Source organism: Brachionichthys hirsutus, chromosome 4, assembly GCF_040956055.1.
Source record: "Brachionichthys hirsutus isolate HB-005 chromosome 4, CSIRO-AGI_Bhir_v1, whole genome shotgun sequence".
Lineage (NCBI taxonomy): Eukaryota > Metazoa > Chordata > Actinopteri > Lophiiformes > Brachionichthyidae > Brachionichthys > Brachionichthys hirsutus.
The window spans coordinates 11,657,422-11,729,510 of record NC_090900.1 but is presented as its reverse complement, the minus strand read 5'-3'; the positions used below and the strand labels follow the sequence as shown (position 1 = coordinate 11,729,510).

At 41.6% G+C, this 72,089-nt stretch overlaps 3 protein-coding genes across 3 annotated transcripts; 1 reads left to right on the top strand and 2 right to left on the bottom strand.

Moving 5' to 3' along the window:
- Positions 1 to 14,482: 14,482 nt before the first annotated feature.
- On the bottom strand, positions 14,483 to 33,486 carry htr7c (5-hydroxytryptamine (serotonin) receptor 7c). Its single transcript, XM_068738402.1, has 2 exons — positions 33,020 to 33,486; positions 14,483 to 15,221 (listed from the first exon to the last, which is right to left on the bottom strand). The coding sequence occupies exons 1-2, from the start codon at positions 33,484 to 33,486 to the stop codon at positions 14,483 to 14,485; spliced, it is 1,206 nt and encodes a 401-aa protein (XP_068594503.1).
- Positions 33,487 to 36,670: 3,184 nt separating this feature from the next.
- Positions 36,671 to 46,337, bottom strand: LOC137918143 (high-affinity choline transporter 1-like). Its single transcript, XM_068760893.1, has 8 exons — positions 46,154 to 46,337; positions 39,716 to 39,832; positions 38,927 to 39,082; positions 38,709 to 38,857; positions 38,451 to 38,594; positions 38,050 to 38,203; positions 37,704 to 37,921; positions 36,671 to 37,207 (listed from the first exon to the last, which is right to left on the bottom strand). The coding sequence occupies exons 1-8, from the start codon at positions 46,335 to 46,337 to the stop codon at positions 36,671 to 36,673; spliced, it is 1,659 nt and encodes a 552-aa protein (XP_068616994.1).
- Positions 46,338 to 48,363: 2,026 nt separating this feature from the next.
- On the top strand, positions 48,364 to 61,644 carry piwil2 (piwi-like RNA-mediated gene silencing 2). The gene is made up of 22 exons (XM_068760892.1): positions 48,364 to 48,696; positions 48,751 to 48,874; positions 49,099 to 49,201; positions 50,559 to 50,669; positions 51,673 to 51,783; positions 52,398 to 52,515; positions 52,610 to 52,734; positions 53,175 to 53,255; positions 53,341 to 53,454; positions 53,574 to 53,762; positions 53,927 to 54,011; positions 55,383 to 55,475; positions 56,711 to 56,851; positions 57,539 to 57,652; positions 57,981 to 58,169; positions 59,335 to 59,436; positions 59,512 to 59,628; positions 59,809 to 59,897; positions 60,244 to 60,349; positions 60,487 to 60,746; positions 61,211 to 61,318; positions 61,488 to 61,644. Exons 1-22 carry the CDS (start codon positions 48,364 to 48,366, stop codon positions 61,642 to 61,644), a joined length of 2,970 nt encoding a protein of 989 aa, XP_068616993.1.
- The last annotated feature ends 10,445 nt before the right edge of the window (positions 61,645 to 72,089 follow it).

The following is a 72,089-nucleotide window of genomic DNA, read 5'->3' as shown; positions in this document are numbered from 1 at the left end:
CACAAAGCCCACAATTACATTTCCATGAAAAGAAACTCAGAATGCACATTTATTCCTAACAATGCAACCATAAATATGCATACAGATGTAAACATAGTGCTGCATTAAGCTGATAGCGGTTATCCGCTTTTATGCATTTACACGTCAGACATTGTTCAATCACTGCACAAACATTCAGAGACTTACTTTAGCAGTACAGTTACAAAGTTATTTCTGTTAAACCCTAAATGTACACGAGGTCTAAATACATGCCTTTGCATCTGTGCGTGCCAATATATATTAATATTTGTTCGCTGTGCATGTCAATGCAATTTAAAAACAATTGTGCAAACTCCTGGCTACTGGGATATCTGCTGACTGGCCCTCACTGCCGACACAAAATGACAGTGAGAAGAGCACCAGCAAATGAAATATGTAGAAAAAACAAGAAAACACATAACTGATGATAAAATCAGACAAAAAACCGTCTGCCCATTACACTTCAGCCAGAGGGTCATCGGTTCATGTCCCGTTCCAAACAAAAATACAGAGTGTGCACTGGCGGCTAAATAAAGACACGGTGCCCTTGAGCAAGGGCCCCTTGTCCTTATTTTGCTTAGGGCCCCAAAATAACCTGGGCCGGCCCTGCTGACAACTTACTTCATTCCTTTTTCCTCCAATTTATCTTGTTTCTGAGATGATGTTCTAATTTTGTAAATATCCAGACTTCTGATACACCAGCTCAAGTTTTGGAATTGCTGTGGTCTTGGTGAAATGGCATACAGTGGGATGGCGTTACATTGCCATTACTTAAAATAAGCCACATTCAAATCGATCTTCACTATAACCATACTGGGTCGTAGTCTGGAGGTCCCAGAGTGCGAGTTTTCAGTGTTTTGTTTTGATTTTATTATTTTGTTGTGTTCAGGTATGAAACATATAACACCAGTCATCTGCATGTGACGTCCAATGAGATTCATCTTTCCCCAGAAACATCAAAACTGTAAATGATAAAAACACAAACAGATGGCACGATGCATAGCATACCGCAGGCGCAACACTGCGGTGCGAGTGATGGTGACTGTGTTTTTGAGTTCATACAATGTTTGTGGAAGATTGATTTAGTATTTTCAGTCATTTCAAGGATGAACAAAATCAACACAGCAAATGTAGGAACAAATATTTATTTAGCATACAAATCTTATATCATCTATGGGGTCAAAACTTCCATACTTTAGTGAAAGACGTATTTTAAGAAATCCACTTCTGAATTCCGTTTTTGGAATCATAATGTCACATTTGATGTTAATATCATATTAATAAGATCCAGGTGACAAAATGCCAATCATCAGAATTTCTATGAACTCATGCATTCATATTTGTATTTCAGAAAATGAAACCTAATCCCCCACCAGATTGGACACGCACCCTCGTGTGACTTTCTCTGTCTGCCTCGAGGTATCGAAATGAAGCCTCCAGCAGTGAATACAGGAAACCTATTCCTCCAGTCCCTTATTGCCACCTTGACTGAGCACCTCAATCGTGTTTTCCTATTAGACCTCAGCACTTCACCAGAATATTCATGTCTAAGTTGAATATAATTGTGCTTTTGGAAATGAGTGGGACAATTGGGAGATGGATTTGCATATCTTGCCACTCAGATGTTAACCCTTATCAAGTCAGGATGTAACATGAATATTTTCAACAAGAAACATGGACCCAAAAGGGGATTCAGCACCACAGGGTCCTCCTTTGCTTCGGAACACATGTGCTCCACTGCTTTTGCAGTGCCTCCACCACTAACCCTGCTGTTACTTTACTATTTATGTGGTTCCCATCATTACAGTAATTGTTATTGCAGCTGCCTTCCCTTTCCGAGGGGCACTGATTATTAGCCACTTTGCATAAGAGCCTTCCAAAATGACGAAGATGTAAATGTGAATTAGCATCGGCACTAAGGATGTAGACAAGAAGGCCAAAGCTGCTGAGAGAGCTGCTCTCAGGGAACTGAACTGACATGCTCATTTCTGGAACATTTTTACCTCGTATCCATTTTGGCAGCTGAACTTCGATGTTCAGCGTTTCACACAAAAAAAAGAAGAAAATACTGTAGCGATCACGAGGGCCGGTCACTGTGTGTGTGTGAGGTGCAATGCATCATGGGAGTGACTGGGTTGTGCTTTTGGCACCATGAGTGAGAGGGGTGTTGCGTTGAATGTCCTCAGCGCAGCATCCGTGCGCAGTCAAGTCGTCCTGCGTCACAATAAAGGCACTTGTTGACACAAGCTCAATTCCAGTGTGGTTCTTCTCCTTGAGCTCGCTACAGTACACTACATTAACAAAAGTCCGGAAAAGCAGAGCAAGATGATGTGATGTGCAAGTTTTATTAGATGACCAGTAGGTCTAACTGGATCTGTGGCCTCTGTAACTGGCGTAGGTGGTGGATAGGTGGCTTTCTGATTATTGGAGTAGGTGCGGTGTACAGTTTGGGTGGGGTTCTATGTATTTTCTTAACAAGAACTATAATTCTTACAAACATTATATCGAGTCCTGTGGGTGTAAATATTTCGATTGTTCGGCCAGGCAGTGATTGTGAGGAGGAATGTGAAGCAATGCAAAGAAGAGGTTCCAATGTCAACATGGTAAAGCCGCTTTAAATAAGCAGAGCCCATGTAATTTACTTAGAGTTGTGTGTATTCCCATATGTTGTCCACCCAGCTTCATAGCTGTGATGTTTTGTGACAACAAGTCTTGTTTCTTGTATTTTGTCATTCAGGTTTCTTTCTGCTGTGCATGCTATAGGTTTCCCCCTCCTGATGATGCCATCAAGATTCTCTGTGAATGGATTTGAGCCACTTGAGCTGAATAGGAGAGACATTTTTCGGACACATCCCAGAAAATGAACAGTGAGATTTTGTGCTGCTTTAAATTTTTGCATCGCTAAAGTGTGAAAAGTGATGGTGTCAAACAGAGAGGTGTTATTTTATTCATGTCATTGTGTTATTCATCCTCTTCAGCGTTTCCAAATTCTGCTCCGTATCAGTGGATGCAAGATCAGTCAGTGATCATGATTTGTAGTGCCTTTCTTTAAAGCAATAATACTAATGTTCTGTCTTACGAATAAATATAATTATGCTAATTCATTTGTGATTCGATCTATTAGCCAACTATACAGCTTCTCATTTGCAGTTTGGACAACACAAGTCAATATAGATTTTAGATTGCTTTGATTTATCTGGTTGTGTAGCTTTGCTATTTCTATTAGTATTTATTACATAAGTTACATTTGCCCTGGAACAGAGAAATTCATTTTCTCATGTCATTTGAGGCCTTGGACTTTGTAGCTGCAAACCAAATCTTCCCCCTGGTATAAATGAAGTGAGCCGGAAGCACATTCTGACTCTGATGTGAATTATCCTCTGAAAGGGCCAGCCTGCGCTCAAGTCACAACAATAAAAAAAACATGTTTGTGAGACAAAATCCTTCGATCTGTTGGACAGAAAATATGTAAACACAGAAGCCCTTCTAGATTTTTATTTAATGTTCTTATTTATGTAAAAAAAAAGAAAGAAAGAAAAGGCCACAAAATCATAGTCTGTTTGAAGAGATTGGGTTCTTGCATTCACACTATTGCAAAAACAAAATAGAGTGTACCTATCTGGCATTGTTTGTTTGTAGTTTAAGAGCTGGGCTGGAACATTCATGCTATTTTTAGGAGATAAAACTGCTTGTTATGGTTTTGTCGAGGAATTGCATACACTGACCAAAAAAAACGTTATAAATGTGTTGATGTGCGGGAAGCTGCTGAGTGATGACATCATTCTGTTAATTTGTTTATTAAGATTTTATTGTAATTTTGTTTTTAAACTTTTCACGCTGCAAATACACAGAGAAATTCAATTTTCACCCTAGTACAAGGGCCCCTTGAAACAACCACACACATCATGCATTGGGGCCCCAGAGCATGCAGAGAGGGCATAGGGTGAAGGCGCTGCCATGATTTGCGCACCCAGAGTACGGTGCCTTGCTCAAGGGCACCTCGACAGTGCTCTGAGGGTAAAACTGGCCCCTCTCCAGCCACCAGCCCTCATGGCTTGAACCGGTGAACCAGTGGACTTCTCCGCTTCCCAGCCCAATGCCCAACCCACTGAGCTGCATCGAGAGGAAAGCTGGTCATATAATCAGATATTCCCACTCGTGCACCATCAACCACATGCAGACATCCTGCTTTCCACCTGCCTATGACTCTTATTAAACAGCTATAACCACTTCACCACATAATAACTGTTTCTTTGTAAGAAATGCTCGACTCAAACACGGGGAGAATCTCTTTCCTGGCATCCTCCTTGGCTCTCTTTACAATCTGTCAAATTGTTTTTGGCAGCTGCAGCCAATAACTGTGATTCACCTTGCACGTTTGCCGGTTAATGGATGAACGTTAACCTCGGTGCAGCCACAATGGGGCGGGATGAGAGAGAAAGTCAATCATGACTGTTTAATTAGTCAATTTTAAGGATCCTCTGCTGGGAATGATGCAAACGGGCAGATTGCATCACATGAAGTGGAATTTGTTAGATATGTTGTGGCTGCTGTCGCCGCTGATAATAGAAGAGGAATTCATTTTTTTAGTGCCACTTCACGTGACGCCATCGTGCAGGTACTGCATTTTTACCTCACTTGAAATTCAATTACATTAGTGGAGCTGCTTGCCGCACTACTGAGTGCAGGTTACACGAGTCAATGAACACGAAGCCTTAAACGCTCAAATATTTCAAATCTTTATTCACTGTAGTAGGTTTTCTTAAATTGCATTCTTGGATTAAGCAGAATATAAAATGTCTGTTCCTTGCTAAAAACAGCGGCGCTTGACTCCGTCCGTCTCTTAATGATGTAACCCAAATATGTCCTCACATTTCAGGTCTGTTTTGCAATTCCGTGAAGAGATGAGGATCTCTCATCTGAGCCGCGGTCGGCGTTTTGTGCCGTCGAGTGTTTCTCACAGGGAACAGAAACCAAAGGACAATGCCATAAATGCATTTATGGCACCCTTTGGTCTCGTTTTAGACTTCTTGAATTCTCTTCTGCAGCTAAATTACATCGCACTCGTAGAGCTTGGAAAACACTACGATCCGTGACCCTGAGGCTTTACTCGCTGTGCTGGATCCCGTTTGGGCTTTCAGACACTGTGGACGTTCGCCCGGTTGTCTCAGTAACGGCACAGAAGTGCTCAGTGACACAAAATCATCACCTCTCGAGGCAGAAGCAACTATATATATTCCCACCTCACTTAATTTTTCCATTGTCTACCTTTCCTTTCATTTGATCGTGCTTCATGCTCCTTGCCCTCTTCCCTTGCACTGCTGTGTCAAACTGAATTTCACCAGCAGGGGCTCAGTTAAGTTGAATCTTATGTTATCGTCATACTTTTTGTATCTAGACTAATATATTTATCTTCTGCCCGAACATTAACTTGAGAGACTGCATTTTATATTCTATAAAAGGTTACAGAGTTATCAGGATATCGTTGCCCTTTATTGCTAAATTTCATTATTTATTGTCTCGGATTTACAATAAATAGCTTGATTGTGTTTGGGGCCTTTTATTTTCTCTGGTTTATTTCTATATTTTGTCAGGATTTATGCAACTGCCATGTCTCAGTCTGTGTTGCTATGTATCAGATGTATTTTTGCAAGCATGGCATTTACATATTGGCTCATTTCGGAGAGACGGGGCTCTCATTCCATCGTCGCAAGCACCGAAGCTAAAAGGTAATACAATGTGTTTAGTAGGAAGAAGAGCAAATTAATCTGTGACTTCAAATAAATGTGCTTGATGGTGGTATCCATGGTGTCTGTATTTAATTCCTCCCACATACCAGTATGCATATAGCATTTGATTTTAGACCACTGGTGTCTATAAAATGTGCATTATGCACGAGTCAGCTGAACCATTCAAGCAGTGCCACGCTGTCCTTTGAGGGGTGAGTAATAGGAGCTGAGGCATCATGACAGAGAAACGCAGCTTTTTTGAAAACCGCTCACAAATCGATTTCAACTCAAATAAATTGTGACTTCCCACATGGCTAACTTGTTATTACTGTGGTTGTTGTTGTTGTTTTCACTTCCCGCTGCACCCATCAACCTTGACCAAAATCGGCGACCTCGCTCACCCCACCAGGTAGCCCTCGCTACATTCTACCTCATACTCATGAGGTCTGGGAAATGGAGCATCACTGAATGAATAAGACTTCAGCCCGTCAGCCCAGATGGTGAATGTGACTCACCAGCAAGAGGGTTTGTTCTGTTTGGTGCATTCAAAAGAATCAAATGAAGGGACATTGGTCTCAACCACCCTCTTTGCACATGCGTCATCTTGGCACTCATGGTTTGCATATGTTTCCTTGTAGACTATTATATATGCTGTTTAATTTAATACTACTTGTGCCATCATTACATCTAATAAAATGTTGTAGCATGTATGTCTGGCTCTCTGTCAAAAGCATTATGAGTAATAAGGTGTCAGAGAAAGAAGGGCTTCGCAGGGAGAAATAGCTGCCTGTTCGCTATTCCTGAAAAGATGCCGCATCTCAATCGATTTCAAGGAAGACTGGGCCTTCTGTGTGAGAGCCGCCATCACCTCGCAGGTTATGTGATGCACTTAAACGAAGAGGAGTGAGTTATATTTGGCCGTAGCCGGTGAATCTCTGTGTAGCTGAGGAAGTTTATTTAAAAAAAGACAAACACTTGCAGCAGCATGCAGACAGTATTCTGATTTTCTTTTTTAAACCATGAATCTTATACAGTACTATGAGTGTTCTTCCATTATTATTTTTGGGTACAACAGCAAGGGAAAAAAATAGGTTTGTCTGTTTCTAGTAATCTCAGAAGATTCTTTTTATCTTCGAAAATAAATAATACAAAAAAAATCCTTCCTAGAAATGGGGGGGTTGATGGTTTCGGCTCTTGATATGAAAATGTTCGGGTGCCCCTGTGATAAACATCTGACTTGCGTGAAATGCCACAAGAAGGTTGCAACCAGGAGGAGCAGCGTCTTGTGTCAGCGAGCATTGAGGTCGTTGTTGTCCTTTGAAGCCTGAGTCCTGAAGGTCACCGTGGCTGCATGAGCAGTGTTCAGTCTCTGCAGAGCACCACAGCCTCCGCAAAGGTCGTACATGCTGTATAAACATCACAAAGGCAAGTATCTACTCACTACTCAAGGAGAAGACTCATGCTGTCACACAAATCAATAGGAAGGGAAAAAAAACTACAACACTGAAAGCTCCATCGTCTAGGATGATAAGAATGAGCTCATTGTTTAAATTGTTTAAAAGTTTAAAGTGGAATTCATTCATCAGTAGACTTCCACTACTAAACGGAGTGGACACACTGGTTTACCCCTTAACAACTGGATTATTTTGGCCATTTTGCAGGAGCAAGCGCAGATGAGATGTGAGAGCAGTCAGACAAGGTGTCCCTATGACAAATCCTTGCACTGACTCCTCAGAGATTAAGGACAACGTGCGGCGACAGGAGACCGGGGGGCAGATTGACTGCTGCTGTAACCGGCTCAGACAGCAGAGGAGCGCCTGAGTGTACCTGAGTTCCACTCACACACCGACCACTGCAGCAGTCAGTCCTCACCCGGTGCCCTGCTCAATGATCAGCGCCACAGCACACTGGCACAGTTCAGTGGATTTAGTTCCCACCTCACCCGATCATGTCAACGTGTCTCGCACTGCCTTTACACAGGAACACAACTTTGGTTAGATTTAAGGTCATCACCCAGACTATCATAAAGCCATTTGAAATACTGGCCTGCTGCTGCTTGATGGGACGCAATACCACAAGCCCCATATATGTGTTCCAGTTTGTCATGAAGGTTTGAAGCCGGAGAGCAAATAAAGCTAAAGCCTGCTGCTTTCATTTATTTTTTTCCAAATTGGACACGTGTTACAGACGGCAAGTCCTGCTGGAGTGAGAGGAGAAGGAGGCTCTTTGTTCTCTGATCCAGGAGAAGGTGCGCTCAGCCCAATCACCTGATAATAAAAACCGGACTAAACAATCAGTAAGAGTGCGTCACACAGAAAACGGGATATCCTAGAGATAAAGGAAAGATAAGAGCAGGGCGATGACAGAGGACAAAAACACAGGCGTGTTCACCAGACATCCACTGGTGTGACGTTTCACCTCTTTCTCAGGTGCCTAATGAAGTTTGATGTGTTGATCGTGAATCCTGTATTATGGTACTGCAGTTGATGATTGGTTCCTTTGGATGAAGTCACTACAGGCAAGTGTTTCCATGGCGACAGCAGGGTTGCTCGCCATGGTGTTGTCTATGTGGCCATTCAGGGATGCCAGATGCAAAGGCGACAAAGGAGGGAATGTCACTCAAACTCAAGCTGCTTAGACAATCTTTTAATTTGTATGTAGTAAAAAATAACAATGAAATAATGGTTCCCAAATGTTTGCATTTAAAGGAAACATGCATATGCAAGAGTTGTTGAATGGTTGCCTTTCCAAATGTAAGGGAAGTTAAAAGTGCAAAAAGAGCTGGTTATTTCAAAGGCTCATCATCATCATACTTAAAAATTACGTCTATTATTCTCTATTCGGTTGTCTAATAAGGCTTAAACTGATTACACGGTGTAAAGCGGGTAGGTCCACCCCACCAAATAAAAATCTACCTATGAAAAGGTATATTAATTATTTTTAATGAGTTTGAAACATTGCTTAAAGAATCACGGAATAATTTGACTAATGCTTTGTACTTATCTCTTTTATAAAGGCCTGTCTCTCATCTTGATAGATGGTTGTTGTCGTTTTTAGTCTGGCTGACAATCTGTCATACTGCTGTTCACCGTCACTGCTCTGCAAAGAACAGAGAGAAAAGCTGCTTTTCTCCAACTGATGTAGAAGTCTTGATCAGCATTTGTGCAAATTGTTCTAATATTTGTTCCAGGAGGATTTAAGAAGAGTACCTTCATAATAAAAAAATAATAATTACAATATGAAGCCAACAGTGTTAGAACATATATGGTTATATAAAGCTCACACATGCTTAGAGATCTTCATCACACAAGCAGTTTAAAAAGCTAACTCCATGCAAGTCGTGTGCGCAGGTCTCTGCTTCTTGGAACTTTGCATTTTGAAAGTGTGTAAAAACAAAAGATGGCATTCCAGATCCTCCACAAGTGAGAGTAAAACACAGCATACAGTCGAATCAATAGAACACAGACAGGCAGATATTTATTGGGTTCATTTTGATGCATACTTTATGTACAGTTCCTTTAAAGCTGGAAACCCTGAGAAGCGTGAATGTACCTTCCAGTGGTATAGCACAGCCTAATTAGAGAGCTGCCTCTAGAAAAGGAAAGGCTGTCACTGACACTTTGCAGATAACTTTTGTTTTACATTTCAACTAGCTGCAGGCCCAACCCCATAGGAAGTGGCATGCACTAATCGGGGATTGTCACGCTGCGATTGGCTGCTGCTGGTGGCCGTGGGAAGATGTTGATATTTCAGGACACAGTACATAAATTGGATTAACTCATAATTGACATGTTTACTGGGGTATTTATAGCTTTCATTTGATTGGAAAGTAGGGAAAAAGGCTAAATGCATGGCCCAATTACATTTGAGGATATAACCGACGGGTACACATGTGCCCACGCTAATGTACAAATCTGATTTGCATCGCCATGTCCTAGGTAGCCTTTAAAAACTGTAGGGAGTTTACATGCTTCTTCTTTCATCTTCTACATAAAAATGGCGAAACATTCCAACGACCCATCTGGTTATGTCACAAACTAAGTCTGAGGGATGAAAGTATTGAAACGTAAATGAGACACTGTTGGAGTGTCACATTATTACCTCCCTCGAGACGGAGGGTTATGTGATCGGCAGGGTTTGTTTGTCTGTCTGTCTGTCCGTCCGTTAGCAAGGTAATGCAAACGTTTCCGGACGGATCTTGATGAAATTTTCAGGACATGTTGTTACCAGGGACAGATGATTAAAATTTGGTGATTATGTTTTTGGAAACATTGCAGTTAATGGAGCTTCAGAATTTCTTCCTCAATATCTCAGTTGATTATTGACCAATGTTTATGGAATTTGACACGGTCATGTAGGGTGGGGCCGAATTTCATCTTGATCGGATCCAAAATGACGTTAGGGAAAAATATTACATTTTAACATAGAAAACTCCATTTACGGATTAAAACAAAATCAGTTAAAAATACACATCAACTCCAATTCACTTTATCTTTTCATGGTTAGTGCATAAAGATACCAAGAACAATGTATAACCTGTTGGTGATAATCCAGATCACCGTGTGGATGGTGTAAATCCAATTAGGAGCTGAATGAGCTGCTCGGCGGAGCTCTGCTTTCTAGTTTTAGATTATTTCCTCAGTGCCGTCAGGATTGAAGTAAATACATGATCTTTAGCTTTTGTCATCTTTTTCACACGAAGTGTCACACACCGTTCAAAAAAGCTCAAGACCTGTTACTCTTAATCACAGCTAGTGCAAAATAGTCTTCTGCTTTGCTAATGCTATTGTAATATCTCATTCACCACTAGAAAACATAGATGTAAGTTAATATGTAAAATGAATATGATCTATGAACATGTATATATATGCATGCTGTATTCTAACTGTTGAATTTTGTGAGGCAGAAACAAAATGCTCTTTCCTAATCACAATTTACACAGGCAGAGGGTAAAACGAACATTACGCGATAATACAATTGTAGCACTTAAGATATGCTTCCTCGTGCTTAGCCAAATATTCCCTGCTTCATCACATGCACAGATTAAAAATAGCAAAGGCAGAGTGTATTTTCCCCTCATCAGCTCCCTCAGCCTATTGGAGCAGGCAACTGAGCCTGAGGGCAACATATGTGAAAGACTCATCTGCTACTATCCTTTCCTCCTTAAATAAATTTGACTAAATCACACATATAATTTGGCTCCGTCCTTCCGTTCACTGAGAGCGATGACACACTTTGCGAAGGAGGTGAGCCACATGGACTGAGAGAGGAGCTCCTCCTATCTGGCACAAGGGTGCTCATTCCTCAAGAGTAACGCCTTGTGACATGGCTGCTGGGAGGCTGGACACGCAAGGACTGCTTGCTGAATAAAATTTCAACTTGCTGACCGACATCAGCTTTCTGATTTATACTTGCGGGAGTTTCGATCTATTTTTTATTTTTTTGTGTCGATGTGCCCTTAATAGATGAATGCATATTAGGTCCCAAAGCTCCTTTTATATTTCAAACTGTGGACTTCTTATTGTTGTTAAATTAATTTTAAATTATATAACCATAGCTTTGACTTGGACGAGAAAATGTTAATAATAGCATACAGGCTAAATTGTAGTTTACACAAAATACAAGTTGTAGGTGAGGATTCCATATTGTGAAAAACATAATTATCTTTGAAATTGATGACATGTACATAAGGTCAACAACCATCGTACAATTTATATAGTATTTAGTATTTATACTCCACATTTTATTCAGAGACATGTCACACCGCTGTGTCTCACCACATGGGCCGACACAGCGGTTAGAACGTCCAGAGGGAACTCTCAGACACAGAGTGGACATGCAAACTCTAGTCTAGACCCTCTTGTTGTTTGGTGTTTTTTCAAGGTGTTTTTGAGGTACAGTAATACCTTGAGATTCAAGTATATTTCATTTGTGGATACATGTTCGTAACTTAATTTGTTCGTATCTCAATTCAATTTTTTTCATATAAAATAACTGGAAAAAGAAGTCTGTTCCAGGCCGTCAAAAAACACCCAAATCAATGCTTATGATAATGGCAAAAACAAGTTATTAATTGAATTTTCAGAACATGGGAGTTAAACTCTAACCAACAAATGTTAATTCCTATTTTTTCTTTGTAATCCACCTTTGTGTATTCAGTTTTAAGGCTGTGATTAGTTAAGGGTTGTCAGGAACCCAGCTGAAGCCTCCTGCTCTGCTCACTCTGCTCTGCCTGCCACGTCTGTAATCAGTTCATCTCCGTCACCTGTGCTGCTCAGGACACCTGCTGCTCATCTCATCAGCCTCACACTGCATATAGTCTGCTCAGTCCTCAGTCCTCTGCCAGATCGTTAGTGATGTTTCCTACTTTCCAGCGTCCTGGCTTGACCACCTGCGCTCTGGCCCTCCTGGCCTCTTGGACCCTGCCCCTTATCAGTACCGTTGTTTGCTGGACTGATTATTTGGTTTTTGAACTGCTGTCCGTAATAAACTATGCGCTTCCTGGACTCATCCCTGCTGCCGTGCTCTTGGGTCGCTGTCAAAGATGTGGCCACTTGACTTGACTCCCTCAGTACCTATCTGCCTGTTTTACATCCATCCCTCCACCTCTTTATTTCTGCTGTGCAGTATACTCTGTGTATGCCGAGCATTGATCAGTCACTGGTCTGTAACATTTCACCTTTTTTTAGTGCCTATTGGTTCTAAAATATATCATACCAGGAACTCCCCCCCCCCCCCCCCGTGATAGAGCGTAGTCAAGTCTACTCAATATCTTTGCATACTCCTGCAGACAAACAAATCGACAAACAACCAAATGACAAGATTAAAAAGAACTGCTTTGTCAGACTGTAATAATATACACTGACAAAATACACACATTATCACCCTGCTACATGCTACCCATGCTAGCATTTGAACAGCACACTTTTTGACCGCAAGACACCTCACACATGTCAAAGTCAATTGCTCCAGCATATCTGCAGGACAGAACCTCTTCTGAAAGCAAGCAGAAAACTGTCACCGGGACTCTGAATAAAAGATGTAATACAGCTGCAAAAGCATAGAGAAACTAAAGGTGCCTTTTTAGGTCCATTCTCAAAAATGTCTCCAGAGTTCTTGCATGAACTTAGAGCTATTTCTGGGTAGTCTTTCAAAATCTTCTTGCAGCCCTAAAAGTTTGTCTTTTTTCCTCCTGAAAGACTAATCCATCTAGTCAGCGAGGATAAAGAATTTAAAATGATCTGTCCTACAGGGCTAGAAATCAAGATATGTTTGCGTTGTCCCCATTGTTAAAAAGACAGAAGAGCGATCAATCGAGTCTCAAGCTGAAGGAGTCCATCTCTGAAACAGTTCCAGCTTGTGTGCATGAATATTGAAGGCCACTGCGATATTGTAAACAAGTGTGTCTTTATTTACAAAGGGATGAAATGCTTTGCCATTCCCCGCGCTTCCATCTGATGGTAATGACAAAGCGATTAGACAAGAGCAACCACAGAGCAATTGCAGACAGATTGATCTTGAACAATATAAAATAACAGCTACTTACAAAATGATACAAGACAGCAATACATCTGTTTCGGATCAATGTACAGTATTTTCAAAAATCGAGGTAGAGAAAGCACACACTGCTTGGATGATGACTGGTTTGACACGGGACGCTGCTCAACAAAGAGCTCTGACTGGCGTGCAATCGTAAGGGCAGTGATGACATCCTGCTCAGAAAGGGAAATAGCGACAGTGCACACAACTAGTGGAGCAAAAGTCACAAGAACATTATGGATTCTTAAAGTGATCGCAGAGTTTGAAAGGTTTGGGTGACTGTAGGAAACCCAGATTGGCAGCCAAACGTGGAATGAAAGCCAATTAAAACAAAGTAAAAACTGTGACAGAAATCCATATCATTATGGATTCTGACTGTGTTGAGTTCATTGATTCAAGTGTGCTATAAATGGTGGCAATTCACCATTTATGATTTGCTATTTGTGTGTATACAAACGTGTTTCTTGCAGACACTACGTTCAACTTCTTTCTACTTGCTACAAACACTGAGAATTAATGAATGAAAAATGTATTTTAACTCACACATGCATTTTCCAACCACCTTCATTCTCTTGGCAAAACCACATTTTGTAAACATTTGTGAAATATGTTTTTGATGCTCCTGTTAAATTTAGGGAGACACCCAATCCTGGGACAAAGTATCATGCTCCCACAAGTGTTTGACTTCCTCTTGGAAATCTGGGAGGAGTTCCAGTGCTTGTAAGGATGACGCTGTTCCGAAAACACTGCAATAAAACAAAAGATTGTTCCTTATCAACCATTGGTTATTACACAGAAATCAGTTTTTTGTTACCCCGAGGATAGCTGATTGTGTTTATGTGTCGTTTTCATTGTGATTACTTTATTCTACCATAAATCCAGAGCTACGATGGAATATTGTCATGTGCACAAAATCATCAACCTTAAGTGTCGACTTGGTTTGAGTATGCGCTATGTTTTTATTTCCAAAAATAGAATGACTGAGTCCCACACACACACACACACACACACAGCGACGTGATTGTGCTGCCTCTGCCTCTGCAGACGAGCTCTTGATCCACTGACATTGATTCCTACTTTCTCAGTGTTGGTCTCATCTACAGGCCGGCTGTGCACACGTCACCCTTTAAGCACCAAGTGTACAGGCTCAAGGCCACCGCAAACCGCTTTGAGAAAGTCAATTCAAGCCACACGCTTCAAACCTTAAGCGCCTCATGCACGCCCACGGCAGACAGTCTGCGGTTGATGTTGCGGTAACGGCAGCGCAAGAGGTCACGATAAGTGGATCTCAGGTCTCGGTTGAAGAAGGCGTAGATGAATGGGTTCATTAGGGAGTTGGCGTAGCCTAACCAGAGTAACGTGCGCTCTAGCCATATGGGCACACAGCTACACTCCACACCACAGATGAAGGGCCGGGCAGTAGAAAGGATGAAGAAGGGCAGCCAGCAAACGGTAAAGACCCCCACGATCACCCCCAGTGTCGTTGCTGCTTTCTGCTCCCTCTTGAAGATGGAGATATTTTTGCGTTCGCGGTTCAGCAGGCGTGACAAGGAGGCGCACTCCTCCGCCACACCCGATGGCTTTAGGCCCTGCATTCTGAGGGCCTCATTAGCCACTGTTTCAAGCCTTTCCCGGCGAGAAATGTCGGTGAAGCGGTGCTTGGCGCCGCTCTTCCGAGCTGCCCTGAAGATTTTGTAGTACATGACCAGCATGACCAGCATTGGGATGTAGAAGGCTACCGCTGTGGAATAGATGGTGTAGCCAAAGTCTTGGCTAATGAGGCACACGCCGGCTGCGTGGACGTTTTTGGCCCAGCCGCAGAAAGGGGGCAGGGTGATGGAAGCTGACGCCAGCCACACTCCCAGTATCATCTTTGCCATCAGCTGGCCGTTCTGCCGTGCAGGGTAGGTGAGCGGTCGCGTGATCCCCAGATACCTGGAAGAAAGGGACAAAAGAGAAGGACAGCATTTCAACATGGGCTTAGAGACAATTAAAGCTTCCTTGATATTTTAGACTTCTGCGTTACACCAGGGAAGGTAATTCGCTTGTGTAATGCATGTAGCGAGAATACAATGTAGTGAAGTTAACTCAAATACAGGTCGACGCATTTCAACGACAAACATTTCAATCAAAGGCCATAAATAATTATGTTGTTGTCCGGGTGAGCCTTCAGCAGCTTTCCTTTGGTGCTGGAGGCGCTGAGCAGGGAGAGAAGGATGTATCAATCACACAAGCAGCTCATGGATTTCACAGCTGGAGGTGTCAGAAAAATAAAGATAAAGTGAGGGGGGAAAAAAAGAGAGATGAATTTTATGAGACGGAAAACAGCCATCACTCTCACAAAAAGATAAATCTGCTGGAACATCTCAACATGTACTGACTTTTCCTTTTTTTTATGATAATCTAGATATAAAGCTTCAGGGAACGCTGTCAAATTCACCTTGCTCTCCGAGCGATGGGCAACAGCATTGTGGAACATGAATTCAACTAAACCTGTGCAGTATTTTTCACTTTATCAAGAGCTTTAGGAAATTGTATGTATGTAAGTAAGGTCAGATCTAAAGGTGTAAATTCAGTCTTCAGATTAGAAAGGATAATAAGTGTTTTGCAAAAGTTACATAAATTAGAGCACTTATGTTTTTTGGACAAATTTGTCAGACCTTATGTTCTGACGATTACTTCATGGTGCGGACTTTAAAGGGTTAAATGCATACATCTGATATCAGTATTTGTCAGCAGTGCCATGCCACCGAGGTAAACATCCCTCATTTCTCTGTGACAGGTGTCATTTCTTTTCTTGCCAGTGGCAGTTCGGGTGGCATGGAGGGACTAGAAAGGACGTAAATACACACATCTGATTTCAGGCAAAAACAGCACGATGTTTTGTTGCTATTCTGTAAACAACATTTTTTTTTTGTATAGCCTACAAGTGACTCGGAATAACTACTAATCAAACATTCAAGAGAAATTGCATATCAGAAAAGTAACTTTGTGGTTCCTATTTATATTCTTCAACATGCTACTTCACTGTCCCACTGAAATACCCTTTGGCTCAGGATACTTAGGCTCAGTGAATATTGTGTAACACCAGCTGTTTATTCAACCACTACTCTGCTGAGCAAACAACCTGCACAAAAGTACTTTAGCTTTACGGGGCGGGGGATCGCACACATCCCGCCGAACAATGTCAAATAGTATAAGACAAATCCAGAGATAAGTACATGCTGTGGGAATTTCCAGGAATACATCATGGAATCCAAGTCAACACTGTTCACTGAATGCATTATACACTAATGAGGAAGGTGGCTATAATGCTTTTTAAAGTGGGTATTGGTGTGTCTGCAGGGGGTAGAGGGTAGTTCTCTGCAAAACTATGACTCATCCTCAGCCTTTTAGAGGGCAGAGCTGTTTCAGATGAAACGAGATCCTCTCACCGACCTCGTGTACGCAAACACCCACTGAGTTAGACAAGATACATGCATTTCAACGCCTCGATATGCGGCTTCTTGCATGCGCTTTAGCAGAGCAGGTTAATGCAATGCATGCGCTTTAGCAGAGCAGGTTAATGCAAACATCTGTGGAACTAATCTCTTCTATCTAGTGTGTCAGTTATACAGTTGGTTTCTCTCGTCTGTCTGTTTGGTTGTCTGACTAGCAGCAAGATAACTCAAGAACATCTGGACGGATCTTGATGAAATTTTCAGGAAATGTTGTGAATCTTACCAGGAACAGTTGATTACATTTTGGTGATGATTTACTGGGTTCAGTAACATTGCAGTCAATGGAGCTTCAAAATGTGTACAGGCTGGGGCCTGTATTTTACCACCGAATTTAATCCGGATTGGATCCAGATTGCGGATACTGTCACAATCCAAATCTTTCAATTTACTTATACTGGAGGCTTTAAAAAAATATATATATAAATCTTCTAAAATATGCACTCAATTCACTCACAAAAAATCACAGTCATAGAGGGGTCTGATATGCACTATCGCACAAAATATCTTCTGGACATGATCCAGAATGAGGTCGGGAAAAAAAATAGTAAATTGCACTCTTGAATTAGTAGTGGGAAAACGGATTTGCTGTATCGTCAAAGGCTCTGGATCTAGATCCAGAAGAATCCGCCGTTACTGAAAGTGTGCTTTTTTGTGAATAACTTCTAAACTAATAATGACATCAACGTGAATCCAATTGCTAAAGGTTTGTTTTCATGGTTAAGGAATCTAAAAATATAGATACAAATAAATGTAGGGCCATTATTTCTCATGTAAATCACAATATAAGGAGACTGAGGTGCCCGGCGGAGGTCTGTGCTCTCCGAGTGCTTTCCGACTTCACTCTGCAAAGGAAGTTATGTTTTTGTAGTCTGCCTGACTGCCTGTATGTCTGGTTGACTGTCTGTCTGAGCTTGATTGTTTCAGAAAACAAGGTGTGCACAGGAAATACAGCCATACATTGCATTAACATGAGATTCACAGCTTAAAACTGAGCAGATGTCTGGTTAAAACAACAATAACTGATATTTTTATTATAGCAATTTGAAGAACCTACAAACACACATCATCTACAAGTTGCCAGTGTGTTAGTGACACATCCTGCTGACCTGCTGATATTTACGTTCATATTGTATACAGTGTTCAGTAATTAGTCTGTTTTTAAAAATGTACTCCACTAACTCTCAAATAATACATCAGACATTTAAGCTACTAAAGCAAGCCAGTGATTGGGCCAAGACGATTACATCACAGTTTTCCGGCCATCTTTGAGCTTCACTTTCTCAACTGCTTCATCCATTTGCCACCTCTCATGTTCTCCTTTAGCCAATCACGTGTAAGCCACGCCCCTCTAAATGCACTTGAACTCCCACTGCTGTCGCTTCGGATCTGTGAATATTTGCAACCCGCCAGCTGAATGTCTGGTCATCTCTAATCAAAAACACCAATCACAAGTTTCTCCTTTTTGGACGTCATCTGAACGTAGAACTCCATTCCTCATTGCCGCTGTATTTGTATTTAATTTACCGGACAGATTTATTTGACGATTTACTTCCTGTAGGGCGGTCAAAGCAGCAAAGTCTATTTCTTCTGTTTACAATTACTTCAGTCTTAATTGAGTCTACTTCAATCCCCCCTCATTAGCCCCTTCTGATTGAAATACTCCACAAAGTAGTTAGCTTGGTGCTTAGCTCCATTAAGTATAGTGAGCCCTTTTAACACTTAATCAGTAGCAATAATAGCAGTTGGAGATATCAACAACTACTTTTTGACTACTTCGACATTCAACCCAGCACATCCATAATGCATATTAATTCTAATCAAAGATATCGATACTTGATTTTTTATCACTGATCTCAGTGATTTCAATGTTATAAATCAACAAATAATATCTTACAATAATTCCTGAATAACTAGGCAACTCATATGACTGATTACTGTTCACATCCAATTCCACAAGAATTAATTAGAATTAAACATGGGATAGGCATGTTAGCGGATTATAATCACCTCCCAGAGAACCCCGTGTGCACCAGGAGTGCCATCCTCATTCTGTCAGTGCTTCTGGGATGAATCCACAGCTGCCGCTGCCTTTAGGGATCGTCTAGCCACAGGCAGGCACTGTGCCTGGGTTAATGGAGAACTCCATTACTTGCTCTAGGCTACCAGCTAAGGCACCGTGAAGTGAACTCTTTCCTCAGTTGAAACACTCTGATCTTCTCTGGTGAGCCACAGCCAGTCGTCTCCCGGAGCACTCCTCAAACCTTTTATATCTGAAAGAGGATGCATAGTGAAATATTTACCGAGCTGCAGTTCATCCAGGCAGCTACGTGGTAAACACAGCTGATTCTTCTAAGAAGAAAAGTTACCAGACAGAATTGAAGTCTGTCAATTTGCTTTTTTTATTTTTTGCCTAAAACATTTCATGAGAAAAACTGCACTGCATTCATTTCACTGAGGCATTTGAAATGTCCATGTCATTGCACTTGAGGGAAATCTAAAATAAGCCTGTGGAAAAAGTGAAGACTTGGCCATTTTACAGAGCTTATCTGTTATTGGTACAGGGTGAGTGAAGCGGGCGCAGAGATGCTGAAGTCCCTTGAAATCACATCACTTTTGTCCAGAATCGAGCACCGTCCCTGCTTTTCAATCCCAGAGTCAGTTGTGTGTATTCGCTACTTTCAAGCTTGATTTGCTTGACGTGAAGCGAATGAAAGCCCTAAAAACAAGGAATACCAACTGTAATTCTGCGCTCAGTGATTTGTTTGGGTTATTTATTTATTGGTCTTTTATTGCATGCTGTTCCTGTACCTGATAAATTTCCCTTCATTAAAAAAAGGAAAAGGTTATTTGATGCAATATGAACAAGAGAGATGCCAAATCTATGAGAGCTGGGAGTTTTCTGACATCAGACGACACAAGTCCTCAAGGAATGCTTCAGCGCTCGCATTCTATAGGAGGAGCCTCCATAAGACAGACATTGTGCAACATTGTGCACAACATTAGTGGAGAAATAATTTCCTCCTCAACAAGGAAACAAAGAGGAATCTCATCTGTTTTATATTTTACACAGACGTCAGCCTCTTTTTTTAATACAAATGAACTCGCACCTGTTAAATTCAGGCTCTGATTCATTCTCCGGTGGTTTGGATGAACGAGTCAAAGAGTATTTTTTCTTCTTCGTCTTCTTTAGGCAATTACATAATCCAACCGAGTCATGGACCAAGTGTTTCTTCCCTCATATTTGCTGTTACCTCCAACAACAGAACCATCATCTGAGGTCAGAAATAATGTGTGAGTGACCATTGGGATGCAGTTTAACCCACACATAGCAAAAGGTGAGTCTCACCAGCTGTGAGCTCCCTGAATCAATTTGGTTTTCAACTCCCCACCACACAGCTTTCGTCATAGCTTGCTTTTAATTATCTTGCACTCGTAAGACTTTTAAATGGTGAGTTATTTACAGAATCACTGAGATATATATTTCGATAACATATCTCTCTGACTTTAATCACAGTCTTTATGGTGTCTGTTTTACGTCTTCTTAATTGCTGTAAAGCCACCGTTTGGATCATTTATGGCCTTTTCCACGCAGCGCGCCACCTGTTCCTGTTAGTTGTCTCCCGGCTCTCACAGCATTAGAGATGATGGGCAGTTATTAGTGTCCACAGCGGTGAATGGATTCTTACAACAGTCAGCGCCTCCATTTCTTTCAAGACCTGGGTGTCCTTTAACAGCAACTCATACAACCTCACAGGCTCAAGAGAATATGGTATATTAGAAAATGGGAAAATATAATAGAAGAGTACTGGCAACTGAAAACGTCATTTAAGCGAGACAACATGAACCTTAACTCGCAACAAAGTCTGACATTACTGATGACCAGGGGCCAGTAAATAAGGTTTATATCACTGCTGTAGCTGCATCATTGGTGATAAACATCATTATAAGAAGAAAGGAGTGGACATGATATCCCAAAGGTAACGCCATCATGACACATTCTGATTGGATTTAATCCTGAATATGCACTGTGGGGTTTGGAAGCAAGACAGAGCTGTTATTGTGGGGTGTCATTTTCCAACAGTCCAGCTCTTTCACAAGACTTGACTTTCACAAGTACGGTTATTGGCGGCGAGGAACAAAAGCAACCTGAATTGACAACTGGAGTATTCCTCCGAGACTATTTATATATATCTGTACCTAATACTAATAGCATCATTCCTAGAATCCAAGGCTTCATATGGTTAAGACATTAATGACGTGCAAACGGACATACGTAGAGATACAGAGAACTTTATTAATCCCTTGGGAAGGCTCTCTCATGGAAATTAATGTCGTCTATCATGGACGTTCAACAAAATTATAAATAACACATGACCTTATGTTTACAAGGAAACCAAATCTAAGATTCAAGAACATCCTATTTTTGTATCAGGACCTTTTGGTTTACAAATTAAATACAGCTCATAAAATACAACCATTATTTTTTTTTTATTACTGCTTATCCTTTGTAGCATTGTGTGTGTGTGTGTGTGTGTGGGGGGGGGGTGGCAAACAATCACATGGTTGGCACACAACAATTTGCTCACATTCACAACAACTCAGAGACATCAATGCATACAAGGTCTGATTGCTATATAGATACACACACAAAATTATATACTAAATGATTTACAGTAATATAAATATATTATAAATATAATATAAATAAAAAAAGGCTTTGTGTTCTTGATGGCGTCCTTCTGTTTGAGGATTGTGCATATCGTCTGTGTTCTCCGCTCGTACTGGCGTGCTGAAACACTTACGTGGAAACCACGGTCACATTGATCATTAATCACATGCTTCATCTCCATCATCATCACGCGTTTTTTTCTTCTCACTGCCATCCTAACCACTCGCTTTCTTTGGACCCATCACTTATTATAAAGAATATTCACAAATACAGTGAAAATCACTGAAAAAGTGAAGCGCGCTTGGAGCCCTCGCAGCTCTCGGCCATCAGCATCGATCTGCTGCAATAAACATTTATCTTCACTTCATTCACTTGTCTGTCCTGATCGAAACAATAAAAAGGGTTCCTGATGAAGTCGAGTCAAAATAATGTCTGTTTTTCTGTCTTCTATTTAATGTTAGACAATAATTTGATACAGTTTTTTTTTTTAGTGAGTGGCACAAAATAATGTCTTCATTAACGGTGTTTTGCATTCTCTATTCTTTTTATAGAAGGAAATTGATTGTGCCAAAGGTAAACATTGATTGATATGCTCTTACAGGAAGAGAGTGAGTTTATAATACCTTGATTTGAGATGTGTACAAAGTGTTTGCATACAAATATTAACACCATGCATATGAGGAAATAATAATATTTCTCTAAACAAATAGGAAACACATGATTTCTGAATGAAATTTTGCTGTAGTTCTGTTTCCTCTTCTTTCCATACAGTGACTGTATCAAGAGCTAATGCTCGCTCATGTTGAATTTTAGCATGGGCAATATGCATGTTATTCAGCTTTATTTATAGAAAAGGGACCGCAGTATTAAAAGTGATATGGCTCCCATTCGTATCAGTGTCATTTTAACTACCTCCTGTACATGCGAACTCATCGTCGTTGGAGTAATACAGATTATGAGAGTAAGAGCATCGCTCATCTTTTCCACTGTACAAGGTGTGGCATGAAAATAATGTTTTTGATGTAAACTCTGGGTTATCCTGTGAAGTACCGGCTAAATGAGAACATTATGGTCGTCTTTTTTTCCCATTCACCTTTCGTTCTTTTGCCTCCTTTATCCCACACGAATGCAAATTTTGTAGTTACATCTTTCAAAATGTTTTCTTTGCTTACTGTGAACTCACATATTGATACAGGTACGCATACACACTGCAAACTACCGTATACAAATAAGAGACTAAACTAGAAAAGCACTCGGAGAGCGCAGATCAGTTTTATACCGTCCACATGGTGATCTGGATCAACATCAAAAGGTTATAAACTGTTCTTGGCATGAAAAGTAAATGTGAATCAGAGTTGATGTGTATTTTTAACTGATTTTTTAATTTGTAAATGAAACTGTTTCTAGCTTTGCCTCTGATGAAAATAAAACCATACAGATTGTAAATATACTTCATCTTTGAGATTGTGCAGGCGATAATGCTGTGTTTGTTAGTGGAAGATATTTATCTTGTATCTTGCATGTGATGTGGCTTGTTACCAAATGTTGCATACATTTTGTTATTCAGGAGCAATTTCATCAGACAATCTAATCTTATTTCCAGATTTTGTTTTGGAAGGTCTATAATTGTCTTCCACTATGATAGCAGGCTTGCTTTTGATGCAGTTACACAGCTTATGTAGACCAGAAAAAATATCTACATGCAGACAATAGAATATGCTTAGAGAGGCTCTTATTTGTGTGTAATAAAACGTTTAGCAAGTGCTATTAGTGCCCACAAAAACGTGTATTAACTCAGTAAATGTCCTGAATGTGAAAACTCATTTAGTGACATCCCAACATGGCCTCTCAAATATTAATGATTGTGCTCTCATTACTATGCAATGACTGAATTCCGCTAGTCGCAGGTGAAGTGACAGAGAGTCCATCTTCCTCTCTTCTTCCTGTCATGTTAATTTGAGAGAGTGAGCGTGAAGAGTCCCTCCATCTTTTTCACCTTCCCCTCGGTTCCCTCATTTAGTGCTGTCGCTCTCGCTCAAAGGACGTCGCCGAAACGAAATAAGCTTAAAGACATTAAATTCAAATGTGGGGGGATGAATCAAATTTTCCACTTCCTCCCATTTTCCTCTACTTCTGACCTTTAAAGAGAGAAATGCTGAATAATGCTTTTTGTTACCAAGGATACCACAGGCAGCTCTTCTTTTCAAATGACTACATCCTTCCGGATTGGCATCTAGCCAGCAGTTATCGCAGTTGTAAAGCCCATTACATGTCATCACTGCACGACTCCGTAGCTGAAAAGGGACAGCAAGGAGGAGTCGTGTCCTATTTGTTCCTGAGTCAATCACAACGCCTTGCAAAATAACGGCAAAATCTGAAAGCTGTTCTATTTTGCATTTTGCGTTCTCTTTCTGACCTTTTGTATTGATGCATCAGAATATCACAAGCGAGGGAATGCAGCTGATTCCCTTGCTACTGCTATTACCAGAACTAATGTGAGTCGCTGGGATGGAGATGCGTTACAGTCACTATACTATTTCATTCACATATGTTTGTTCATATTCTTTTGAGAAGGCTCATCTATAATTCAGAACTTATGTAATTTCATTAACAGATTTCATCTTTGGTGCAAGCACAGGCCACAATTAAAACATGCAACCATTGTCATAATTTTAAGTAGGCTTCAAAAACGACCCTTTAAAGCCCACACCATGAGGTAATCATCAAAACACTCTATTGTTTGGAAAATAAGGTCTTAATGGAACCTTCTGAGAAATGTGTCCAAATGCTCTAATTTATGTAACTTTTGCAAAACCTGGAATGTTTTTCATGGAAAATGCAGATGCATGTGTTGGCATGCATGTTGTTGTTGTTGTTCTGTTTTAAATTACCAATAGTTTTGCTATCCCCAGTATTCTCATTTTAGACAATACAACACAGGCCTGAGGGTTTTGGAATCTTCAAAATAACATGATGGATCTACAGCATGTCTGCAGTCTTCAGACAGATGTTGGTGAATATGCAACTTAAACATGAATCAATTCAGCAGCATTCTATAAAAAAAAACCATGAAAAGTTACACAAGGAATACTGACTGTTCAACAATGTCAGACTTTTAAGCAAAGGGTCAATAGCGGGTTTGCTGCTTAGACAAGATATTAATGCTTTTCAGAAGAAAGTAAATTACATGTAAATGGATTTTGCACAGATGACAAGATCATAACAGGATATGGCGATGTAATCTTGGTTCCTGTGGGCCCTAACTGGACAACACGCTGAATTATAAACAGAAATATTCACTCCAAGAGCAATTTTACTGCTGCTTATCTTGCTTATCAAACACTAAGAGGTAGGCCGTAATTGTCAGTACCTTTTTATTTCCTGGTAAAGCGTATTTAAATGCACAGTGTCATATTTGTATATTTGTGTCATTTACAAGCTGGATAATTTGAAAATCAGACAAACAAAATTCCATTATAGGAGACCAAACACAGCTGTGACAACAAGGTGATAATACTGATAATAAAACTGCTCCAGGGGAAAGAAAGGTCACTTTTGTGTTGCCACACCAGTGCACACAATGATGGGAAATAGTCCGTCTAGTAATAACACTAAGCAGCTTAATGAAAATAATCAAATGAATGAAGGTGAATGATTCAAAAGCCAGAGTCCTTTTCATCTACCGTGCACTAAATATCAGCTGATATTAAGCCAATTGGCTTGAAATCAAATCATTCTAGATAAGTTGAAAGAAAATCCCCCCGACTGTGCCTTCCAGATCATTGCCTTCACATTCACATGCACTGTAGAACAGTATATCAAACATTGTGCTTGTTTCAAATGCGCACGAAACCCAATTTTAACACTGTGGCAAACATTTTTGATGAATGAATACGTAATCGTAGTTTTTTTCTTTTTTTTGGCATGCCAGCTGCTTGGCTCAAGATGCAGCAATGTCGGTTGTACCAACTCTTTGGCGCAGGAGGACAGATCTTGAATGGACTGGCTTGGGATTTTGTTCATCTGTGGTCCCTAAAGATATTCTTTTGAAAGACGTGCACCTAATCTTCTCTCTTAGTCTCGAGAGCAGGCTTTTAAGCAAGTTTTTAATTACTCCACACGGGTATAGTGGAGACGGACACCAAATGTCAGGGGTATTATTCCAAAGCAATCGACCCCAAATGTCTTTAGCGATTGTTCCTCTCCTGTCATCATGATTTACATCTTTTTGGTTTTAAATGAAAGGTCTCAACATTCACTGGATGGATAGACATGAAATTTGCATCAGCTCCAGGGTCTTTGTCTATAACTCTGACTTTTCATCTAGAGCCATTATGAGCTCCAAATTTAAATTTGCTGCTATAGTTTGATTTATATCAACAGATATCTGCTGATAACATTCTCATCGGCCTCAGCAGTTTGCTATATTTATTTATGAACGTGAACTCTGGACACAGAAACAGGAACTATAGCTGCTGCACACGTTCCCGTGTAACTGGGGTGATTTCTCTCAAATGAACAAGACAGAACTAAGCGCTGACAACATGATGAGATATTTGTATTTTACAGTCTTCATACAATACTTTGAATAATGCAAACTTCCTGCTGGATTATAAATGTTATTCCAAACTAAATTGCCTTTCCCCTGAATGCATCACTTATTTGCTGACCAGAGGGGCGTAAATCAGTGATGTAATGACACATAATGTAGCAAATTGAACACGCACAAAATGTGTTTATGTGGTGATCATGCTGTCATGTGATCCTGGTTAAAGACTCGGTGAATCACTCCAGGTTTTTTGCAGATGCATTCATATTAAATATGTAGCAAATGCAGCAGAGGATGAAATGCTAGCATCAGTGGGTCCATGGACAGCAGAGTGCCATACACGAGTAACAACAACCATACAGAATGTACATTAATGAGCTTATAATAAAATCCACAAAAGTGGATTCGTCTATGATTACATATCAATATTCCATTAAAACAATGTGCTGCATTAGCACATCAGTAAGTCTGATTGTAGGATGATATTTGTATTTTATTTTTTTTAAAGAGCACAGTGAAATGGCTAGCAGCCAAGCGTAGAGGAAAAAAGGTTTATGCACCAAGCTCACTGGAATCTATGAATGATTATTGCACTTTTCCAAAAAGCAGGTTGGGCAGTAGGTGAACGTTTTGGGTCATGTTGACCTGCCCTCTCACACTGAACCAACGGCGTGATGCTGCACTTTTTTTTTTTTCTTCCCATGTGATCATGGCTTTTTGTTGCTTTACTTATTTGACCTGCTGCATCTGTTTTTAATATCTACGTAGCAATCCGTTTATTATTACTTTCTCTTTATCCATGAACTGCAATGGATCTTAAAGTCAAAAATGTCAGCTGCATCACATTTTCTGTGCTTTCATCACTTAACATGTAAAATGTTGCGCGACAGTGTCAGTAAATGTGTTTTCAACAGCCAGCATGTTCATTGGTCGCCGTTATAAGCCTCCTGAACAAGTCTAATCAAAAGCTCAGTCACAGCTCCTAATAGACTTCATAATGAGATCGCTTTGTTTAACTGCTGTTTTCATTTTGTCTAGGAATAAACTTTCATTATCGAATGCTAATGCATTGAAATAGACTTGACAATGCGTGTGACTGGACTTTCCTTATTCCCAGTTTGTCACCTATATCCCCACAGACATTTAAAAGCAAGCCAGGCTTTTCTTCAATGCTGTGAACCCAGTTATTGGTTAGTTCTCTGAGGCTCAGTGTCTTGCCCGATGTCAGTTTGGCAGAGATTGGTTGCCACTTGCCAACACGTAATTTTCTATTTCACAGCTGGAATACAATCTTCATTCAGTGCCAGAGGTCAAATCACTAAGCCTCTACTTTACCTACCTCAGTAACAGGAAGGATTTCAGCCGGAAAGTCAAATTAATGACATGCAATTAATATTCACGTCATAAGATCCATCCGTCCATCCAGGCTCCAACAGACATCCTAAGATACTCCTAAATAATGAGGTTGATATTAACTGACAAGAATAAATAGTAGTGACTCCATGAATATGTGACTGCACCCGATAGGACGCTGTTTCCGAAAGTTAACTTGCGAGTTCAGTGTTGCGGCGATATGTAAAATATTGACTTCATTCTCTGTGTGTTTGCGTTTCAGTCCATTCAACAGGAAACCATTATCTCACTGCTTGGTGAATATTCACTGGGCCTCTGTTTCATTTAAATGGATAATGGACACCGACCTCTTTATGCCTAACACAAAGCATGATTTTTGCCACATTAAAGTCACTCAACACTTTGCCCTTTTATCTTCCCGTCCCTGAAGATTGTTGGGCAAACAGGGCGACACAAATTAAAACCTCTGTCTGTGCACTGGTTACACATCTGCCGTCTTCCGTTTCAGACTGAAAGAACCTTCAGTAGAACCTATCAATACCGACAATATCCCAATAAATTAAGGGTCTCTAACAGCTTTAATGAAAATCCTTCTACAAAAAGTAGGTAAAAAAAAAAAAACAAGACATGCAAATTATTCAAAACACAGCAGACCTAGACAATCCCCTTCATAACCTTGAATGGTGAAAGCATTTTAGATGGGCTTTGTTTCCTTTATAAATACACTCTGCTGCTCTTCAGATATGATGCAGAGCTGGATCAAGTCCAAGAACTGAACTTATGATTCAAGTAAGAAGATCAGATTTAAATGGCTCCTTACAAACTAAGAACAAGCAATATATCGAGAAAAGAAATTCAGGCATGAAGTCTCTCAACGGCGGTTAATAATAAAAAAAAAATGCTACACTGAGTAGGATTTGAGACCAACTGTGCTACCAATGATGTGCATGGGAATGGGAATGCTGCAGACTCCACACAGGTCCTCAGGTGGATTCGAACCCAAACCTCCGATTGTGCCACCGGGACGAAGCCTATTGGTTCCTTAGTGCATAGATTTGAATTGTGTTCAGTGTTGCAGCGATTTTAATATTAATACAATGCAAAATGCTGTTGCATTGAATTACATTCCTTCACACCTGGGGCCTGGCAGACACTCCTGAGTGCAAGTTGTGCCAGAGGAGGGGCACCATGGAGCACATTCTGAGCTGCTGCCCCACAGGCGTTAGGAGAGGGGCAGTATCGCTGGTGCCACGACCGAGTTTTAAAATCTTTGGCAGATTCCATCTGCACAGCGATACAGAATAGCAAGACCCAGGCCCCTCCGAAGCAGTCAATCACTTTCGTTAAAGCGGGGCAGAAGGCAAACCATCAGACCAACACTTCAGGAGGGCTCCTTGCTACTACTGCTCGTAACTGGCAGCTCCAAGTTGACCTGGGAAGTTAACTCAAGTTTCCAGCCAACATAGATACCACTTCACTCCGCCCAGATATGGTGTTAGCATTCTGCTGGAACTGACTGTCCAATGAGTGCAAGAGGGCCAAATACCCTGAGCTCACTACAGAGTGCCGGAGCAATGGCTGGAAAGCCTGCAGTGAGCCAGTCCAAATCGGGTGCAGAGGTTTCGCTGGACATTCACTCCAGACAGTCCTCAAACGCCTCGGAGTGAGAGGACTGCAGTCGAGGAGAGCCACCAAGAACATCCTTGAGACTGCAGAAAGGGCCTCGCAATGGCTGTAGATCCGTAGGGGGGATCCGTGCTACGCTACCCCGGCTGGGTCGCCCGGGCACATCGACAGTCATTGTGCAACTCTTCTCAGCACCAGTAGAAAGAGACACACACTGCCTGTTTCAGCTGGACGGTTGTGAGAATAAAAACACAATGTGTCACAGTTGTCAGATTGTGGTGTTCATACACTCTTCATTCATTGTCACTGGTTTTGTTCCACACTGGATTGTCTGAGTCACACGCAACACAAAATGCACCAGTATGCGTCAATGCAATGAATCATGATTCAACATTTCTACATCAGCCCAGACCTAAGGTATATGCTACTGGTTATGTTTACTTCATTGTGGGTATTTAAATAATGAGCCCCTCATAGGCTCGTCCATGTGAAAACACCATTTCCTATTGCATGTAGCAAAAGACCTGAGCAAAATCAGCTAAAGATGGTGTGAATTCACTGAAGCATTGTGGTCCCACGCTGGACCTGCTGTAGTGCACTTTGGATAATATTTTGTCTGGAAAAACCAATGAAATAACTTGAAATATGTGATGCTTATTTTATACAAGGTAAATGGTTTCAAATGAACAAACTGTTGCATTCAATTCACAACTGAAAAACCAAAAAGCAAGCTCTACTAAGAAGCTGCGACTGGCTGGTGCCGCAGAGAAAACGGGAACATAAGATCCAGCCACACGTGAACAATCTGATCACAACAAACACAACAAAAAACTAAACACAACCTGGCGAATGGACTGGCTGCGGTCGACACGGGCAAGACGGGAACAGAGACGGGACGTGGCCGAGAGACGGACAGCATAACCAGATGAAAAAAGTCAGAGATGAATATTGCCTGAGAAGATGGAGCGTCGGCGTCGCATCGCGTTACCCAAGGAACGTGTCAGCTAGGTCAAATCGTCTTATGCTGCCGGCGCAAATGCAAAACTCACAAAAATATGATTACCGGTAGATGTGGACGGCACGTTTGATTTTGGGGGGTGTTGTGCGTGAACGTGGATCATCATTGACACACCACTTGGCAGTGTGGATTTGTGTGTGACTAATCCTGCTGCCATCTCCGGGCCCTATAGCCAGCGTGCAGAAGCTTGTGTGTGATCACACCTACACGCTTCTTCTTTATTCGGAACCTTAGTGGAAAAGTTTCCTGTTGTTGTGTGCTGTTTTTTTTACTGACCTACATCTCAGCCGTCTTCCACACGTTCACTAACAGTCTAGCCAGTGCTCGGTCTGATTCGTGGAAAATTCAAGTGGTGCCTGTCTCTTGATATAGCCTCCCTCCTCCGTTCCTTCAGCACGGTCTTTTCTCAGACGTCTGAGGAGCTACATAAAAGGACGACCTCTCTTCCTACTGTTGTGAATAAATCATTCATGTTTCACGTTTGAATTATTGAACGTACAACATATTACTCTTAGTGTAGGTAAAAACTGAGCTGCAGCCTCAAAGTGATGCTAACTTTTTTAGGGATGCGGGCCTCTGCTCAGAGTACATGCTGGGATATCTTTTGTTAGAGCGGCCCTATTTATTTCAGGATGCTACCAGTCTGTCTAATTGAAAATAAACAGACCTCTTTTTGTGGCAGCACTGAATGAGATTTTTCATTACTATGAGGGAACATGCTCACTTTTTTTTCCACCTCACGTTAATAAAACCTTCACACAGGACGTTCTGTAACAGATCCCATAATCAATTCTCAAATTTTCAACGGATTTTCAAAAGTAAACTCTATAATATAGAGCTTTTATTCCCATCACCCATTTCTAATATTAAATTGCAGTTCATTTTCAGTCTCCTAATTTAGATGAAAAAATGCTAACGACAAATTAAAGGCGCCTAGGGCCCTAAAAAGCAGCGAGAATGCTGTCTCTCTCATTTAACTATCGCCACGTGTTTATTTTGCTAAAGCATTAAAAGGCTTTTAAAACCAAGACATGCACACACACACGCACACACACACACACTGTTGTTTAACGAACCATTCAGACAAAAAAGCACTGCCTGTTTAAAAGAAGCCATAGAAGGAGATTGTGGAATTAGACCAAGGCTGGACAGCTGCACGATTGGCCTATATGAAGAAGCATCTCCCCAGCAATCTCAGAGAGCACTAGATTCTAGAACATGATCAATATGCATCTGTGGCGATGAAAACCTGATCTTGAGGGGCCGCAGAAGCTCCACAAGCAACCTATTCAAGCTTGATTTTACAATGAACGTCCACACACAGGAATTGTGATTGATAGAGCACCTTAATTAAGGCTAATAAGCTGTCTAATTGCCAATTTTCATGATAATGAATTGACTTCATGATCTTCAATACCAATCATATGCCAACCGCACTGAACAGTTGGATTACAAGTCTGCTTTTATGGAGATGGGCACCTCCAAGCTTGTGGGGTTCTTTGTGCAGGGATGAAAATACTACAGTCTTAAACTGATTTATACTGCAGAAAGTGACATCATCAAATGTATATTTTTGTTTCATTAAAGCAGATTACATTGCCTGTCTTTTTTTGCCTCACAGGTGAGACCATTTGTCCTATCTTAGTTTATTCTACGACGCATTCACAATAATTGCCACGAGCTCCAACAGTGGCAGTTCTGCACACTCCCCCTCATCCTCCACCGTAGGACAAAGAAATGATGCCACTTTCTATACTCATGTTATAGTTCTATTAAATAAAGATGTTGCCGTCCCCCCTTTCAGGGATCATCATGACACAAATGTATATTTCTATAGGAAAATGTCACGGACTCCACACAGACTGAGAAAACCAGACTCACACCCTTGCCCATCCATCGTCATTAATGATTGTGACCTCTTCCCTGTCCTTGAATAGCTTGTCAGCCCCAAACCAACTAATCTAGTTAGCCTACCCTCTGTCCATCAAGCCAAAAGCACATTCATCCATCTGTCAGCTTCCATGGAGGACTGGGGCAATCACTCTGCATCACAGCGTGATGTCGTTGAGCAAGTTCCTCTCATAATCGCGTTATCTCTTTCAATGAGCTCTTTAGGTTTATGTTCCTTGTGGCGCGGTACATCCTCAGGAGGAACACATTTATAATTCTGTGTTGAAGCACTGAGGTAATAAGGCTTGATAGGCAAGCATTAGGAAATAATCAGATATCCAATACCACAATGAGCTTCTGTCTTCATTAAGGCTACTGAGGCAGAACAGTGACACCAGTCACTGGGCCTTTATTTCATTGTCAATTTTAAAGGGAACGGCGGCCACGTCTTGGTCGTTACAGCCGAAAGAGCTCAGCTCTGGCATTATAAGCAGCAACTCCGTCTGGGTATGGGGGGCTTTCAGACTTACAGAACAGCGTGCTGATGCAGAAGAAAACGAGCGTAAAACCTCGTGTTAACAGAGACAGAAAAGCAAAATGGGCATCATTATGTCCAGAAAGAAGCTTAACTTTGATTTCATTTATTTGATCAGGAATGAGACCAATGTGCCCAAAAACCAGAGACAAAGGATGGCGGTGAACCACGTCTTTAAGTCACAGCAGCTGCATTCTGTCCTGATCCTTATTGTCTGTTCACACACACACACACACACACACACACACACACACACACAAATGCCTACATACTGAGGAAGCAGAAGAATTACGCAGTCTTTATATTGATCCCAGTCCTCCTGTTCACTGTGGTTTCAAGCGCAAAGAAACAGAGAAAGAATGTTCATCCGGAATTAGATGCGAATAAATAAATGCAAATGCGCCTATATTTGATACGTCCATCACTTATTTTCGCACTTGGATGGATTCAAGTCCGCATAAAGGTACATTTACGCGCCTCGCCCGTCCGTGTGGTCTTCACCGGAGGACGCACGGCGGCGCGTATATCAGGTCATTTTCGTGCCATTCGAAATTGAGAGGCGTGCGTCAAAACGGCTAACTTTGGAAACTTACCTGTCGACGCTGATCACACACAGGGTCATGATGGAGGCGGTGCAGCACATCACATCCATGCCGATGAAGATGTTGCAGAACACCTCTCCAAAAAGCCACTTGCCCCCGGTGAGGTCTGTCACTATGACAAACGGCATCACTACTACGGCCACCGACAGGTCCGCCACCGCCAGGGATACCAGCAGGTAGTTCGACGGCTGCCTCAGTTTCTTCACCACGCACACGGCGATCACCACCAGCGTGTTTCCCATCACGGTCACCGCCGTGATGATCGCCAGCATCACCCCGATGATGATCTTCTCCGGGCGGCCGAAGCGCAGCGGTTCCACCGCGCACGACTCGTTCCACATTGCTGCGGGACTGATGGTGACGAGGACGTTGTACAGAAGCTGCAGAGTGCCATTGGTGACTTCGGGAATATCCTCTTTCTTGTTAAAAGTGTGCTCAATCCTTGAAGTATTGAACATCACGACACCGTTATCTCGGTAGGGATGCGGCGGGCGCCTCTTCGGTGCCAATTACGCGCATGTTTGGAGGAGAGCAACCTGCTCGCGGCTCCTGTCCAGTCCAGCGGTTTTACGTCGCGGCTGCTGCTGTTTCAGAGCGATCCTTCTGAGGCGCACCTGGCTTGTGCTTCATCTCTGAGTGAAAATGAAGAGCTCTGATCCCAAACTGTAAAATGAAAACGAGTTGCGGGAATCTTTCACGGAGCTTCAGGACGGAGCGTCGGCTATTTGTGGAGTGGAGCTGCTCAAACCGCACCTGTTTGCGTGACGCACAACTTCAGGCGCAAAGACAGCCTTTACAGGAGTTCAGGGATTCAGAGGGTCAAAAAACATGAATAGTTTATTGACTGCACGCGCATGTGGGCAGCGTTCCCTCTCCAAACGGCACTAACCACGATCTGCGGTGCAGCCAGATTTCTGGTCACAAAAAAAAGTAATGATGGAAGTTAAAAATGTTAACTTTTAATTCTTCGTGTGATTTAATATCACAAGTATAACATATAATATCACACAGAGGCTTATACATCTTCTCCTCATTGCATATATATGAGCTGTTGGTATATATGGTCCTAGTGATGGATATTTGTTCAAAACTCTCAAAGACAAGCTAAGCCTTATTTGGTAAAAAAAGAAAAAAATAATGCAGCAAAGTTTCCATTGAATTTTAAGAAGTAGCAGGAAATGAGCCTCAGGGGATTCTGCCAGCTCTCCCAACAAGCATCAATCTTTTTTCTTTTCTTTTTTTTATAAAACACTGAAGATAATATCTCATCCTCTCAACATTTTGCTTTTATCGATGCTTCTCTTGTTTACTTTGGCTTTTTAATTTCAAGCATTAAAGACAAATCAAATGAGAAAGTCTGCTGAAAGCTGGAAGACAGTGAGGAGAAAGCTTCCCAGAACTTGGGATGTTCGTATCATATTCAGGCAGCTCTGCCCCCCCCCCCCCCCCCCCCTGGATTTAGAGGAAACAGTGTTTCTTCCCACAGTCCCCTGGCTTGTCATCACAGCCCCATCACAGTCAAGCCACTACAGCCATGAACCTTTATGTGCTATTAACTCTGTCTGAGAGACAGGTCAGTAATTGTTGTCACATGAATTTAATGTCGGTAACTATTGCCAGTTTCTACTAGACCTCCTGCTCTCAGGGAACTTTATCCTCTTTATGAGTGGAAGTGAAAGGAGATTGGTCGACTGTTTCACGGTTGGAAAGCCTTTGAAGCCAGCACTCGGGGATTATGCAAAGGGACACGTCGGTAAGTTCTTGATTCCATCCATGGGTCTTGAAATGAGGCGAGTTAAACGGGTATGGGTTTGGCTGCTTTGGGAGCAATGATGAGAAATGGATTGGAGACAACATGACAAAATCAAACTACTTCAAAAAGTCAACCAGTAATGGAGCTGCTGTCTACTTGGTGGAAACACACAGAGAAACATTTAAGGATAATGAATTTGTCTTGTTTTTGTTATTTTATTGGTGTCCTTTTGAGGTTATTTTGTATTTTCTGTCAAAAGACATAGGGTTAGTATAAAGTATTTGGGATTTGTTGTTATTTTCTCTCGCTTCATGTTCATTTTGTGTCTCATTGTTGCTAATTTGTCCTTTTTGTTTGACTCAAAGTTGGCAGCAGCTTCAGAGGCTCAGGCCTATGGCCATTGCCGAGTGGGTCTCTGCAGCAATCCATCCAAATCTGCTGTGCTTCCAAGGCATCAATCATGTATGCATGGAGACTTTTCTTTGTCTTGAGCATTTTACTTCTTCACAGTCTACTTTGGCGGGACCAATTTCTATTCTTCCTAAAAAGTTAGTCTGGTTTCACCAAACAAAATATGTAAAGATGACGGAAGTTACACTTCAAAATGCAAATCTTGTTTTGACCCCTTTTGATCCCATTGACCTGCTTGGATGTTAGTTTAATAACACTCTGTTTAATAGACAAGCCCCATAAGACATTTGCTGCCACGTCCTGTATCCTTTCTGATTGGGCAGTAAAAACCTTAATAACAAGAGACAATCAGAGATTGCAGACCCTCGCCTCCAATAGACTATTCGATCTTGTGAGACAGTAAACAAGGCTTCCGGATCAGAGGGGCCAAACCTGCGCTAGCTTGCTGCTCCAGGACGGGAAAAGATACAACTACAACTGTAACATATATGAAACTAGAATGAACTATGAGTGTGCACACCAAATTTGAAGTCTCGAGCTCCAAAATTGAGGTCAGGATTGGACTCTTGAAAAATGCCGATTTTAGAACGAAAATTAGCTCTCAGATCCGGATTGTGATCTGGATCCGGCCGAAATTAGTCATGGTCATAGACCTTTAAGGAGTACTTATGTGAGATTTTTTTTCCGATCCATACCACCATGCATTTTGAAGAAATTAAGAAAAATGTCAAAAAGTGCCCTGTCTCGCAATGTTAATGAATCCTTTAAAAAATTCTAGAATCTGGATCCAGATCCGGATCAACGCCATTCTCGGGGAGGACCGAGCCATGGACAGAACCGTGTAGAAATTTCAAGTCGATTGGGTTACTAGTTTTTGAGTCATGCACGTGGACAGACAAACAGACCCAATTGTATTACCCTCGCCTCCCCTTCGGCGATGGTAAAAACGAAGGAAAAAGAAGTTTCACATTTGACCTGTATTTACGCCAATATGTATATTTGGATGCCAGGGCATGTCAGTGGAGGTTGCTGGGTTAGTGTCTGTGGCTCTCACCTTGCTCTGCCTATTCTTCCTCAGATCTCCTGAGACCTGGTCCAGACTTTCCTCTTGAGACCTTTGCAAATCTGGTGTTTAGGGATAACTCTTGGAATTATGGTTGGATGAAAGGGGTAGTAACAACGAGCACAATTAAATCCATTGCACTTTCTCCTCAGAATCACAATCACATTAACAATAAAATGCATGAAACTCAAACAATGACTGACATCATGTATGTTGTCATTTTCAAACACAAATGCACGCAAGTTAAAATGAAAAGAAGAAGAAAAAAGAAAAGAGAAGAAAAAAATACCTGCCAATATTTTGTGTGTCAGACACCATGACTGAAAAGGGTGGAACTAAACATTCTTTAATGAGATTCATTCCAGGGAAAAAAAAAGCAGATACCACTGAACTCACAGGAATATTATCTTGTTACTCATTGATTATGTTGCCTCCATTCAGAGACGCATTCTTCCTCAATGACTCTATCCTCTATGGCACCACCTACTGGTCCCAGTGGGACTGGCGAGTGCTGGGCTTTCACTTTAAACACATCCCACGTCTCAGGAAGAATACCTTTGTTGAAGAGGATAGAAGCCAGGTAGGAGAACAACAAGATGGAAGCAATGGAAGACAGCATGGATATGATCTTAACAGGAGCGTATTGGACATAAACACCGTCTTCAAGAGTGCATCCTGGGAAGTGGATGACTGGTTCTAATCCCAGTGATGGGTCTCCACTCAGCAGTCTCAACACCAGTCCTACCAGTACACCCACCATAGCGCCATAACCATTGGAGATGCTGAAGAAGAGGACACAGACAATTTCAGGGAAGATTGTGATATAGGCCACTTCACTACTCAGGAGCCAGAACACGAGGACGCTCTGATTCAGCATGGTGAGAGATGTTCCAATCAAACCCACGACCAGCACAGAAGCTCGGACCACCCACTGATTCTCTCTGTCTGATGCCTGAAGAGAAGAATAAAATGGAACAAATAAAAATGAAAATATGGCCACTGTCCTGCTTTCAAATACTTCTCTCACTCTTTTCATTCTTCTTTCTACTTGTTTGTTCTAATTCATACCAGTTTTTATTTAATTTATTCTCTCTGGATCTGTATTGTATACAATGTTTGCATATAATAATAATAATAATATATATATATAAAGAATTAAAAAGTGCCCAAAACACAGAAAAAGAATCTTGACAATATGTAATATGTAGATCCACCAAATAAATCCCATGGTTGTGTGGATATCAATAACACACACAAACAGGGAATGACTTGACAGTGAGATGTCTTGCATTTTGTTTTAAGGCAGTTTGATGTGAGGACCCAGCTGCAGTCATGAGTCAGAGGCAGGGGAGGGCAATCCAGTGAACTACTAGCAATAATAGTTCAAAGTTTCTCATCAGACACTGACAGAGTAGCATAAACACAAATGTATTTGTATTTTTTTTTACCTGAGGTCTTAGGACGGTCTTGTAAAAGTTGGCGGTGAACACGGAAGCTGCAGAAAGCAAAGCAGAGTCGGCTGATGACATCATGGCGGCAGCCACAGAACCAATGCCGATAACAGAGATGAAGGCTGGTGTGAGGTGCTGCAGGGTGATGGGCAGAGATAGAGCAGCTTCCCCGCGTTCATATGGAGACAGGGGTCCATAGGTGGTCTGGTTCCAGTCTGAGGCACGGACACATAAAAAGAAAGTTGTTATTGCACAATCTGTTTTGGTGATCTTCACACTCGCTGTTTTGCTTTTAAGATGAAGAGATCTTCACTCAAAAAGAGCTTTTGTCTGCTAACATTACCTGTGGATGCAGCGGCCACGCCAAGGAGCGCTGGAGGGATTGTAAATACTAGTAGGAGGAACGCAGCAACAAAACAACTGCGCTTCGCATTGGCTGTTGAGGAAGCTGATAAGGTTCTCTGGTGGAAGCTCTGGACTCCCATACTTCCCAGTGTCTTTAAAGTAAAACATTTTGTTGATGAATTGAATTATTATTATTGAATCCTCATCCATCTTGAACTTTGCAGCAACAGTTATAGAATATCTCATTTAATTCTCCTCGGAAGTACAAACTGGTTCTTCTACAACAATTAAGAACAGCTGATTCCTAAAATGTTTATAAAATGTATCAGCATTCTACAGAGTTATGAAGACACTAGTGTGTATTTATATGTGATAAAGTACACATTGTGGTCTCCTTACAAAAAAGATAAAGTCATCAATTATTGTCCAGGTGTTTTTCAGCTCTAGTTGACCAATCCAGGGAGCATGTGAGGTGCTGTTCGTCAGCATTTGACTGATGTCCATGGTGTAAGGACTCATCATCACAAATGGAACACAGACGGTCTGAGAAACAAATGAAAATACCCCCAAAAATTGTTTTGGTTTAGATTTTGATTTGGTTTTTGATCCCAGTTTACTTTACAAACGTGTAAAGAATAAAAGCTGAAACCAACTCACCAAGCCAACGAATATGAGGATAAGCTGTATAATATCAGTGTAGGCCACAGAGTAGAGCCCCCCCAGCAGTGTGTAGATAACGACGACAGCAGCGGAGATCCAGATGCAAAGAGAGACAGACATATCCAGGACAACACTGATGGCTCCTCCTGAGAGAGAGAGAGAGAGAGAGAGAGGTAGGTAGGCAGATAGACAGACAGACAGACAGACCTACCTACCTAAAGAACTCAGTATTGCAGCCACCCAGGTCACGTCCAAAACAACTGAAAGTAGGCTCATCCCAGCTGTTACCACTTTTCCATACTTCATATGAAAAGGGTCCAGCATCGTCATGCAGTTTCTTTCTCTCATTGGCGTGACAAAAAAGAGCCCACCTTTATTGAATAAAAAAAACCACACAAAATTATTAGAAAAATACAAGTTTTAGCAAACAAACAAAATAAGCAAAAAAAAACCTGCAGTGTTACGGGTAATTTGATTTTCTTCAGTTTTGTGAAATGGAAAAGCCAGCAATGAAGGAATAGAAGCGGAAACAATATACAAACAATTCACAAATAATGATGTAACCTCTATGGATGCTACTGGTATGACTTTTACTTACACTTCCTTCCTTTATGGAATTTATGCTTGTATCAGAGGCAAATCTCTCATACATATGTGTATATAGAAAAATACGGACTGTTGTGTTAACGTTTCATTGACTATAAATGTGTTAGAAACACATTCAAAATGAGTTTGTCCAGAATCATCTACTTATCACAAGTTGACTAACTTAGTTTTATTAACTTTGCATGGAAGAAGGCACGTCATATCTCAATTGGACCTTCCTGGCTACATAAACATAAATCAATACAAATTTAACATTCAGCATTTAAAAGTGAATAAAACCTTCTAATAAATAGTTGGGAACACATATAAAATTGAATGAGCCTTTTTATGATTGTCAGGCTATAATTCATATGCTAAACACATACAGTATGCATTCAAATATAATTTAAAAGTCTTACCAACAACAAAAGACAAGCTGTATGACAGGAACACCACCAAGGCGCGACTTAATCCCATGGAAGGTGTGCAAATCAATTCAACTGTGCCAGTGATGAATCCTGCACCAACCCATGTAGCTACAGGATAAATTAGCAGACACAGAATGACTTAATGGATAACCACCTCTCTTTGAATAGCGAATGGAAAATGTATTGATTAAGATGGTTGTGTAGTGGCTAGATTTAAAAGCAGGAAGTATAAAGAAGAGGTTAGGTGCAAACTGAACAAGTGTTTTTGTCCCGCATTGATTGCATATAACAACAGAATAATAATATTTTTCTATACATAATAGAGAAACGACACCCTACAGCAACAAAAACTCAAGAAGCACTACAATTCCACTTAAAAGAGCACATTGTAATTTATTATAAAATATTTAGAGTTAGATATTACAGTATAATCATACAAACCTTCTGTAGTGTGAAGCTCACCACTGGCCTTGATTGATTACCACATAAATTGACAAGCTCACACTACTACTGGTTGTTAAGGAGTGAATACAGGTCTCGAGAATAAAGGTTGAGGACATTTTAAACACAGAAAAACCTGAAGTTAATTTAATATAATTAGTGATCAAGTAATTAATTTCATTTGTGGAAGTTTTTGAACAGAAATTAGAGGAAGCTCATGTGAATCACAGAGACATTGTCAGAGAACAGATGGGGACAGGGAGGTGATGAACAAAAAGCCACATTTCTGGAGGACAAACATAAACATTGACTGTCCTTGGCCAGGAATGCGCAGATACTCCTAAACAAAGTTGAGCAGCCAGAGACAGCTCAGACGTTGAAGATAAGAAAATAAAAACATCAGACTAAAAGATTGTTTCACGGTTCTGGTGTTCGCCAATCAGATGAGATAATGAGGAGGAGGTATTGACAAAAAATGTATCACAATAGGAAACAGCAGACTCAGCAGAGACGGTTAAGCAACATAACTGAGGCAAAGATGATTAAAGCCTGAGATAGAAAAATAATGAGACTTTATAGGATTAATGATAGACCTACCTATATTTTTGACCTATATTTTTATCGGCCATCTGAGATTCCAACATAGATCAGAGTAGGGAGATAGGCATCAATATACTTAGAATATGCCTGAGTATTAGAGGCATTATTTGTAAGAAGATTAAACTGAACAGTCCATCGTTCACACAGCCTTGGCACTTCCGTAGATTACTTGTACTTATAGTGTCACAGCTTGAACTCCAAAAAGAAGAAACAATTTATATGTGTAGGTTTTAACATTACTTTTTAGAGAATGTGAATGATCAGAAAACAACAGACTGCTTGAATTAAATTAATTGTATGGGCCCTTTTTCCTTTTAAGGCAAAAACAAGCAAGGATTACGTCTCTAAGGATCACCATAATAGACGACATCTTTACAAATGTAAATGAGGACACTGTTATGAGAAGGATTCTGATGACAGCCATTGGTGATCATATGCTCATTCTTACTGCATTTAGATACAACCATAAGATACAACCAAAACATTACCGTAGATCATTAAAGGCCCTAGCTTGAGGCACTGAATAAAGATCTTAAATATAAACAGAAGAGAGACGCTGTGCATGTAGAGAGGATGTCAATGCATTATAGAATTTGTTCATAGAAATAGTGTTAGAATTAATTTCTTTGTTTTGAAGAAAAAAAACTAACTGTTGAGTGAAACTCGATATAAACAGTATGAAAATAAATAAACGTCTAGTATTGGCCTTTGTCTCTGTTTGTCTCTGTGTCATTGAAAAACGAACCAAAATCAAATTCATTAATTCATAATCACTCTTGTTAGAGTTCTGAGAGACCAAATTTCAGTAAAAGGGAGGATGTTTCATACGCAGGGTTTTTGTTATTTGGGCTCGACCAGGTCAATGTAAGGAGGTCAGGGTCCAACGATGGGGGGGGTCAGACTGGTTTACACAACCAAGAATTATCCTTCAGGTAGAAGACCAAATTATAATTTGATGATAGATATAGGAACTAGGTGCAGTAAAGTAAACAATAAGCATCTCCACACACAGTAACACACACCACGGACACAACAAGAGTGGATGTCCTAGAAGAGCAGGTTCTTCCATCACCGTCCTCTGCTGAGCTGATGGGAGTGAATCGCGCATGTGATTGACAATTGACAAATAAAGCTACTTTGACTTTGAATTGTAGATATCTGTAATTCCAGTTTGAGATATTTGATTCTGACGAGTCGTGATTCCAGTCCAAGATATCTTTAAGTCACCTCAATTCGAGATATCTGCATGTTCCTTTTTGGATATCTTAAAATTAATTTTAACTCGGTAAAATTAAGTTGTAGATATCTGTAAGTGGAATTATGGGTCAAAATGACGTTGTGGATATCTCAAACTGGAGTTAGGGATAGTCATCATTTAATTGTAGATATCGAATCAAGTTATGGATATCTTGAAATTAATTTTGATTAGAGATATCTTAAATTGGAGATATCTGTAACTTTCATTCTGCCTAGTCAAAATGTAATTATAGCTATCTTGAATTTTTAGTTTTGATTAGGCGAAATGTCATTGCAGATATCTGTAATTAAGGATCAATTAGGCCTGCCTCCCACTTTAAAATGGGAGCGCAACATGTTGTTGTTCACATCATCAAATCACATTGCATCTGTATTAACTGACAGAAAAGTCGATCTCTTTTCCCCCGCCTGGGAATTTCCATCTATTCGAGTCTTCAGTTCAGCCAAACTGCTTTTGAGTTCATTGTTTGTGTCTGATGATCGCAAATGTTCAATAAATCCAAGATTTCTTTCAACAGAACGTCTCTCTCTCTCTCTCTCTCTATCTCCCTCTCTCATTACACACAACCCCCCTGATTAAGTGCTCGTTCAATTCCATGGCATTTTCTAGTAGTTTTTTCTATTACAGCCATTTGTCATTTCATTCATAGAAATAAGGAAATTAACCCTCTTCTTTGATTATGGCGAGGAAGGGAACATACATATCTAAAATAGAACAACGTCATGCGCTAGTCCTAATGACATTTTGAACCATATTTAACCGCGACTCAGACTGGTTGAGCGAGTATTTCTGTTAGCTATTTTGGCGTCGGTCCATCCAGCCTGAAGTGTCGCTTCACACTTTGTTTTGTGTTTTCCACCTCCCATTTGCGTTGTGGGATTTTCAGTTGTTCGTCACAATCTGTGTTATTTGCTTGGATATAAAAACTTGTGTTTGTCAAACAACGTCCGACGCTCCTTTATGTTACGTCTCGGTTACCCTCGGCATGTCGTAACAATCGGACTCATGGACAATAAATAATTCGGTCTCAGACTTTCACTGTGCACTGGGTGACTGTTAGTGTTTGCTGCTACTGCATCTGTAGTTTTTGTATTCATATGCATTTTTAACTTTGTCTATTTTTACTGCATACTCTAGCATAGCACTGACGTTTTGCTTTTTTTTTTTTGCTTATGTTACATGTTGCACGATTGCACCAAGGAAAATTCCGCGTTTGTGAATCCTTTCACTGACGATGGCGAATAACCGCCGAGAAGGAGGAGGCCTGAGCCAGGAGCTGAATTTTATTTTTTTATTTAAAAATGAATGATCAGTAAATAATTATGTTCAGTTCCATTGAAGATCATCGGGAAAAGAAGAAAATTGCTTCCAGCAACCAGCGACCACCTGGAGCGGTTCTATTTTCTTGGAAAAATATAGGGACAGACAGTGGTGAAGTTAGAAGCCTGAAGAAGGATTATTTGGCTTTTATCATTGACTCTTCTATAATGGACTGACCAAAGCCGTGTCAAATAAGAAACAAGGCAACTCTTGGGCAATGCTTCACCTCTGCCACTGCAGAAAAACGCAATTTTGCACTACTAACTGGAGTTAGAGATAGTCATAATTTAATTGTAGATATCTAATCAAGTTATAGATTATGTTATGCTCAAACTGTCACTCTGGCTACACAAAACCTTAAACTTTTTAAGTTGCAGCTTTTTAAATGATGCCGGTCCCAAATGCCGGTCCCAAGGACCAACGGGTAGAAAACCACCATCACTATCACACCTGGCATGTTTACAGCCATGCTAAACTGGTTGACCGTCTTTGCCACTTCCTGATGTATGAGTAACTGACTTGAAGAGTCAGGGGAGGTGGTGCCTACATACCTGTCATCATGAGAAGTAAAAATGCCAAAAATGTTTTGTACGCTATTTTTCAGACTACAAAGCACTATAAAGCGCTATATCAACAAACGGTTATATCTTCATACATAATGCGCATTGGGTTATAAGGCGCATTAAGCAAAACAAAACAGTCAGATAAGTCAAACTTTATTCAACTTATTCACAAGCTCAAACTCGCCCGGCGTTGCCTCCCCGTCTTGGTGAATGTGTTTCTCCTTTCATCCAATGCTCTCACAAAGCTCGCAATTTAACTTTGAGCGGTTGGAGTCGAAGTTCTTTGGTTAATGAATCCACCCGGGATGATGGCAAGCTCTGAATTAGTTTGCTTCACTTGGGTTTTGATAGTATCGGTGAGATGGGCACACACAGAGTCACAGGTCTTCTTCTGCTTCCTCCACTTCCATACTGTTGATTCATTAATGCTGACTTCTCTCAAAGCTGCTGTATTCCCATGTTCTACTGTGGGACTGATAGCCTTGAATGTTTTATTATTTTATGATTATTGCTGGGCACCGAGTCTCATCGCTTGTGCCCTGACGCCACTGTTGCTTTTATACACCCATTTTACATTGATTAATGTTTGTTTAATATGTATTTTTTGTTTATATGATTCATATTGATTTGTTATTATCTGTTAAAGCACTTTGGGAATTTTATTTCTAAAAAAGTGCTATATAAATAAAGCTTATTATTATTATTATTATTATTGAATTGGAAATCAGCTTCGTAAGCATGCCACTTAACAGATGGCATTTTGGAGTCCTTATACACGCCCATTTTGTTTCCTGGTGATGACGATGAATATATTTATTAGATAGAATGTTAGAGTACAAGTACAGTCACACAGTAGCATGTATTACAGTACAAATAAAGTCAAACATCCTGTCTAAGAGGAGCATTTCAAAAAAAAACCTGCGGTCTTGTCCTTAGTACATAAATCATCGACAATCATCCTGCCTTGCCTTAGTTAGACTGGTTGAGTGAGTATTTCTGTTCGCTAATTTGGCGTCAATCTAGCCAGAAGTGTCGCTTCACACTTTTTGTGTTTTCCACCTCCCATTTGCAGTGTGAGATTTTCAGTTGTTCGTCACAAGCTGTTTTTTGCTTGGATATAAAAACTTGTGTTTGTAAAACAACGTCCGACGCTCCTTTATGTTACGTCTCGGTTACCCTCGGCATGTCGTAACAATCGGACTCATGGACAATAAATAATTCGGTCTCAGACTTTCACTGTGCACTGCGTGACTGTTAGTTTTTGTATTCATATGCATTTTTAACTTTGTCTATTTTTACTGCATACTCTAGCATAGCACTGACGTTTTGCTTTTTTTTTTTTTGCTTATGTTACATGTTGCACGATTGCACCAAGGAAAATTACGCGTTTGTGAATCTTTTCACTGACGATGGCGAATAAACTGATTCTGATAGGGCTGGACTACGCCATGTCACAGCCTGTAAGGATGGTCAATGCCACGACACATCCAGAAGACCAATAACCGTCCAGAAGGAGGAGGCCTAAGCCAGGAGCTGAATTTTATTTTTATAAAAATGATCGGGAAATGTAGGGACAGAGTGGTGAAGTTAGAAGCCTGCAGAAGGATTATTTGGCTTTTATCATCGACTCTTCTATAATGGACTGACCAAAGCCGTGTCAAATAAGGAACAAGGCAACTCTTGGGCAATGCTTCACCTCTGCCACTTCAGAATTGTAGTGCAGTAAGTTATGCTCACACTGTCACTCTGGCTACACAGAACCTTTAACTTTTTAAGGTGCAGCTTTTTAAATGTTTTTTGTATTATGAATTGCGATGCCTGCCCTAATCTATTCTTGAATGCTTAAATAACTTTATTAAACTGAAGTTCTCATCCATATGAAAGAAGTACCACTATCTTGATCAGCTCAGTTAAATAGTTACATCAACAATTGATGCATCAGGGGCACAGTTCCTCCACACTGAAGGTGCTTTCAAGCCACATGCAAAAGATGCCAGTACATTTCCCTCTGATTGACTTTTCTGGTGTCCCATTAGAAAATAAAACTGCATTATCATATGAAAGGGATGAAATGCAGCAACTACAGTAAGCTCCAGCAACAAAAAAATCAGAAACATCACACCGCTGTATTATATCGGTGGGAAACTGCACTGACTGTCTGAAAAATCAGCACCTTTCTTTAAAATTGTCACGTACTTCTTTAGTTTATCAAAGATTTTCAGCCACAGATTTATTATAAATCCTCACCTGTCATTGTGAAGATCCCCACCACCCAGTTAAGGCTCCGGTTTCCCACCAGAGTCATGGCCATTCCAGTAGCTGCACTTTTCTTTTGCTTCTTTTTGGACTTGAAAGATGCCCAGATGCCGGTCCCAAGGACCAACAGGTAGAAAACCACCATCACTATCACACCTGGGATGTTTACAGCCATGCTAAACTGGTTGACTGTCTTTGACACTTCCTGATCTACGAGTAAATGACTTGAAGAGTCAGGGGAGGCGGTACCTACATACCTGCCATCATGAGAAGTAAAAATGCCAAAAATGTTTTGTACGCTATTTCAATTTGATCCTCATCTTGAAACTTAAGAAATAATCTTCTGGCTTTCAGTGATGCTGACCAATGATAAAATGGAATCAGTTGAACCATGATTGTAAAGTTAGAAAAATGCATTTCCATCAATCTAAAATAGCTCTGGAAGTGGTTCCTTCTATTTTGTTAATAGTCGCCTCAAGGAAAGGAGAGGAGGGGAGGAGGAGTAGGGAAATACATCAACCCCACCATCTCATCTGGCCACCACTCAATAACCAGCAGCTAATATCAGAGAAACAGACAAGTGGTTACTTTCTGGAAGAGTGATTAAGTTATTCCTACAGAAATCAGGTGTGATCAAAAGTCTGCACCTCAGTACCAAAGGGGGGCATTTGTGTGATTATTTCAAAGAGGTCTAAGACTCATTGCCAATATGTCTGACCAGTGACCTGAAAACCAAAGCTCTATGGACCTTTATGAATGGTAGTTCCCTTCCTTTGGGATTTATATGTTGAAAAAAAGGTTTTAAAATGGAGAAGGTGAAGCATGCTTTCACAATGATTAAAACAAGGCTTCATACAGAAAGGCAAGGTGCAATTACTCATAAATGTTAAAAAATAACATAACACTCCATATACAGTAGATTGGTCTCGCATATTTTAATTATGTTGTTGTTGATAGATAGATATTATACCTCCTATATGTGAGTCTCAGATGCTCTGAGTCTATTGTGTATTAATGATGGCTTGTTAACAACCAATTATAGGACCAAATGCAATAGAAATGTATTTACAACTGATGCATACAATTTTTTTATTATAGCATTCTGCTTCATTTAATACATCATCAGGTTCATAATAAGGTAGCTCGATTTTAAAGCTTTAATTAATTTGGCAATATATTGTCATTATTAATTCGTCCAAATGAAGTCAATTTGGAATGAACGTCACGAGTTTGGATTAAGAGTCAATTGCATTGTGCACTAGATTTGCACAGTTAGTGACCACTAGAGGGTGATAACACATAATCGCTTGCATTATTTAAATTAAATGATGAAAGATTGACAGGTCCAATAAACCAATGGTTGGCTGTAGAAACAACGTCATGACCAATAAATAACGGAAGGCGGGATCAAATCGTTATCAAGTGTCTGAAGTATTTTTTTTATTTGGGATTTGTTGCGCTGTGTGGCGGGACAAAGACAACTTATGAAGGATTGTAGGTGAGTTCTCGTGCTGAAGCACCAGTAACTCAGCTATATTTCTGTATGTATAAAATATTAAAAGCATTTTCCGGGTGTTTTAAGAGTATTTCGGTGCATTTAATTTCCTCGTGGGTGTCATAATATACAACACGCGGTTGTTAGCGAGAAAGCTAATTTTCTTGAACTGTTGAATTTAGCTAGACCACCTGTGCTGCGAAGTGAGCGCCGCGCTGCTTAGCCCAGAAATACAGTCCAAGTAGAAGTAGAAACACGCCGATGGAGACGAAGGGAGCTGGTGAAATAACGTGGTCACGTTGTGTCACTAATTAAAGTTTCGTTTCGGAGCCTCGAGTGCATTTATTACAACATTTATGACGTCACCGGCTAACAGTTCTGTCTTGCGGGTAGTTTATTCATCATGTCTGCAGCCGCTTATATTTTAATTCCGTTATGACAGAGCCGTCGTGGGTCGAGATTATTTTGTAATTGTGCTAAAAAAAAAAGCCTTTAGGGTAACTTCAAAGAAAGAAATAAAAATCATGGCAAGCAACGGAAGGGTTAAAAACATGGCATCATCATTACTGGATAGAGATGCAAAACGAACAGAATAATTACAGATTGTGGTTGCTAATTTAAACTGTATGGATTGGATTGATGATACGAAACGGGTTTGTTTTCATGCGGTTAATTTATTGCTCTGTCGTTATAGACCGCTGACAGAATGGACCCAAACAAATCATCAGGCGTTCCCTGGCTGGGCCGTGGAAGCGCATTGGCTGGTCAGGAACCAGCTGTCGGACGCGGCAGAGGGCTGCTCCTCTCTGCTGCAGGGACTTCTGTGGGACGAGCCAGAGGTCTCATCACCCCCGGTGGACACGGTTTATCTCTGTCAGAAGTGGGACCCATGTTTGGACGTGCGAGAGGTCTGCTGGTCCAACGTGACGGTGGAGGCGCTGGCAGAGGGCTCATCTCCCCAGCAGCAGAACAACTTGTGAAAGTAGCAAGTGGTGCAATCTCGCCTCGCCGGGAGCCCTCTGCAACAAAGGAGGTAGAGGTGATTTAAAAAAGGAAATTCCATCTTCATTTTTTTATAAATATTGCTTTTAAGGTTTGTTTCTGCATGCAGGTTGACATCTCAACCCGTGGACAGGCATCCGCACTCGTCTCGATGTTTAGGGGAATCGGCATTGCGTCCTCGCTGGCTTCAGGGGGCAGAGGGTCGCTGCCAGTGGGTCTGTATTGCAAACGTGGATTTTACATTAAAGGTTTTAGCAGGGCTTTGCTTTTCATCCATGTGTTAATTCATAGTTGCTCTCAGCAACTGCAAATTCATTTATGAGTGTATTTGCACACAGAGTTTTGCCCGTGAATAGACTTTTCACGTTGCTGTTGCAGTGCGAACGAATCACGACCAGACGCCGGTGAAGTAGAACTGATTTGTCAACTTTTGTTGAAGGAAGAGGAGCAGCTGGCGATTTGAAGCAAAGTGCTCCAGCAGGTGTCCCCGGCAGCCCGGAGAGCTCCAGCCAATCAGAGAAGGTGATGGGCAGAGGCAGCAGGTGGGCACCAGGGAAGCGGTTCAATGTGATCAGTTACCCGATTCAGACACCGTTTTCATCCCAGGCCTGTTGTGTGTTTATTTCCCTCAGACGTCTGTCTGAATGCAGTTGAAGTATTGTCAGTTAGCTGTTAGCTCCACCCCCGACTCCTCAGGAGGTAGTAAAAGCGGCCAATCAAGCGTCTGTCTGAACAGGGTGCCCCAGTTTTGCGAAACGGGTGTGACGTAGTGATGCATTCAGGTGTGCGACAGACGCTGGTGGATTTAACGATGCTGCAGCATCAAGCCTTCTGCTATTTGAAGAAGGAGCACAGAGGATGACCACGATACAAGAGAGAGAGAGAGTGGAATATCAGCTTTACACTCAGTTTCATGCGTCTTATTGTTACGGAATGCTGGTATACACTGAAGGCACGCGCGCACACACACACACACGCACAGGTGGTGCTGGGAGGTATGTCCGGTTTGGACACACCAAGGGGGTCAAAGGGAAGGGAATTAACTTCAACGCTGTCACGGTTCCTGTCTGAAGGCAGCTTATGTCTATCTAAACAGATGCCAGCATTTGTGAAATAAATCTCTTTGGAAGCACCATCCATGCAGAATGGTGAAATGTTGATGACCTACCTTGGTCTGTTACAGTGTCCGTGGTGAAGCATTTTCCCCTCAGGTGATGGCGGGACCTGGAGGGGACCAAGGAAGAGGACCCGCGCCGTCCTCCCATGTTTCTTTAGGTTCTGCTGTGTCTGAGCAACAAGCTTCCCATCCGCAGGCTTCCCACGCAGGTAGGATGTTTGAGCAATCGCTGCTTTCCTTCCGGTAGGTTGAGGTGAATATTTGGCTGTTATGAATGTAATATAAACATTCATTTGCATGATGACGGTCTCAATGCACTGTTTTTTTACGTAATCACCGCTGTTGGTCTGTCTGTCTGTCTGTCCGTCAGCGACATAACTCAAAAAGTTAGACGGATCTTGATGACATTTTCAGCGAACGTTGGGCATTTTACCAGGAACAGATGATTACGTTTTGGAGATGATCCAGAAGAGCTCCTGGATTATGTATCACTTTGAAATTTCCATTAACATTGCTGTCAATGGAGCTTCAAAATGTGTTCCATATGATCTCTGTTGAGTATTTATATATTGCATATGGAATTTGCCAGTCATGTAGGGTGGGGACCGCCATCTTACTACCGAAATTAATCGGATCGAATCCGGTTTGAGGATTCTGTCGCGATCCGGATTTTCCCATTTACTAAAAAAAAGAAGATCTTGTGAAATATGGGTTCAATTCACTCAGTCATAAAGGGGTCCGATATGCACTATCATGCAAAATGTCTTCTGGATCTGATCCAGAACGAGGTCAATGATGCAAATGAATCTCCCCACAGCGCCAACCTCTCAAGAGGGATTGGAGTCGTCAGCTGTTGGACCCCCAAAGATGGAGCTGAAGATGGAGGCTGTCCGGTAAGTTTTCTTTGACCTGTGGGACCTGTAGCTCCCATTATGTGCGTGCGACTATCACCCGTCGCTCCGTTGGTCTAGAAAAGGGGTGTCCAAACTGTGAACGTGTCCGAGGGCAACAGTCCCTATCAACAATATTTAAAACGGTCAAAGATACACAGAAATATTCTGTTATTTTCATTTATATGCAACAAAAAATGAAGTTCCCAAATGGAAAGCATTCAGATGAACACATCAGGGCAGACAAGTTATCTGGAAGTCCAGCAGACCAGTGAAAAATAAATACATTTGTAATTCCCAGCTTTCCTGGAAGTGCTGGCCTTCATTGGTAACTCCTCTTTGAACTTGCTGTAGCCATGACAACTGAAAGGTCAGTTAGGTGTCAGCTGTGAACACATGCAGAGCTCTCTGGAATGACCGGTGTCACACAGGAAGGGCGGTGATTGGTCCATCGTTCAAACTTCTTCTTTGGTTTATGGCAGCTGCCAGATATCTGTCACACAATACTGTCTCCATGTGTTGAGAATAGGAACTGCATTCCATTATTACCATTATTAGAAAAAAACAAGCGGGTCATATAATATCTGACCTCGGCTCGGACTTTGGGCATTCCTGGTCTGGAATATGAGAAGCCTAGTTTGTGCATTTTATTAACCCATCCATTGCTGCTGTTAAACAAAGTGAAGATAATGTAGTCTCTTGCTCAATTTGTATTTTGAGCTATAGCTCAATCTTTTATTGATTAAACAAGGGTTCAGCCGCTGGTTCAGGCATGTTGGCTGCTGGCAGGTCTTTGACTCTGGTGTTTGAGTTGTATTCTGTTCCGACAGACGCAAGGCAGCGCGGCCCGTTTGCTCAGTCAGCCAATTTGAGTGCTTTGAAGTTACCTTGTTGTATCTGGGTCTTTATCATTATAAGAAATATAAAAGGCATTACTTGAGGGACCTGAGTCCATTGATTTGTGCTGGAATGTTTTTGTGGATGTGCTTTCTCTTCATCTGGTCAGAGCACCACTGGCAAAAACTGCAACAAATGGAGCTCCGGTCACGATCGGCTCAAACCACTTCATGATTCATTGCAAGAATGAAGCTGTTTATCAATACCACGTTACGTTCACGTAAGTATTTCATCACCCCGAATTGCGTAGAAACATTACAATATTGATTATTTCAAACTGTGATGCATTTCAATGGAACGGGGATGATATTTAACTTGTTTTTACAGCACTGCATAAAGGGTTCCCTTCTACTTAACATAACGGATTATGGTCTATCACAATCTCAAACCACAGGACAGAATATATTTCTTTTTGCGCATTTGAATTGAGGCGATTGTCATTTTTAGCCGCTTGACAAATCTGGCAGAAGGGATGTTCATGCCTCTGTTGTCTGTGCTCCCACCGAGCCGTTGTGGAGGCAGCCCTTTATATATAGCTGATGCATACTGAGCATCTTCATAAGCCTACGTCAAGCCAATTTTGACCCTTTGACCCGGATAACATTACTACTGATTTAGATGCACCTGCTTTAGGCCAGTGGGCACGGCCCTACCCCCTGTGTTCAGTAAAAGGAAAACCCAGACAAAGCCTCTGCTAGACTGAAGCAGTATGAAAAGTTAAATGCCAGAGAACAGATGTTGAAATGACTATTGGTGTCATTTGATTGTGAGAATGTGAGCTGAGATGATGGTACATATTGTTAGAGTTCACGTAATTCCAATATTATCTTTCAGTCCAAACGTTGAGTCGATGTCGATGCGCTTCGCCATGATGAAAGATCACCGCTCGACGACAGGGGAAGTCGTAGCTTTTGACGGCTCCGTACTCTACCTGCCTGTTAAACTAGATGACGTACGTACCGGCACTGCTTGACTAAACTCTTTTAATTCTACTCGGTGCTAAACATTGCTACCTGTAAGTCACCGTGCTTCTTTCTGGTTGACAGGTGGTGGTGCTGAAGAGTGTGAGAAGGACTGATGACGAGGAAATACGAATACAGATCCAGATGACCAAGGTTTTGCCACCCAGCTCTGATCTATGCATTCCGTTCTACAATGTGGTGCTCAGAAGGTATTTGTATTTAAAATTGCATCTCAAACTGTTTAGTCAGGAAAGGAAACTTAAAAAAAAAAAAAAAATTCTAATTAAAGATCCTGTTGGGTTTGGAACATACAATGACAAGCGCTGCTGTCCATGCAGTCACGAAAATGCTCTACATTTTATATTCTGCTAGTCCATTATCATTTATGTCTTAACTATAATGTTAATGTCCTATTTGATGTTTACCATTGTTGTAACTCAATGGGGTCGAGCTGTAATATTATGCTTGAAGAACCTTCTCGCTCTGACGAGAAGCAATGCTGCATCAGAACAAAGCTTTTTATTTTGTCTGAATGCAATCCCTTTAATGAAATGGTCATTTCCCCTCCTAGTATCATGCTCACTTCATGTTGGTACTCTTAAATGGCCACCGACACAACGATGACCCAGCGTTGTTCTTGTTTTTCTAGGGCATTGAAGATTATTGGACTGACATTGGTGGGTCGAAATCATTACGCCCCAGAAAGCGCCATCGTTCTTGCAAAACATCGGTTAGTGCTGATCCGTGACGTCAGTGGGCAGACGCCAGGTGGTGTCGTGGCGGCTCTGGTCATCGACCCGTTTGTTGTTTCACAGCTTGCAGGTGTGGCCGGGCTACGCGACCTCTATCAAGAACACAGATGGAGGCTTGTACATGTGTGTGGATGTTAGTCACAAAGTCTTGAGGAATGACTCTGTGCTGGATGTCATGTGAGTTCATCAATATTCATAGTATTCGTTACATAACCAGCGTAGGTTTGTCTGTCCGTCTGTCTGACCTTTAGCAAGACAACTCAAAGTTCCGGACATCTTGATGATATTTTTTCCAGGAGCGTGTTGTATCAGCAGACCAGGGAGAACTTCCAGGAGCAATGCACCAAAGAGCTCCTCGGCAGCATCGTCATCACCCGCTACAACAACCGCACCTACCGCATCGATGCTATTGAGTGGAAGAAGTCACCAAAAGACAGCTTTGTCTTGATGAACGGCACACAAACCACCTTCGTGGAGTACTACATGTGTGGCTCTGCTCAAACGCAGTTTGTTTCATTGTAGATGGATAATGGAGACTGTCACACGAATTGAGAGAAGCAGTGGATGTTTAAGTCATGGCTTTGTTTTGTTTTTTTATGTGAATACTTCAATATTCTTACTGCATTTTATTGCTTCCACATTTTAACAGGAAGAACTATGGAGTTGCCATTAAAGATCTGAACCAACCTCTGCTCATGCATCGGCCAAATGAAAGGTCAAAACAAGGAGGGAAGGTAAACCGATATTATTTTATCATGATGACTGCTAAAGGTACATTCAGCTGTTTCATAAAGTATTGCCAGTAATGACTTGGTTATTGGGTTAGAGCACCACCTTGTGGCCGCAATAAGTAAAGGCATGTAAAAATGCATTTTACATGCAGTGAGAAAAATAAGTATTTGAACACCCTGCGATTTTGCATCTTCTCCCACTTAGAAATTATGGAGCGGTCTGAGATTTTCATCGTGGGTGCATTTCCACTGTGAGAGATGGAATATGAAGAAAAAAAAGAAATCCATAAATCTCATTGTATGACCTGAGAGTCAATGTTAATATTTGATACAGAAGTCTTTGTTTACAATGAAAAAGATAAGTGTTTCCTGTAGTTCATTACAGGGTTTGCACACTGCAGCAGGCATGTCGGCCCACTCCTCCACACGGCGCTTCTCTAGAACTGTCAGGTTTCACGGCTGTTACTGAGCAACACAGTTTCAACCCCCTCCAAAGATGTTTGATTGAATTTATGTCTGCAGACTTCATAATTTTCAAGTGGGAGAATTTGCAAAATGTGTGTTCAAATACTTATTTTCCTCACTGGATATATGAGATTTTTCCTATCTCCCTAATTTCCTGTTTCAAACACCTATTTTATGAAGAAATTCAGCCAGTATTATGTCCTGACAGACATGAAATCTCATAAAAACCGACATACCAATGTACCGTATTTTTCGGACCATAAAGTGCACCTTATTATAAGGCGCAACATCGCGCAATATCAACGAATGGTTCTACTTTCATACATAAAGCACATTAAGCGAAGCAAAACAGTCAGATAAGTCAAACTTTATTCACCTTATTCACAAGCTCAAACTCGCCCGGCGTTGCCTCCCCTGTCTTGGTGAATGTGTTTCTCCTTTCATCCAATGCTCTCACAAAGCTCGCAATTTAACTTTGAGCGGTTGGAGTTCTTTGGTTAATTAATCCACTCGGGATGATGGCAAGCTCCGACTTAGTTTGGGGGTCCTTGTACACACTACGATATTATGTTGAAGCACAGTACCGGTCCCGTTACCCGTAGCGCTCCGACAACCCATCTAGCGGCGCGGCTTCGTAGCTTACCAAAGGCGTACTAAAACATTTTGACCGATTTTTGGGCGCCGTGTAGCACGTAAAATCGGTTCATGGTCAGTGAACAAAATCAGAATTAATACATAACCGCACACGCCCGATTTTTAAGGAAATTAAAGGATTTAAAGTATGACTTATGGTTCCGAAAATAACACTGAGTACTCTGAGTTGTTCATTTGTCCAAAGTAAATGCTTCTTTTTCTCTTTTTTTTCTTTTTACGTAATTATTGTAATTTTGCAATGCTGATTAATTGCAGCAAACGATCACCGGAGATATCCTTCTAGTTCCGGAGCTTTCCTTCATGACAGGAATCCCCGAGAAAATGAAGAAGGACTTCAAAACGATGAAGGTATATTTGCTGTGTCCGCCCAGTGTCCTTCCTCCCTGAAACTTGTCTGAGATTTTCACACACGTACATTAAGAAACTGTTGAGATTCGACCTTGTTCCTTTGTTTGAATCGGTAGGAACCTAAGGAATAATCTTACAGCGCTGTTATGTGGTCATCTACAATTATAGATGCATTTTAATGAAATGAAATATCCTTGAAGATATGTTTGTCCCTGTGTGACAGCTTATCACATTTATAGGAGTTTATTTGGAAAAGATAGTTTAGAGCAGGGGTGTCACACTCGTTTTCAATAAATGTAACTGCTTATAATAGAATCTGTACAATTATTGATCGTTTTCAAGTTGGATATTGCATTTGCATAGATGAAAGTCAGCTTCTTGCTCTGTTATGAAATGCATCCTTTTTATCAGGTTAACAAACCCACATTACTCCATCAGTCAAGGATCGATACTATTCAAGTAAAGAACATAAAAATATCAAGCATATATTATGACAACTTTGTTCAAAACTTTTTTTGTCACAGTTTAGAGCGACAAACAAAAATAATAGTTTGCTGTGAGAACATGTATGGAGCATTTTATGACATCAAATGTTTACGCAGACAATTAGGCTGCATTCACGCGACGCAAACCCGATTTAATTTTTTTGCCCCTATGCAACCTGTAGCCAGTCTTCTCATGACAGTGTGAATGACACAGATGCGATTGTTTGCAAATGCGACCCAGGCCGCTTGGATATGTGATCCTAAATCCGATATGATTTGGATATTTTAAAATGCGACTTCAGTCTGAACAGTCAGGTTGCATTTATTCAAAACTAAACGTCACTGACACGCGTCTCTTTGTAGAGACGTTGTGCTACTGCCCCACAAAGCGCCATGGCTAAAAAGGCGTCTCTCCTCCTTTTTAATCTTCTTAAAAATATTAAGTTGTAAATGTGCTGGCTCCTGTTGGACAACGGTTTTAAAATCGCCACATACGCGCCACCGTTAGCATCCATATTTACTTCTGCAAACACTGAGAGTCTGTAATGTTCTCTTCTGCGCATGCGGGGCACTTTAGTGTCGCATGGCATTCACACAGGTGATCACATACAAGTCGCATTTAATTGGAAATGTGAACGTACTCGCCAAAAAAAAATATTTTACAAAAGCCCTGCAGTGTGAACGTAGCCATAAGGTTTTCTGAAAATGCATAGTAAAAGAACGTGTTAATATATTTTTTCTGTCTCGTAGGACCTCACCATGCACATCAATGTAAGCAGTGAGCAGCACTGCCAGTCAATAAAACAGCTTCTGAAGAACATCACTACCAAGCCAGACAGTCAGCAAGAACTCGGCCGATGGGGCCTGGAGCTGTCCTCAGACATTCTTCTGGTGAGACTCTGATGCTATTTTCAATTGTTTATTCGATAGGAAACGCGTCCTTTCAAGGAAATGTTTTTATATCTGAATATTGAGGCAACACAACTCTCAATCTTCTCACAGAGCCGCGCAGTCAAGCAAAGTATAAATCTAATGCAGTCACCAATCATGGCAAGGACTAAAAGGTCATATCTGTGTAGTATTTAAGTATCTGATGGTTTAGCAGGAAGGATATAGACTGCTGTTGTGTTCAGTTGTTTGTCTGTGGCGGGGGAGTGAGTTCTGTCTGACCATGTTCAAAGTTCAGTCCACACAGATTCATTGAATGTTAGAGGAATTTGGAATGTTTTGATCACAGCTGAATTCCAGACAGAGCAGTACTACTACAGTCCAGAATGCAGGGAGCCACGTGGTTTCTAAAGGCGTGCACCTTGAACACAAGTATCATGTTGCACGGTATCTATCATTGATTTTTAAAATGCATGTTTTCTAGTTGTTGTTTTTTTCATTAATTCGCTTTGTCCGTTATCGGGTCGCGGGCCAAGCTGGAGCCCCTCTCAGCAGTCAATGGTCGAGAGGCGGGGCACACCCTGGACAAGCCGCCAGTTCATTGCAGGGCAACACAGAGACAGACAATCAGCCACATGCACACAATCTCCCCCCAATGGTTCATTAATATGTGTTGGTCCTCTTGGGCAGCTTAAAGGGAGAACTCTTCCTGCTGAAACCATCTTTCTGCAGTCTTCATCCTTTGCCACTGGTGATGACGCATCCTGGTCCAAACAGCTTTGCAGGAATCCTTCGATCAGTTCTGTGAGTATTGCAGGGAATTAATGTTCATTCACTACCTTATGAAAATAAATGCTATGCTATGTTCGGTTATGCTGCTCTAAAATCTATCGTACTGATTTAGTTTGGATGCCAATCACTTTTCAAAAATGTCAGCCAAGGCACTAACAATTGATTGCCCCCATTTTCTTTATTGAAATCATTTTAAGTAAAAAGACGGTCATGAAAGGTTTTGAGTGACTAATGATGGATGAGCGTTCTTCCCTGTGTGCAGTTAAATCGTCCTCATCAAGCGTCAACGACAAACCACATTGCTTCTGCTTCTGCTTCACTCATGTGATCTTGCTCTTAGATCCCTCTGAACGCCTGGGCTATCTTCTACCCTCGCCGCTGTACAGGACAGGCTGAGGAGCTGCTCTTCACCTTTAACAAGGTGGCTGGAGCCATTGGCGTGCAACTCGAGCGGCCCATTTGTGTGGAGCTGAGGGACGATCGCACTGAGACTTACATCAAGAGTGTCCACGCTCAGCTCACCAGCGATGTACGACGTAACATAAATTTAGAATGACAGCAGAATAAGAGCAGTTAATACTGCTGTAGACGTAACACACAGGGTCCACTTCGCTTTAAGCAAACTCATGGTGTATGACGGCTTTGTTATTCTGTGAGTGATTTTCATACACTAAAATTAAAATGGGTTCAAAATGTTTTATTTTTTTTACTTCAAAGGTTGAATTTGTGAAACCTTAAAGGCCAATGGAAAGAGAGATTACAGCTTTGTACTAGGGATGTCCCGATCAGGTTTTTTTGCCCCCGAGTCCGAGTCATTTGTTTTTGAACCGATACCGAGTCCCGATCCGATACTTCTATAATACATAAAAAAATTAAGACGAGTGAAGAAACGGCTCCAGGATGTCCCTCGTTTTTAGTTTTTTAATCATCTTATTTCAACATTTAACTCTTAGGCAGGGCACTTCTCCGGCGTTGCTTGAACATTCAAGTAATAAATAAAATACTTTTTTCACTTTGGACTTGGTCTAGTGCAACAGGAAATATTAAATACGAATATTTAAAATAAAATGAACTGCAGCTCAATCGGCAGGTTCTTGTCATCCACTTCAAAACACTTCCACACCGCAGACGTACTCGCGCGACTAGCTTCAAGCTGCTTCCGTGTTTTGACCCGCTGCTGTTTCGTTCTGGAGTAGAACTTGGGCTCACTCTGGACCACAGCGTAACTCCAGATCTAAAAGTAATGAAGATAACTATCCATATATAGCAGAGTCCTGATCGGTAGCTAACGTCCGATTCCGATCGAGTCCGCAAGCTCCTGATCGTGCCCGATTTCCGATCACGAGATCGAATCGGGACATCCCTACTTTGTCCAGTCGGTTGTAGTATGCCCTTAGATCTTCTGTGTGCTGCACCACCAAGGTGTGAGGTGCACATAAACCCTGTGCGACTGCAGAATCTCCCTGCCTAACCTGAGAATGCAGTGCCATCAGTATTCCAGGCAGGAAAATGTGATTGTCCATTATCAGCATTCCTACTGAAAGCTCTGGTGTTTAGCATGCGAGAAGGAACTTTACAGATGGACACAGGTCCATCGATCATATTCAAGTGTCGACTGTCTGATACCACTGAACCAAGCTACAAATGCAATGACATCCAACCTGTGTAAGCTTTCATTTCCAATCTGTTCATAGCCAAAAATGCAGCTGGTGGTGTGCATCGTGATCGGCAACAGAGACGATCTCTACGGCGCCATCAAGAAGCTCTGCTGCGTCAAAAGTCCCATCCCATCCCAGGTAGGTGATGCTTGCCAAATGCTTGAAATGGATTCTCCATTTAAAAAGTTTGTTCTCTCATGTTTCTGTCCTCAGGTCATCAATGCACGTACAATTTCCCAGACACAGAAGTTGATGGGTATTGCCCAAAAGATACTCCTGCAGATTAACTGCAAGCTGGGGGGAGAGCTGTGGACTGTCAGTGTCCCTCTGGTGAGCATCAAGAGGAGGGTATACTGTTGACAATGTGGAAAATATAAGATTTATAATCATCAACAAAAATATCTTGTGAAAAGTGTATTCAAAGGAAAAACTGCTAGCCTTGCACCATTACACTAATGTTGTTGTAAGATATAATCATTCCAGTCACGGAAATAACGCTTCAATTTCTAGAAACACTTGATGGTCGTCGGAGTTGATGTCCACCACGACACCACCAAGAAGCGGCAATCCGTCATGGGCTTCGTTGCGAGCGTGAACAGGTACTCGCCGTGCGTTTTGGTTCTTGTTCCTGTGTTTAACTGATTCTCCGTGTTGAGCTGCTCTTTAGAACGGCGTTTCAGCACCCCGGGGTTTGGTTGAGTGTTGACATTGCCGCACCCGGAGAGGAAAAGGAACCCGTCCCTTAAGTTTAGCGAGATCAGTCAGACCTCTGCTAAAGCAAATTGCAATACAAAATACACCAATTTAAAGTTGTGTGTATCCCTTCCTGTATCTGTCGGTGTTTATTCTGAACTGAGATATTTTGCAGCCCTAATGGAGAGTAACATAAATAACTGCAGTGAGAGTGAGGCTTTCAGCAGACATGCTTGTGTTTTGCTGCTGCAGCTCACTGACCCGCTGGTACTCCAGAGTAACTTTCCAGACCCCCACCCAGGAACTGATCAGCGGCTTCAAAGTTTGCTTTCTGGCCGCACTTCAAAAGTACTACGAGGTAAATACTACCATCAGACAAAATGTATTTGTTAATTTTCCTTCAATCAACTCCTTTGATTAGACACAGATGACGGAGGCGGACCCTTCCTGCGGCGCGTCGTTATTGAATAAAGCATCGGCCTTTGTTCTGTACAGGTGAACCACCACTTGCCCGACAAAATTGTGGTGTATCGAGACGGTGTGTCGGACGGCCAGCTGAAAACGGTGGAGCTGTACGAGATTCCGCAGCTGATCGAATGCTTCGAGACGTTCCCCAGTTACGAGCCCAAATTTGTGTTCGTTGTGGTCCAAAAGCGCATCAACACAACCATCTATTCCTGCAATGAGGCGATGAGGAGCATCGGCGTGCCTCGACCAGGAACCGTCCTGGATCACACACTCACTCGGAGGGACTGGTCAGTATTTGTATCTAGAATGATGTGCAATCTGACCTCATTACACAAACCATGAGAAAACACAGGGTGACGGTGTCTGCAGTGTGTGTGTGTGTGTGTGTGTGTGCTCGTACTGCTTTCACAGTTTGGGAGTTTCGGGCCTCCGTGTGTATCAAGAAAGACATGGTTCTTGTTGGAATACCAGATTTAAGAAAAAACAATTCTTTAAACAAGTCGTGTCCACTGATATTAATGGAAAGCCATTTTTAAAGGAACCGTTTTGTCATAAGAGTGGCGCAGCCCAGCAGTGGAGTGTGCCACGAGTGTGGTTTGTTATTGACATGGGGCATGTTTTTCTCGTTCCGCACCCCCACCACGTTGTATTTCTTTGTTCACATGGTTTAAGTTCTGACTGTTCGATCATTAATAAATGTCATTATCATTCTCCATTTGTAACATGCGTTTGTTTGCTTTGTGTCATTCAGGGTGGACTTCTACCTCATGGCCCATCACATTCGCCATGGCTGTGGACTTCCGACACACTACATCTGTTTATACAACACGGCAAACCTCTCTCCATACCACCTGCAAAGGTACCGATTACCACTGTTACCGGGCTTACTGATCTTTGGGATTCCCTGCTGGCCTTTCTGCAGCGGGAGGGTTCATAACAGTACTGACGCATACCGAAGCCACTGAGGAGGATGAGGCACCAGTGCTGTCCTTTCGTCGTGTAACACTGCTGCTTCTGTCCCGCGACAGGCTGACCTTCAAGATGTGCCACTTGTACTGGAACTGGCCAGGCACCGTTCGTGTTCCAGCGCCTTGCAGGTATGCCCACAAGCTGGCTTACCTGTCTGGTCAGTACCTGCACTCGGAGCCGGCCATCCAGCTCTCAGACAGGCTGTTCTTCTTGTGAGCAGTTGCCACGAGTGTGATTTGTTATTGACATGGGGCATGTTTTTCTCGTTTCGCACCCCCACCACGTTGTATTTCTTTGTTCACAGGATTTAAGTTCTGACTGTTCGATCATTAATAAATGTTTACAAAATAAATGCTGGAAACACATTTTGTGCACCTTCCCCCTCCTGACATCAGAAGGGGAGCGATTTCTTCCAGACGTGTTTCAGGAGGTGATTACAGACCTACCCAAGAAATCATCGGCTTATGCGAACGCTGATGCTTTTTCACGCCTCCCCCCCCCCCCCCCCCGAGCAGTGGTGGATAACGCAGCAGAAGAGGAAAGTATCTTCTACTTCTAACGTGGAGGAACTTCCTGTGTGTGCAAAAGGCATTGAGAGTGCTACTCTTAAAGGACCTACACTCAGTAAGGTGTGGAGCTGCACAATAAATGGATGGCCTAGCTCAGACATGGGCAAACCACGGCCCGTTATGCTTTTCAATACGGCCCGCCGAACTTGTCCAATTACCAAAAAATTCAAAATCATAACTTTCATTTTGTTCCTGCAATAACCGTGTTTCACCACCACTGGCCATCGGTGGCGTGTAGTGTATTGCTCTGCTTGAGTTTCGTTTTCCCCATTGCTATCCGAACCCCACTGGAGAAATGGGGAAAACGAAACTAAAGCAGAGTAATACTCTACACTGCTTAAGTTTCTTTTTCCCCATTGCTCTCTGACCCCATCTGTAGAAATGAGCGGACCAAAGAAAAGCAAAGTAGACGGCGAGGGTCGAGTGTTTAATAAAGAAATCCGATCTACGGCTGTATGTCTGACATGCCAAGAAGCCGTTGCGGTTTTTAAAGAATATAATATCAGCCGTCACTTTGCCACGAAGCATGCAAACTACGCAAGAACGGGAGGCCACTGCACAGAGAGTTCTGCCGTCGCTTCTCCGATTTAAAAAAAATTGACGCATCGCTTCAGCTGGTGTCCCGTCCCCCACCACAAGACCCTGAAACCGGAACTGATCGATCTTCAGTCCGACTCCACCTTAAAGGATAAGTTCAAGTCTCTCACAGAAGATGCTGGTGCTGTTTGGCTCGACCCAATAAAGCCCGTCACAGATCCACGTTAACGGACCAACATCTCAGATCTATCCTGAGATTAGAACAACAAAAATAACTCCAGACTTTGATGCACTGGCAAAAAAGGGAGACCAACAACACTGTTCCCACTGAAATGGGTGAGATCGTATGTTCTGTTATGAAAATAAATGCATATGGAAAGTTTGAAAGTGCGCCTTTTAATTATGCACAGCAGTGGAACTACAATGAGTGCAGCAGAAATGATGAGATTTAGTATTTTGTTGGGTGTTTTCATATGTTTTGAATGTTGAAAGTGATCATCTTTTTTCAATAAATGTTGATTTCTTTAACTTTACGCCTTAAAGTGGAATTTATTAAAAACATGCCATCACCAGGTTTGACGGATCAGTGTCAGTGCTATTTTAATCTATTTACATTTCTCCTCACACTGTTGTGCCAAAATATGTGTAAATGCCGCATCTTGCATATTCATTGAGACAAACGTACTACCTGGATTAGGGCTATTTTGCACATTTGAAAGACGCAGTCCTTCGTACACACTGTTAGTAAATCGGGTTGTACATCTATCTGTGTGTTTACTGTGCTATGAGGTTTGCACACTACACGCAACGCTTTAGTATATCTGGGCCAAACACTAATCCAAACGCTCCTGGCCCGGGCCCCTCTGTCAAAATTTCAAACCCAATGTGGCCCGCACGTCAAAAGGTCTGCCCACCCCTGGCCTAGCTAGTGCAGGATGAAGCATCGAAGCCGTGTTTTCTACGCGGACATGAGTTACCAGCAGAACAAGGCTGCATCATACCCGTCAACCAGTACGTTTTCGCCGTACAAAGTACGGTTTTTATGCATTCTAAGACGTGTACGGCGTAGAAGAACATCTGTACGGGAAAACGCAAATTTGTAGCGTCCGTCAGACGCTGAAACAAGGACGAGATGGGTCTCAGAACAAGCTTTTATTAATCGGTAACCCCGCCGCTAACAGAACAGATATCCCCTCCCGTCTCCCTCACCCCCTCCACGCTCACACACACACCGCCCCTCCTCCCTGATGCCTTCACTGACTCTCTGCAGAGTAGGAATTACGAACACGAACACGAAGTGTTACAGTCCCATCCGGGCTGCACCGAATATCAAGAAACGTGAAAAACATGTTTCCCAATCACAAGCCAGCAAAGGTTTGTATTTTTCTGTCCCTGTTTGAAATTTAAATTACAAGCATCATTGATCGATACTTAAGTTTGGTATACAAAAATAAAAATGCTAACGATTTTTTTCCCCGAAATATCTGTTCTTATTTAAAAATTTAAATTACAAGCATTATTAATGGGTATTTTAGTTTAGTTAAAATATCAAAATTAAACTGTATCCTAATTAATAATGTCCAACTATGTACATAAATAAACGCATTTGAAAAAAAATATATGGTGTAAGGTTATTTTGTATTTTGTAAGGAAAAAATCAATGGTTTGTAAGGCCATGGAGTCTTGGAGGTTGACAGGTATGCTGCTTTCTCTGGGGGGGGCAACGCGTTATCATACCCCCCAGGTTACCGACAGAGACTACTGGAGGATGTTCATCATGAACACCCAGGTATCTGCCGCATGGAGGGTTGAAAGGCAATTAGTTTGTTTTAGCTGCTAGCACATCGTCACCATTTAAAGTTATGAAAGAGAAATTGTCTTTTTTTGGCACCTAGATTCTCATGGTGAGTTTGGATGTAGTCAGAACCATACAGACCTGCATGCGGGGGGAGTTTCCTGACCATAGATAGATACAGCCATTGAAAGAGGTTAAAGGGTTTTGGTGTTTATTTTTTACTGCATACCCTATAGCATAGCTCTGTGGTTTTGCATTTTATTATTTGTTGTTATTTTATATTTCATGTTGCACCGAGTAAAGATTCCGAGTTTGTGAATCATTTCTCTGACAGTGGCAAATAAATCGATTCTGATTGTCATTATTGGGAATATTTCCATGCAGTTTACTTCATTGTCATTCCTTTTGGCTTCTTACTCTGGTGTAACTGCAGAAACTAATCCCATGTAACAATTTTTCAAATTGATGATCACATTTTAAAATGCATTAATTTATCCCTCTTGACAATGAAAAAGAAAAACTCCTTGAACTCCAGTTTTAACTTCCATGCTTAAAGTAAGCCATTCTGCAGGGAAATGTGTTTCACTCATTGTGCTCCTTCGTCAGCGTCACTCATTTCAGGTGTGCTCACCTGCTTTGCAGCCGGAGAGCGTGAAACAGGTGATTTTGATTAAACCATTTGCTCATTTACACTAGCTAGCTGAAGTGGGAAGACATAGTGCTCAAAGGACTAGCACACCCTTGATGGGTATCTGACTCCACTAGGGTTTGTGTCGGGGGGGAAAGGTCACGATGATGTCAACGGTAAGTGTTTTAGCTGCCTTTCCTGCTTAGAATCCGGTTGTATTAAAGACACTGGAGCTGGATCCTGTTTGGCTTTATCCTGTGTTGTTGCAGGAGCACAATGCTAGGTTAGTACACAGCCTGTAGAATTTACTTCACGTGAGTTATCAGCATTCTAATTTTGCCAACTCGACAAAGCATCGCATAGCCAAAAGTATATGGACCACAAACCGTATATGCTGAGCTCGTGGCAACATGCTAAATAATGCATTAGGAACAGCTACCCTTGAGGTACGATGATATGGGCTCAGATCGGACTCTTTCCAGTTCCGTTCAGGAATATTGGGTGGGGTTGAGCTTCCCCCAACGTAGTGTCGCACACCAATACGGGATACCGTTGATTGAGCCGATCTTGTGCACATGATGGTTCAGTGATTGAAAAGGACTGTGAGGAGCACTGATGTTCAAGATCACACATTATACACTTTTTCCACAAGTTAATGCAGTTCCCAAACACTTGTATGAAATATCTGTGACAGTCTTTGGTCAAAATCATCACTGCCCGATATTAAATAAATACAAATTATTAAACTGGGAAAATTTGGTTAAATGTATAAGTTTGTCTAATGTATAAAATTATAAATGGTTTAACATCTTCTCTGCTCGGACAGTTTGTGGATGTAGGAACTGCCACACATCAAGTCTCTAGAGGTGCTGCAAGAGGGGACTGTGTTGTCCCACTCAGGAAAAGCTAATTTGGTCAATCTGCCTTTTCCTTTGAAGCTGCACATGAGTGGAATTCTATCCCAGTGACGGTCAGAAACGTAGAGACCCGTAATGCATTTAAATTTCAACTTGAGGAATGGCTCATTAGCACACAGTTGTGTCACCACTGAGAGAAACTGCTGTTTATTTTGTTTACTGTCATCTGTTTTATGGTCTTATTTTATAAATTTTAAGTCAATAGATGTCGTGTTTTACGGTGACCTTATGTGGTTATTTTATATATGTATTTTTATTAATTTTATTTCATGTGTGTGTATATATTTTGGGTGCCTTGGAAGCTCCAGGGACAACAGATGAAAAATAGCCTTTTGCCTAATTCTGGCACATTTAAAGAAATGTTTATTAATGTGCGCTGTCCCTGTTAAATAAACGAATAAATAAAATGGCAAACAGATGCTGCATGACAGCGTCCCTCATTTCTGTCTCAAACAGCTCTGCCAGAAACGCCTCTGAAAGCCTAACTAAATTCAATGCGTGCAGCTGTGTGCACGCGATGAATGACCGTGCATGCATATGCGCACACATCTTGTGCCCGTTTTCATACTGTGATGTCACCGTAAGAGATGTTTCTGTACTTGACCTACGCAGGATTGACTGGATGGTTTATTTAGCCGTTTTTGGGTTGATCGTGACCCAAAACTCACCAAAATAGTGTAGAAACATGGGAAAAGTGAGTCTTTAATGTGGGACCTTTAACATATTCTGTATTGAGCAAACCCAGGTAAATGCCAAGCAAGGGTGTCCACGTACTTTTGGCAATCTTTATCTTACTAAAGTCCCATTCATCTTGCATTGAGTGTAATCCTGTTTGACATCATCTTTCAGCTTGGAGACTGAGTCGTACGCGGAGCCTCGTCCCCCTGCAGGCTGCTGAAGACTCCACATCAATTCGTTCATCTGTGTGGATACATTCACTCCAATCCATCTGTCCTTCTGTAATGAATCCCGATGGAAACTCAGACATGAACTCTCTCCCGCAGGATGTTGTTGCTCCTAGCTTGGTGCCGAGTCCCCCTCCGTATTCCCCACCAAACCCTTTTAATTCCCATAATTCATCTCTCTCAGCCATTCTGCCATCTCCTCCTCCGGTCATCCTGACTAGTCACACTTATCTGGCAACTCTGACCCCAAACTCCCCTCCCTATCCGGCATCATCAGGTCAAGATGGAGGCTTGTTTACTTTACCAGAACACGCTGCGTCTCCCTTCCGAGTCTCGGGGCCATGCTTCAGTTTCAGGTCCACGCTGCAGTCCAACCTACCGCCAGCGTCGTCTCCACCTCAGACTCCTTCTGCTCCCACGCTGTGCCCTGCGCCAGCCTCGGCCACTTCCTGCCAGGTGTCCATCATCCTCCAGTCCCCAGACCTCGGTCTGTCTCCAATCCACTCTCAGTGTTCAGAGGTTACCTTCCCAGAGCTGGAGTGCTCCATCTGCTTCAGTCAGTTCAACAATATCTTCCGCTGTCCCAAGTTGCTCCAGTGCAGGCACACGTTCTGCCTGGAGTGCCTGGCGCGCATTAATGTGAAGGCCGCTCAGCCTGACTCCATCCAGTGCCCTCTGTGTCGCAGCCTGACGCCGCTGCCTACGCTGGGGCTGCCCAGGCTGGCCACGGATTCAGACGTAATGTCTTACCTGCCGGACGCCATGCAGAGAGTCTACAGCATCCGCTTCCACCGCAGCAAAGGGAAGCTACAGGTCAAAAGGTGAAATGGCCGTAGCGATGTGTCAACTCTGGCTAGATCATTCTGTTTATAAATTAGAGTTAAAAACTGTATTTAAAATGTGACATGACACTTTCTTTCAAAGAAGGGGAATGTTTTATCAACCTTTAATTTGGTAAGAAGATTATTCTATTTCCTGAAAAGAGTATTAGTAATGCAAAACTTTGCTTGTATAAAATCCCAGTGTTTAAATACACCAAATATAAAAATGTCAGTTAATTTGGGTAAGATGAGAACATTGCATATGGTCTGTGGGTATTTTATGAACGGAGCAGGGATCGGTTCATTACCTCCGCCAAGGAGGATAAGTTTGTGCCGTCGTTTCTGTCTGAGCAACATGACAGAGTTGCAGACGGATCTTGATGAAAATTTCAGGAAATGTTGGGAATACTGCCGGGAAGGGATGTTTTAAAATTTTGATTATCTAGAAGGGTTTTTGGATCGCTTTGAAAGTAAGTGAGCTTCAAAATTTGCTCTCTGTTGATTATTAACTAATGTTAGTGGAATTTGTAGGGTGTGGCTCCGTATTTTTAGCACCAGATTAGATCCAGATTACAGATACTACCGATATTTTTCAAAAAATGCATTTCGTTCTACTGCGCATTCAATATTAGACAGATTACTAACGAGGGTCTTGTAGCTCAGTCAATTCTGCATTGCCGCATGTCAACGGATTTTTTTCTGTCTTGAATACCTGAGGAAACCGATTGATTTGAAATCGAGGTAAATCTTCACAGTAAAAATACTTTGTGTTTGGACACTTCATCGCCACAAAGGAGGCTGTTTTTGCTGGCTTTTACAAAGACACTGCGGAATTAGTAGTGGACAAACGGATTTGTTGTATCTTCAAAAGCTATGGATCTAGATCCGGTAGAATCCACCATTACTGAACGTGTGACTAACTTCTAAACTAATATCACTGTAAATCAAATTGCTAAGGGTATGTTTCCATAGCTACGGAATCTGAGTGCTTTTCTAGTTACTAGAGTAGAGAATTAAAAGTACAAAACTTGACCCAAAAAATGGCATTTTGGAGGTTAATGTCTGGTTCTCTCTTGTTTAGCGGGAAAAACCTGGTTTTCCATTTCTTCCACTGACCCAACTCGATCAATCTTTGAAATACTTTTTTCCCATATTAATCGCAGCTTCAATTTCTCCTTCAGGCCCTCTGAAGGTCAGAGGTCGCTGACATCTCCAACTTCGGTGAGTCGCTCCCTGGATGTGGGGCTTCCCAGCCCACCTCCTGAGGGTCCCGCCCAGGCGGGCGGGGTGGGCAGAGCCCTGTTCACACTGACCGACCAGCCAGCCTGCCGGGCCTTCATGCTGACGTTTGTGATAATGATGCTGGCGCTGCTGATGGGCATCGTCATCTTCCTCCTCACATTCCGAGTTGATGCCAACAGTGAGTGACATCGCATTCAGCCTCTTCCTGCTTTTATTTTTATTTTTGTGATGGGGGGGGTGGCTGAACCGTGAACTGTACTGAGGGACTAAGCAATCTGTGGTTAATGGGATGAGAAGTGATCCACATGTGCAGTAAAGCCTATCTTTGCAGGCTGTTGCACGGCATGAGGTCACAGGTGCCTTCCGACTGGAAGAGAAGCAGAGCCATTAAAGCAAAACTCTGGGAATCTAAGTCTCAAGAACTTCATAACATTTGTCAAATATCTAATCGTGTGGCTGTCTGAAAATACAGATGTCTGCGTGCCTTTTAAGTGAAGTAAATGGTGATGTAGCGGCTTCAAGTGGTGGATTTTGCATCGTACAGAACTGGTGGACACGGCTTTGAATGATTTGGCTATTGGTTTTAAAGAATGATGAAATTCCTGCTCACTTTTGTAGCATAAAATGATGATGTAATTCTGTGTTTGGGACAAATGTGTTTAATATCAGGTGAAGACAAAGGCCATATAAGATCTGCAGCTCAGAAATGAATAGATGGGCGAAACCACGTTCCACAGCTCGGGTCCCCTCCCCTTCATTTAAACATGACAATTCTTAAAGTTGTCACCAGGTGGCACCTTTGATGTTTGTTTCACTGGTTTTAACTTGTCCTGGCAGCTTTCAACATTGTAAAAAATAATAATTCAGGTTTGACTCTGTAGGCATTAATTTCTGGTCTCCTGTTATTTCGCCATGATGGGTAATATGCAAATGTCATCCGTTACAGCTGATCTGCAACAGAAGGCGATTTGTGTGATGTAGCTTTGTGTGTGTATATATATATAAAAAAAAAAAACCTCAGTGGAGAGTGTTGAAACCGACATCCTTCCACTTAACCTGCAGGGATTGTTTCCGTTAGTTTCCTTTGTGTTTGGGACACTTGAACCTCCACCCTAAATTTAATTTCATTAGAACATTTAAAACCTTCTGACTGTAATTCCAAAAATCTTATCACAGCAACTTCTTTGATTTTAGAATGTCGTCTTTCTTCCTATAATACTGGGCGCTACACAATATATTTGTCGCTGTGGAGGCAGAAACGTGGGAGCTTTCTGTTACGCCCTACTGGAGCCTGAGGCATGTCCTGATTGAGTGCTGCACGGCTACGGAAGACGGTGTCTCGTCTGGAAACTCATTTCGATCCGTGTTCGTTCTGTTTCTCTGACCTGTTTTAATGTGCAATATGATTTTTTTTAAAGGTATTTATAGAACTGTTAAACCTAAATAAATTCTCTTTTTTCTTAAACTACCGGTATAGTTTGCTTATTCCTCTCTGTCCAAGTTTCAAGAATTGATCTGATTAAACCAGCTTTAATCAAAATTACAAAGACTGCCTATAGATCTTAAGAGACGATGCATTATCAGGCCACACAGAGGCAGAGCAGAACTGCAAAATGTACAGCCTCAAATGATGCCTGCGCCTGCGTCACATGATGGCGGATTCCCCTGCAGGGCGAGGACTTGGCTGGGTGACATCAAACTGGAGCCAACACCTATCCCGTCTCGCATGGTTGCAAAACAAAGAATCAAATTTAAAATGTGTGCGAACAGCCAACCACAAAAAGGAACAGGCAACTGGATGCTCTGAGGATCAGAGCGTCTGAACACCTCAACGACACCTTTGGCACATTGTCGCCTCAGAGAAGGTTTCTAATGTACTTCGATCGACATGCTCAGTCACTGCTGCAGTACAGACACACTTCAACATTCAGACACACAAAAGTAACAGTGAACGGCGTGTATAAACGTTGTTTTTAGAATCCTATTTCCATCAAAAATCAATGTGGGGTCTTAAAATGCACTTTGTAGTTTTTTCTTTTTTCCTTTCAACCTTTTCCGGACTTTGGGGATGGACTCTAAATTATTTTAACCTGCATGTATCGCATCAGAACTTTCACAGTGCCTTTAAACTCCGCCCCTTGGTCGTGTTGCAACACCTTCGGTGGCCCATGTTCGCAGCAAATGTCATTAAGGTGTTCTGCACCAGTTTTACCCTTCGATGGTTGTAGCCAAATATAACGGTTAAAGACGTTGATCACTGTCTGTATGTAACGATATGAAGAATAACATACTTAATTTTAAAGTTCCCCTCGTCCAATAAGTCAATTTGGTGTCGCTCTTGCATTTCTTTGGCTTTAACCCTTTGGGCTCCAGAGTTTTTACAATAAAATATTCAGTTTTGACATCACTTTTTTAAAAAGGTTGTAACTTAGTAGTTCAAGTGCTTAATTCACAAATCGTGCATTTTGAAGTTGGTAGCATTTCAGTTTGATCAGATTGTTTTCACTTTGAAAATCCGTCACGGCAGTCTATCGTTGGCTCAACTTCCTTGCTCCAGAACCCTTGGTATCGTCGGTGTTAATTTTGCTTAGTGCATTGGCTCTGCTATACCCTACGTCATAGTTTTTTACAAGGTTATACATTTGTGAGAGCCACAGAAATACTAGTTAGCTTAAGGTAGTACTGCAAGAGGGGGGGGGGCATTTTTCTCTTTCTATTGTCTGTTAACAGCAAATAAGTGACAGACAGGAGTTTCCCTAAAAAAAAGAAAATGGTTAAAAAAAATCCCTCCAAAAGAACTGTAATATGCAGTAACCTGCCTCACTGTTAGATCTGTGTATAATAAACAATATTAAACTGTAGCAACTCAGGGCAGTGTTCTAAATTGTATTAAAGATTATTACATAATGCACTGTTATTACATTTTCCTTAAAATAAAACTCAAGTGCGTTTTGTAATTGTCTCAAAACTTATTAACTTATTACAAAATGTGGCAAACATTTTACATACTGCGTTGGGTCAATTTATTACAAAAGTGCCTCAGTCATTATGAAATATGACTCTTACAAAATGAAGTGACAATTTTAATGTATTTTGAACATTCATTACGTAACGCGGCTAAACACTGTTGTGTTCCACAAACACCCTGTCTTTTTGGGTGGCTTTCAATGATGTTTCAAAGTTCAAGTTATTGACCAACGATAGAGAGGATTATTTTAGTAAGATGAATCTTTTTTTTAAATGTGTC

Excerpts from the sequence above, each read along its gene's own strand:
- htr7c (XM_068738402.1), bottom strand. The coding sequence starts at position 33,486 with ATGTTCAATACTTCAAGGATTGAGCACACTTTTAACAAGAAAGAGGAT. Across the intron at positions 15,222-33,019 it reads TGTGTGATCAGCGTCGACAG|GTATCTGGGGATCACGCGAC; the intron begins GTAAGTTTCCAA and ends CCTTTCTTCCAG.
- LOC137918143 (XM_068760893.1), bottom strand. The coding sequence starts at position 46,337 with ATGGCTGTAAACATCCCAGGTGTGATAGTGATGGTGGTTTTCTACCTG. Across the intron at positions 38,858-38,926 it reads TGCAATACTGAGTTCTTTAG|GAGGAGCCATCAGTGTTGTC; the intron begins GTAGGTAGGTCT and ends TCTCTCTCTCAG. Across the intron at positions 37,922-38,049 it reads CGTGGCCGCTGCATCCACAG|ACTGGAACCAGACCACCTAT; the intron begins GTAATGTTAGCA and ends TCCGTGCCTCAG.
- piwil2 (XM_068760892.1), top strand. The coding sequence starts at position 48,364 with ATGGACCCAAACAAATCATCAGGCGTTCCCTGGCTGGGCCGTGGAAGC. Across the intron at positions 53,763-53,926 it reads ACCTTCGTGGAGTACTACAT|GAAGAACTATGGAGTTGCCA; the intron begins GTGTGGCTCTGC and ends ACATTTTAACAG. Across the intron at positions 55,476-56,710 it reads AGGACTTCAAAACGATGAAG|GACCTCACCATGCACATCAA; the intron begins GTATATTTGCTG and ends TCTGTCTCGTAG.